This window comes from Cinclus cinclus, chromosome 6, assembly GCF_963662255.1.
Source record: "Cinclus cinclus chromosome 6, bCinCin1.1, whole genome shotgun sequence".
In the NCBI taxonomy this organism is placed as follows: Eukaryota; Metazoa; Chordata; class Aves; order Passeriformes; family Cinclidae; genus Cinclus; species Cinclus cinclus.
In genome coordinates this window covers 16,248,855-16,319,569 of record NC_085051.1, presented here as the reverse complement: position 1 = coordinate 16,319,569, position 70,715 = coordinate 16,248,855, and the positions used below count along the sequence as shown (strand labels likewise).

The 70,715-nt window shown below is 43.4% G+C and overlaps 2 protein-coding genes across 4 annotated transcripts; both read left to right on the top strand.

Moving 5' to 3' along the window:
* Window positions 1-22,362: 22,362 nt before the first annotated feature.
* TNNT3 (troponin T3, fast skeletal type) lies at window positions 22,363-30,887 on the top strand. Its single transcript, XM_062494240.1, has 8 exons — window positions 22,363-22,647; window positions 23,481-23,597; window positions 23,931-24,008; window positions 24,262-24,375; window positions 24,535-24,644; window positions 25,479-25,569; window positions 28,373-28,413; window positions 30,839-30,887. The coding sequence occupies exons 1-8, from the start codon at window positions 22,549-22,551 to the stop codon at window positions 30,885-30,887; spliced, it is 699 nt and encodes a 232-aa protein (XP_062350224.1). The 5' UTR covers window positions 22,363-22,548.
* A 2,117-nt stretch (window positions 30,888-33,004) lies between these two features.
* On the top strand, window positions 33,005-44,012 carry MRPL23 (mitochondrial ribosomal protein L23). 3 transcript variants are annotated; one of them, XR_009933287.1, is made up of 6 exons: window positions 33,005-33,042; window positions 33,151-33,273; window positions 33,902-33,984; window positions 35,817-35,890; window positions 41,290-41,475; window positions 43,650-43,785. XR_009933287.1 is itself a non-coding variant. In XM_062494680.1 (5 exons), the coding sequence occupies exons 1-5, from the start codon at window positions 33,017-33,019 to the stop codon at window positions 43,812-43,814; spliced, it is 471 nt and encodes a 156-aa protein (XP_062350664.1). In that variant the 5' UTR covers window positions 33,005-33,016; the 3' UTR covers window positions 43,815-44,012. The 3 variants fall into 3 exon arrangements, 2 of the variants coding, with proteins under 2 accessions (XP_062350664.1, XP_062350665.1); XM_062494680.1 differs by lacking the exon at window positions 41,290-41,475 and having other exon boundaries at window positions 43,650-44,012; XM_062494681.1 differs by lacking the exons at window positions 33,005-33,042; window positions 33,151-33,273; window positions 41,290-41,475 and adding an exon at window positions 33,327-33,502 and having other exon boundaries at window positions 43,650-44,012.
* The last annotated feature ends 26,703 nt before the right edge of the window (window positions 44,013-70,715 follow it).

Sequence of the window (70,715 nt, the reverse complement as noted above, 5' to 3'; positions counted from 1 at the left end):
ACAGCTCCTGAACTTCTCTGCTCCTACAGGCGGGGAGGAAGGGGGTGCTGGAGCTGCCAGGCACACAGGAGGGCACACGCTGCTGTGCTGCTGGGGAACCCTGCCAAGGGGAGAGGGGTGGGAAGGAGGGGATGGGAAGCTGAAGCCTGGGATATTTAGTGAAATGGAAACCATGAACCAGAGGGTTGTGCGAGGCACTGCAATCCTCTGCTGGAACAGCCGTGCAACTGTGGAGAGCGCTCTGGCAGCGAAACCACTCCAAGCACCTACGCTCCAGCCACCTGGGGTTGCCCTCCCTAAGAAATCCTTACTTAAATAATGCTTTCATGTCATGCTGTGAAAGGCTTTTGAGCTCTTTTGCTGTGTTCCTGCTCTCTTGCTTTTTGTTCCAGGTACCCTCAAGCCCTGGTGTGTGGCTGAGCCCCAGCAGTCTCAGTGAGACACGGCACTCACGCTCAGATGCACTTAAGGCAACACGTGTGCCAAGTACCTCTGCCTTCTTATGTGCCTGTGACTGCTGGTTTCCAAGAGGCTTGGATGTGAAAGATCCACAGGCCTTCCTGGAGCTCTCACCCTGCAGCACAGCCACAACCCTTTTTGGGAGAGTGGAGGTTGCTGCTGTGTGCTGAGAATGGGACACCCAGGGTGCCACAGCCAGGTTTTAACAGTGATCATGTACCATGGAGCTATGGGGGGGACCCAGTTTGTTTCTGAGGTGCCTTTGCCTCAGATACCCCTCTTCAAGCCGTGTCTGGTTGTAAATATAGAAACATAAGCCCTTGAGGTTTTTTTTTCTCCAAACATGTCCCTCCCATCGTGGCATCATCTGTGCAATTCCTCCAGCTGCTCCTATACGTGGCATGACCTTTTTTTTTTTCCCTTCCCTTGCTACCCCCTCCATCTTATCCCCTCCCCGCCCATCCCTGCTCCCTTCCCTTCCCTGCCCAGCACAGGGAGCCTGGGGCCAATGGGCTCTTCCAGACGATCAAATGTCACTATAAGTTGAGAGCTGCCTCACCTTGGGACGCTCGCAGATCCCAGCCTGCCCGTCCTCTCCGACAGGGAGCTTGGTGCTTCTCTCCACTTCTTCCAGGTAAGCGGGGTCCCTGGCAGGGGATGCTGCTGGGGGGAACGCTACAGAAGGGATGAGCTTTGGTTTGAATAGAGGAGCACTAGGGGAGGGTTGGGGACCACAGGATCTGGGATCTGATACAGGATCCTAAAGAAAAGGCACTTTTAGTTCTCAGCTTTAGTTGGGCATCTCACAAGTCTCACGTTACCCGAAGGAGTTCGGGTGCTTTGCACTCTCAAGGATTAGCAGTGGGAGAATAGATCCATCCAAACCGAGATATGGGGCTGGAAATTATGATCTCTTGGGGCATTCAGGGCAAGTTCCTTCCAGCAGCCAGAGGAATGTGCTGACCTTCCCTCCACTGTCACCTGGAGAAAGGGAATGCTGAGGCAGGGAGGTATGAGGGGCAGGCCACCAGGGAGCTTCTGGTAGATGAAGAGGGCTGTAGGTCTAGAGAGAGATCTGGGAAGAAAAAGTGCCCATGGAAAACTGTCCCTTCCCACAGAAACAAAGAAAATGGTGAGGTTTGGATGGTCAGGCTAGCAAAGTGAAGGAGTTTGAAGTCATGAATATGGGGAGCATCCCATCACCACTCTGAATTTAACCCCCTCCTCTTGCCCCTCTGCACACACAGGGAATTTATCTCACAATTTTCTCATTTTCTGTGGGAGTGGGAAGTTTTCCATGACCATATTTATATTTCTTGGATTAGCTTCTTGCTGTTGGGTGGTAGATATCCTACAAAGGCAGGAGGGACACCAGCACAGGTGACTCTGGTGCCAGCAATTTGGGTGGGAGCTGTGCTGCTGATGTGAGGGAGCTCCAGTGAGGCTGTAGGTGATTGCCAGGGCAGGCAGCAATCTCTCATGAGGGCATGACTCAGGGAGGTGGTGGAGTCCCCAAGAGATGATTAAGGCACCTGGTTGAGCAGTTTAGGGGCTACAGTGGTAGTGCTGGGTGGACAGTTGGACTGAATGATCTTGTTGGTCTGTTCCTACCTTGATGACTCTAAGACCAAGGAAAGAAAGGTAGGGAATGCAAGCTGAGCGCAGTCATTGGCTTTTTGTTCCGTGCCTCAGCTTTGTTATCCCTAAAAAGCCCCTTGCAGGGTTCAGACAGCTCATGCCATCCTGCAGACAAGGATAAAGGCTACATTTTGGGACAGGGAATTGGGATTTTGCTATGACCCTGCAGCAGTGCTAGAATCCTGCTAGTCTGTTTCAGCATTAGAGAGAAGTATTTGCATATGTTTATATATTTACTAGACTTATTATTCATCATACCCATTTCTTTTAATATGATATGTATGTCTATTAAAAAGTCCATGCAGTGGGTTTGCAGTGGCTCCTTCTGGGAAAGAGTGGGGGGATCACAGCCCCAGTCCTTGCCCGGGAGCTGTCCCTGCCAGGTCCCATTGCTCATGCATGGCCACTTTTGTGCTGGCCCCTTTCCATACAGCTCTGGCTACCTTGCCTACCTTCTATGGCCTGGCTTGGGAGGGGATGATTGATGGGTGGGTTATTTCCAGGGATGGCCTGGAGGTGCAAGGCAGCCCATTCCCCCTCCCGGGTGCATTCTCAGCTGCTAAGAGGCTTCTTGGGATGTGCTGGCTCTGCTCTTTCAGCTGAGGCCAGGAGCATTTGGGGCCAAAAGGGACATGGTATTCCTGCCCACCTGGGGCTAAGGATCGGTGTATTTGTCCTTCCAGTGACCTGCTTGGCATGAATAAAATGCAGAATAACCTTTGCTTTCACCTTTAAGGGGTGGGAGCAGGCAGGAAGTTTTCTGCCTGGTGAAACTTTCCCATGTGTTTTGATTTCCTTCCAAACAGTGGGCAGTATTAACTAATTGATTTTATTACATCCTTAAACCTCAGTCAAGACCAGAATCCATTTTTCTGCCACTATACAAACAAAGCCCAGTTATTGCCTGAAGGTGCTAACAGCCTTAATCCTGGGCTGCATTTGCTGTGTGTAAAATAATTTCCACCAAAGGCTAATCCCGAGCCAGCTGGAGACTTTCCATTGCCTTCAGGCAAACTTAATCCTAACTGCAAAAACTGCCGCTCTTAACAGATTGCTTTCTTTATTGCCTTTTGGATGTAAATATAGTCCAATTTTGCTGGCTGCTTTGATGACAGAGTTAGCTATGTGGATACTGCTGGGCATCAAAGAGCTTTTCTTGTCTTGGGTGGTTGTAGCTATGACAGTCTGCATTTTGCCCCTGGCTTTAAGGGACCAGGTGGCTTTTGAATGCCATGAAGTGGACAGACACCTTGTTCTTGAAGCTAAACCTTTTTACCTTTCCAGCCAGGGCAGTGGCACTCAGGTACTGCCTTAAATGATAGCTTCTGACAGAGGGACCAAACCTGGTTGAATGTTTGGCCCTTGCTAGGCTGAAACCTGTGATCTTCCCCTGGATTCTTTTTGTCCCCCCTGCCCTCGCCTGTGGGGTTCCTGCATATGGCTCATCTTTGCACAGAGTCTGCCAATACACTTTTTATTAATTCATTTTATCTGGGGCCAAGGAATCCCCTCAGGGTTAGGGTCTTATGGTGTCAGGGATGCTGGCATTCTTGCTCAGCTTTTATAGCACACAGACAGATGCCATGCAAAATCCCATTCGCATTTGCAGCGCTTGGATTAACAAATATGGAAGGGGGTAGGGGAGCAGCCAATGTGACAACCCTCAGCAAGATGTCCTTAGAGCTAAATTGGAGATGAGATGAGCTCATTCCAATAACTGCTAATGGAAAGCCTGATTGCAAAGGCTCCCGTTGACTTCAATTGCCTTGGAAAGAACAGCATGCCCTGTGCTACGTGCCTGCCCTGCACTGAACAGACTCTCGCTCTGTCTGCACACAGAGGGTCCTTGAGCTGATTCCTTCACCATTTAGTGCTATTACTCTTCTTCTTACTAGAATGAGAGAGGAGTTTAGCCCGCAGCCTTTGAAAAGTCCTCTTATTTGTTTTTTAATCCTCCGCCTTGGGAAGAAGGAAAGCTGCATTTATAAAGGTTTAATCCATGGGAGGTATTGGCGACTGCCCTGAACCTTTACAGAACATGTATTTTGGAAGAAGTCAACAGCTGGGCATTAGGTAGGTTCCCTCCCCAGGCTTTTGCCTGGAGAAGCTCTACTATCCTGTTGCCTAAACCAACATGCTGTCAAGCATTTTTACTAGTAGCCTGAATAATTTTTGAAGGCTGAAATGAGACTGCTAACATGCTAGCCACTGAGGAGATAGCAAGTGCCAATCTTCATCCTGAAGATTTTATGAAATCTAGATAGAAAAGACCAGGGGAGAGAGACCAGTAGTGTTGTAGCATTCAAGTAATTAACAAAAGAAGCAGTTTGAATTGGTGAGCAGAAAAGACTTTTGAAAGCTGAAGTTCCTCCTAAACACAAAATTCCCCCTGTTCCCTCTGTCTGGTAGAACTAGACAAAGTTCTCAAAGTACTCCTTGGGATGGCTGTGGCTATTAAGGAGTGGACAACCACAACTACAAAGTTAAAAGCAGCCTGGGACCAAGAGACCACTGAACCCAGATTTCATGTTAACCTGCCATTAGATTACCCCTCCTATCCAAGCAGCTCAGGTCAGGTCATAACACAGACACTGCTAGCACTACTTCCAGGGCAATGTTGAATTTCAGAAAGAGAATAAATGAGGAACTGGAAGAAAAAATGTTGGCTGTTTATCTCTCCTTGCAACATGGGGGTTTTAAATCCGGTTGATGTTAACGTATGGTGCCCAAGGTCATTGCTGGGGAATGGAGAGAATCCCTTATAGGGCAGGGTTGGAGCCTGTGGGATTACTGCCTTCCTCTGAAATAGAAAGCTGCTGAGCTGCAGTTGTTCCTTTTGAACCTAAGTCAGCCCACCTGCTCCTTCAAGACATCTCTCATATATCAGCTGAATAATGAAGTCATGAAAGGTGGGGTTTGGGCCAGCAAGGAGAAGTCTGGCTTTCTAGTTTAAGATTTGCTGTGGATTTGGAGAAAGTTTCAGGGGCCTTTCCTCATTTTCTACCCTGGCCTCAGGGCAGCTGATGTTAGGAAAGCCAGTGTTGCTTTACATAGAAATGGTTATATCACTATGAAATGCCCAACTAGGTATGTGGCTGGTTTTCATCTTAAACTAATCAACAAATTATTGTTCACTCACTCATCAGTTGGATAAAGTAGACACATTTTTGGGTACTGACAAATAAGTACTTATCTCTAGGTTTATTGGTAGCTTCAGTTATTTTTGTAACTGACTGAGGCTTTGGAGCTGGCACCTTCCCACCTGTGGTAGTGCAAAAGAAGGAAGAATTCCTCTGATCTTGCTGGAGCCATGGAAATGTCAGATGGGTGCAGGAGGACACCCTGGCCTTGCCTGTCTCCCTGAGCTCTAGGGATTTTGTAATTTAAACCTGGGACTAGGCAGCCCCTGGGTCTGCCTGTGGGAAGCAGCTGAGTTGATGTGATATATCTTTCCAGATTATCTTTTTCTCCTCCCTCCCTTTGTCCTCTGACATGGGTGGCAAAGGTTTGTGCTTCTCCCAAAATGTCAGTGTTGGTGGGGAACTGGTTGCTGTGTGGGAAAGCAGGTGCTCAGCCTTTTTTGTCCTCAAATGTTAATCCGTTTGCTTCTGCCTCGGTGTTTTTTATGAGGTGCACTTACTAATAACACCCTTTTTCCTTCTTTTTGCTGTTTGTTTTCCTTTTCTTCTCTTTTGTCTAGAAACTACTTGCCAACATGTCTGATACCGAGGAAGTGTAAGTAAAAAGTTGTCTGTGTGTTTATCTGCTCAGCTTAGCCCCACACAGCAGAGCGAGGGCATCCCTGCAGGGTGCTGCTCTGTGCTCAGCCTGAAGCCCCCCGAGGCAGTGGGGAAGGGGCACCTTGACTTAGAGTGTCAAAGACACTGTCCAACACAGGACATCCCCCAAACACCTCAACCCAGCTCAGCCTGCCCTCCCTGGTTGTAGCACTGCACCTGGAGGAGGGGGAATAAAACCCACAGTGCAGTGGTTTCTGCCTTGGTTTAACAAATCTAGAGTAGTATGACCAAACCCAATGGGATCATTTGACGTTTTTGCAGCACTAATACAGAAGGGGAGATTTAGGGCAGTCATGGGATCAGAAGAACCATGGACAGACCTGCAGTAAACAGACTTCAAACAACATTGCATTGGGTTGCTTCAGTGTATGGTTTAAAACTTGACATCAGTACAGAGCAGCAGAAATACTTACCTAGTTTCAATGTCCTTTTTTCCTCTCTCACAGGGAACAAGGAGAGGGTAAGTGTTAAATCTGTCTGTAATTGCTTCTGTGCAAGCCTGCAACATTTGCTGGCTGTGTCAGCTGGTATGGTTAGACAAATCTGAAGTTTCTTTTCTGTCCTTCTGTCTGCGTGTCTGTCACCAGCTTCTGGTGTTTTTGCAGTGCCTGTAGCACCCCAGTCATGTCCGTGCTGCGGGCAGCCTGTGGGGTTTCAGCCCCTAATTGATGCCCTGGTGGGAGGGGACGCTGCTAGTTTCTGTAGGGGCACTGCCATCTGCTGGCAATTTATTTTGAAGCTTCTGTATGTATAATATATTCTATGTTTAGAACATAAATCCCCCCAATGTTTATAAGCAATATACATAGACACTTATATTTAGAGGCCCTCTGTGCTACCTTTTCCCTTCTAATGCATGTGTAAGCCTGAGTTTCCATTGCCCGAGGAAAAATTCAATACTTTATCATCTTCTTCCCCTTTATAACTACTATTTTCTAATTTTCAAAGTAATTTAATCTGTTGTTTGACTTGCTGGTTTACAAGTAGCCTCTCAGAAACAACCTTGCCCGGCATCCCTGTGAGCACAGAGGGCTCTGCCATGGGTAATGTCCTATTGATGTGTCAAGGCTGATGGTTGATTTGTCTGCTTTTTCCCCCCCCTCTCCCATTTCAATGCAGAGGAGTACGAAGAAGAAGGTAACACAAAAAGCGGAACGTAATTTATCTTTCTTTGATTCTTGGTCCTGCTTTTCTCTTGTCTATATTTCACCCTTCTCTTTGGTGCTTGCTGCTAAAGGCGTTCTGAAACACTTGATCAGTAAACCAGTTGGAAAACAAAAAAACCCCCCAAAAAAACAAAAAAAAAAAAGTTATTTTGGGCTGTGATGTCCTGAGCCTTCATGTTACAGTGAAATGGAGTATTTGTATGAGGGGATGGTGAAAAAGCTGGGGGCTAATCTGTCCATAAACTTGGAACTTTTTAGAGCAGGGACTGATGCAGAGCCCCCATAAGATATAATTGGTGAAACCATGCCATTCTCATTTTGGCAGTGTCCACAGATTGAGCTTAAATTTTGAAATTGAGAAGAAGAGCAGGTTGTCCAGCTCCTGAGGAGTAGCTGACAGGGCACTGCTGAGGATAGAAAAGGCAAGGCAGAAAAACAACTGGCAAAGATGAAGTTTCTTACCATGCCTTTAGCTGGCAAAATGTGATTTGACAAGCTGTGCGAGACAGAGTGCTGATCTGGAAAGATGGAGCATGAAAAACCCTTCTCACCCAAGTTGTTTCACCTTTTTGTAGGCATCAGAGAGAAGATGATTTTGGAGATGTATCACTGTCTTCGCTGGGCACTTTTGACACACTGGCTTCAGTTCAAGCAAGTGTAGCTGCCAGTTGTTGTCCTTCATTTTCCCAAGGTGTTTGGAACAGAGCTAAGGGCCAAACTCTTGCAATTTCTCCCAGGATCTTCCCTTAGTGTCTAAGGCATCCTCCAATGGGTTGAAAGGAAAACCCTTTCCTGGAGGTGAAATACTTGCACATGGAGGGTATGAGACCAGCTCAGAGACACAGTATTGTCTCTGTGTAGCAATGTCCATTTTTGCAGATTTATGCGGAGTGGCTTATTTTTAAAAAAAAAAAAAATTTTTTTTTTTTTTTTTTTTGTCATGGGTTCCTCCAAGTTGCTGCAACAGGCAAATTCCCATCAGTGGTGGTGGGAACACAGGTGAAACTGTGGCCATGGTGAGAGCAGTTTCTGCTATAAGGTATGTTATCCTTAAATAACTATTTCTGCTGACATCGCTTTTGAATGGACCAAGGGCTCAGAAAAAAAAAAAATAGAGACACCAAATAGGTTGTAGAGCTGCCTTCAGTCATCATCTGTCTCTGTGGTCCTGCATGGAGTGGCAGAGCCCGGGAGATGAAGGCATTCTTCATGCTCCATCCTTCATGTCTTGTCAAATGTCAAAAGAGCAAGAAAAGGGTGTTGCTCCTACAGACAAACCTTCCTTAAAGGAAAAGCACTTCTTGCCTTTCTCCTTTCTTCCCTAACTGTCTACTTGTTGTTTTCAAGTATTTAATGATTGATATGAAATTAATAGGCAGGTGACTTTTCAATTTCTTTTTAATCTGCATGACTAGCTCCTCTGAGGTGTATCTTCTCTTTGCTCCATACTTTTGCTTGACCTTTGTGTCTCTTTCTGATGTCATCCATTTCTTTTCCATATAACTTCTCTCCATCACTTTCTAACCACCTTTTTTTCTCCAGAACTTAGCTCACCCTAGCACCAGTTTCTAACAGTTTTCTGTTTTCGTTTTCCTGCTTGCTGTTGCTGCTTGTTCCATGACACTTGCCACCTGAAGCTCAGGAAGAAGGTATGTGACATGGCTTCTGCTTTCTTTCTCTCTCAGTGTGGAGGGAGAATGTGTGTGAAGAAATCCAGATCGTGTGGCTCATGCATAGTGTCCAGGTCTCTGTCTTGAGCCACAGACATCAATGCAGTAGTGGACATTGATGTTGTTTATTGAGCTGGCAGGAAATTTGGCCTGTTTTATTTGTTTAAAAAACCCAAACCAAAACATTTATATATATGAAATAAAATACATTGATATACACATTTAAAAATTATATAATATACACACATAAATAATTTTATATATACATATAATGTGTAAATGCATATATGTGTATGAAAACAAGCATATATATATACACATACTTTTTTAATTCCACCTTTTTTACTGAACTGCTTGACTTATTTTTGACACGGTGGTGTCAAAATGAATAATTCTAAGGGAGGGAGACATGCTTCAAGGTTTATATTCATCTGGTAAAATTCAAGAATGATTTTGTTTGAAATTTCAAAAATTGATAAATGTTGGTGAAAAATTTTCACTATATGAGGAAAAAAAAGTAAAGCAAAAGAAATGCAGCAGTTGTATTTTTGGTTAAAAATTCACCAAAAATTTGGTTTAGGGTATTTTAGCCAGCTCTAATAAAGAATAACATATTGGATGCCCTTTTATGTGGTTTTCACTTGTGGTCATATTCCCATATTTCAGTAACATTTATAACCCCATAATGTGCTCATAAAAATGTTATTTTTAATTCTCTCTCACCCTGTAATTCCATCACTGAGTATTCTTACCCATAAGGGCCTGGGAGCTTGGCAAACCTCAGGAATGTTCCAATAACATATTTCCTGTTTTAATTTTTCTCATCCCGTTTCTTTTGCCGTGTGATGTTTCCCACCCACAGAAGAGGCTCAGGAAGAAGGTAGGTGAAGGAAGCAGCATCTCAGCCCTGCTGGTTCCTGCAGCAGGGCCTGGTGCTGATGTGCACTTCGATTTTGCGAGGTGGTAAAAGAAAGCAAGAGACGAGAGAAAGATACTGGGACAAACTATCTGTAGGCAGAAGGCTTTTCTTGTCCCTTGTACAAATTTCCTTGAGGGTACCCCACATCCCTGAGTATCTGTGCAGACACCTCTGCTCCAGTTTTGGGGAGGAATCAGTACACAAAATGCAGATACCATCCCTTCCTGGGGGTCACCCTCATCAAAACACAACATGCTCTGAGGCTGATTTTTAGCCCTGGGTTTTTGTGTGCCATGGAATAACTGGGGTCTGGCTAGAAAGGTTTGTATCAGGTGTCAACTGGTTTCTCCTACGTAGCTTGGCAGATCATGGTCAGATGCATTTTGAAGTCAAAATCCATCTGTGGTAAAATATGTGCTTAGCCCTATGTTATACAGTACATATGCTATAATATGTCATATTATATATTAAATATATCATATATAAGCCTATAAGCTATGGTATATCATATATAATAGACATAATACTGCAGAATTAGACCATGCAGATGCTGGTAAGTGACCCCAGCTGGCTCCCCACATTGCACACAGCATTGGCAAGGTGTGGTAAGAGGGGCTGGAACACAAACTCACCCTTTGCACTTGAGAGGTTTGGGATGTGGTGCTCCAGGTGCAAGGAGCCAAAGGGTGTGTTGGTTCCATATTTGCAAAGCTTTGTGCTATGGGCACATTTTAAACAGGGGCAAAGCAAACCTGTTTGTAGTGCCACAATAGATCCACTATGAGCAGTTTGCAGAGTTTTTGCAACATCTGGGTCCAGATGGTTTTACATTTCTTGTATCTGTATGCTCTGGTCACCTGTCTCCATTTCATCTTCTCTGTTCCTTGTTTCATGCATCCTGTGCTTTATTTATTTATTTATTTATTTATTTTTTTAAACTCTGTTGCATTCACACACTCTTTAGTCTAACTGTTCTCGTTTTCCATCTCATTGCTTTTGCTTCCTGCCACTATCTCACCTGACGAAGCTCCTCCAGCAGGTATGTGCCATTACCTTTCCAGCTGCTCCTTGCTGTCTCCTTGGTGGTGGTGCAAATAGAGCAATGCCAGTCACTTTGCCTTTTTGCTTCTGTTGTCCTGGCTGTCCACATCCCCTCTGTGATGGGCTGGCTAGCACACAGGAATCATCTCAGTGCAAGGTCTGGCAGTGTCAGCTCAGTGGTAATCCCTGCCCTGTGCAGGGCTCACCATAAAGCCCATTTGGGCAAGGGCAGGAGCTGTCCTCTAAAACTGGAACTAGAGAGAAATTCCAGCACGTGATATTTGAGCTTACTGTGGGATATTCCCTGTCCCATATCTATATTTTTGCTTCTTCCCTTCACATGGCGAAGTTGTTTCCCAGCCACCTGCACCTCAAATTCCTTTCCCCTCCTAGCCATTAGTGCCTCCTTTACTGGGATAAAACTTTTCCCTCTGAGCAGAATTTTCAGCATATGAAAGATTTTCAGCCTATTTCAGCTCATGTAACAATGTATTTTTCCTAATGTTCCTTTGCATCCTGTCCCTTGGCTCTTCACACCTAAAGAAGCTCAGGAGGAAGGTATGTGACAGGACTCCTGAATTCTTGTCTTTCAGAGTATGCTCTGGCTTTGCCAGTAAACCATTAAGATGGCAAAAGGAAACAGGAGTTACAAATAGACATATTAATATAGACTAAAGCTTGCCACCATCTTGTTTTTTGTACTGTCTGCCTTCATGTTCTGTCTTGACACTGAATGCATTGTTGATGTGCGTGGCAATTGTTGCATAAAAAAAAAGCTTGAGAAGTTCAGGGAAATGTAAACCTCTTAGAAGGATGAATGTTGAAAAGCCTTTACTCTGAGATTGGTTGGGTCTCCTTGGCAGGCTTGTTTTGGAGCATTTGGGACGGATCTGGCCTGCAGACGATATACAGAAATGCTCATGATTGGCTGACATTCTTACAACAGCCTTTCCACGTGTTTTTTTTCAGATTAAACCCTGTGGTATAGAGCACATGGGGACAAATTTGATGCTTTAGCTTTGCAAATGATTAAAGAAGGTATTCTTGTTCATATAATGGAGTTTCAAGGCCACTGTTTCATGGCAGTAGTTGCAGCCACCCAAACCCTGCTGGGCTCAGGTTGTAAATCCACTTGGGTGAGCATCAGGTTTATGAAACAGAGTGCTGCTCCTGGCTTTGGGCAGGACTGCAGGAATGGCTGTATAAGATAAATGTCATCTGATATGGCTGCTTAAATCAGCTGTATGTTTTTAATATCTCAGAACCATTTGCACCCTCACTTCCAGTACTGCTTTCGGTATCCATACTCATTTTATTTCCTTGCAACATATTCTTAGTCTTTTCCTCCCCCTCCATTTTGCCCAAGTGAAAAGTTGTTGTGATGTTTCTAATGCTCTCATCTCCCTTTGCATGTTGCTCTGTGACTCTTCCCACACGCTAAAGCTCATGAGGAAAGTATGTGCCATGACTTGTGAATTCCTGTTTCTGTCTACTGAGGAGCAGTAACTCGTGCAGGAATTCTGGAGGTGGTTGAAGATGAGCCAATGCAAAAAATATCCTCTGCATGGTTGCTTTGCTCTCTCTTGTAGGATCAGCAGTGTGATGAGTAATAAGTACTAACTGCTGTTTGAAAACAATGCCTGAGGCACAGGCTGGGCACTGCTTATGTATTCCCCAGCACCTGATGTCTCTAGCCAGGCTGTTCCTATGGGCACCAGTTGGTACAGGGACAGCGTTCCTCCATCCATTTCCTCTGTGCCGCGCCCCAGGGTTAGAGGTGGGACAGCCATGTCCTGAGGCAATACTATGTCCCTCAGTAGGGTGTACCTCCTCCCCAGTTCCTCTGCCACTGCACAGAGACAGAACTCGCTTTTGCAGCAGGGTATGGAGATGTGGGGAGACTTGCACCCAAACTCATGAGTGTTTCAACAAGTGACACGGTGTCATGCCTGATTTTTACTGTTGGGGTAAGGATTGGACTAAGTGACATCATTTTGGTTGGAGCATATTGGAGGAAAGATGTAGTGTGTGCTTTTCCCATAACTATTGGGGTGTTTATGGGTTAATGTGCGTTATGTAAAAACAGGGGTGGCAGGGTTGCATTTTTACTTGATTTTTATAACCGCAATTAAGGTCCAGATCGTACTGGTAAGATAGTCTTTGTGATTGGCAAAATAGGTCATGCTTCTTAAAGCATCAGCCTGGCAGCCCAAAGCCATTTACCTTTCAATTGCCCTTCTGCTTGCCCAGCCAGGCTTCCTTGGGATGCTTTATCCTGCAGGCTGGAGAGCAGTAACGTGCTCGTACTCACCCTCCCACATCAGTGTGCAGCCTCACACACCAGTGGTGAAATCCTGGGTGCCAAGGAAATCAATGCCAGCTCCTCAGAGCCCATTGATTTCCACAGTGACTGGGATTTCTATGCACATGAATAAGAGCAGGTTGTCTGTATCCTTTTTGCACATTCGAACTTACGGGTAATGGACTGACTTTAAATATAAGTCATGGTTTTTGTCAGCCAAAGGCTACCAATGGCATTTGATTTACAACATTATGGATATATATGTTAGACATCTGCATTTTTATATCCAAACAACTCTTCCTCTCTACAACTGTAATTGACATTTACATGTGCCCTCTATTTCTCATTTAATCTTATTAATGGTTTTTATCCCTTTAACCCCCCCCCCCCCACCTTAGCTAAGGAAAGTGTAAAGGTTTTTAATTATCTTTTTTTTTCCCTGCTCTAATTCTCTTATGTTTCTTTGCATCTCCTTCCCTGCTACTTCCCTTTTAAAGAAGTCCATGAACCAGGTATGTGACTTCTGAATTCCTCTGCGTCAGTCTGAAGGGTTATTGAGTACTGGAAATTCAATTCCCTGTGGCAATTTCACAATTAGGTCTTGTGCTGAACTGGGACAAAATGGAAGCTTTCCAACCAACCAGAAAAAAATAAAAGGGACACTTTGTTGACAGCTTTTGAAAATTATGGTTTTTATTTAGTAAAAACATTTTGTTCCAACTTTCTTTTCCCCCCCCTCTCTCCTCTGTGGAAGATTTCCAAATTTTGAAATGAAAATTCTATTTTAGATGCTTCCAAAGCATTGCCTTTATGGATAATGTGGGGTGTATATACAGTGTAATGCAAGAACAAATTTGGAATAAGAAGTTGCCACAAGGCAAAAAGTGGAAAAGTTTTGTTCCAGAGATGTTAATATCTCTGCAACCTTTATGGTTGCAAAACGTTTCTATTTTTTTAACCAAAATCTCAGCTAAATCTATGTGAGTTCTGAGATAGTGAAATTTAACTGAAACTATGATTTATGTTGGAAAATTTTAACAGTAACTCTAGTATTATACTCAGGAATTCAAAGATGGTGGAAGTAAACATAAATATCAAATATTAATGATAAACTGTAACTTGCAGCTTCCTCACACCTTTGACCACTGATAATATCCTCATCACTCCGTGATGCATAATAATGAGGATAAAGCTAACTGCTGCATGAAAAATGTAGTAATATTTTTTGTAGACAAACATCTCAGTGTATGAGCTGTAATAACAGGTGCTTGCCAGACTCAGAGCCATCCTCACAGTGTGTATGGGAATGTTATAATATTTATTACCTGGAAAAGCAGAAACTGAACTTGCAGTGTCCTCTAAACTGTCTGTGGAAATTATTCTGTGCCACTTGGAGTAGCTTTATTAAAGTAGCCACATCTCAGCAGCCTCCCACCCCAGCTATTTCACTCTGCTGTCCACAGAGGAAGACCAGCCTCTTAGTTCAGAGCAGATTGATGCTTCTGCCAAGGCTGGAGTGAGGTGAAAGCTGATTGATTTTTACATGACTTAATACTTCAACATTCATCTCTTCACTGCTTCTCATATCTCTCCTGTTCTCATCACTTCTTGTTCCACATTCTCTTTTTAATCATATTAATTTTTGTCTCTTAATCTGTACTTGAGGTTTTTCTGACTTTGATTTGCACAAGCTAAAGGTCATTGCTTCTACCACAGCTGCTTTGACTGCCTCTGTACCTCTTTTCCATGATATTTATTGAACTGCTGCTCAGTATTTGAGAGCTGGTTCTCTGGCATTGACAGATGTATGAGCTTGAAATTCGTGCAAAACACAAGGCATTAACATAACATGATAAACAATAAAGCCATAACCACAGCCTCCCCAAGCTTTCTTTTCCCTCTGTAGCATAAAGCACAATAAAACCAAAAGACAATGTAAATATAACAAGCTTAACAAAAAACTTTTATGTCAGAATGAGACTGACTCAGCTTTTCATGTAACTGCATGATTATTTAGTTTCTCTGTCATTAATGCTGTCTTTGCCTACCACATCTTCTAGGTCACAGCTTTGGCTTGCAGAAGTCACAGTTGTTGCTGTTGTGGAATTCTCGCTCTAATTATTTCATTTTTCTTTCTTGACTCTTTCCACCTAACCAAGTTCATGTTTATGACATCTAAATTCCTATGCATTAATTGAATCATTCCTGTACATAGGAATTTGAAGATGTTGAAGAATACCAGAATCATGAAGAATCAATCCATTCTTGAAATTCCCTAAAACTTATTTTCCCTATAGGAAAGCATAAATATCATTTGGGACTGAAGAATCACCATCTAAGAAGCTTAGAGCAAGCTTTTTTAGTGTCCCTGAAAACTTTTAGGGCTGTGGCTGCACCATAGCCCCTACAGAAAGCAGGTACCTGAGCTGCAGAAACCCAAGCTGCTTACACTTGCAAGGAGTGGATTGCAGCAGGATTCTGGCACACAAAACTCAAGCAGTTCTAGTCCTGTGCAGCAAAGACAAGCTCCGTGCTGACACAAATACTGCCTGTTCTGCAGAGCTAAGCCTGAATCTGCCAGCAGAGATTCTTAGATGGTGAAGCTTCGGATGCAGGCATAGGAATACATCCAAAGCAATGTCTTTGTTTCCTTCAGTAACTCTCACATCCTCACATCAGCTCTGATAGCTAAAAGGGCAGCTGAAACCTAGGTAGCACTAAATGCTTGTAAAACTCTCTTCTTGGGTATGTTTTATTTCAAATTTAAGGATTTAAGTGTTACTACACTTGCCCTTGGTATATAAATTTGCATGTTTATTTAAACTGTTGCAAATCATCAACATTCAAATTCCCTTTATTTTTTGTTTCTATGGCATCTCCTTCCTATCTACTTCATACCTCACTGTAATTACACTCCTTTTCCACTCTTATTAACAGTCTATTCCTATAACTTGGTCTGCAAATTATACTTTATCAACCCAGTCTTACCAAAGTTTGAGGTGATCCCTTCCTGCATAACTTATTTCTAATTATTTTATCTTCCTTTCCTGTGTTTTTCCCCTGACACATCCTACTAAATGAAGCCCCCCCTCCAGGTATGTGATTTAACTTCTAAACTCCCTGGTGCCTGTCTGCTGGGATGGTGTGTGTGAGAAGTGAACACAAGTTGACAGGGGATAACAACTGATCATTTAAGGATGGATTGTAACTTGCATGCCTTTGGGGTGGTTCTATTTTAGTTTCATATTTTTTCTCAGTTAAATGTAATCAGCAGTAAGGAGGAAGGAAACTTCTTACTCGTTGCATGAAATTTTCACTAGAAACTGGTGGAACACATATGTGCTATTGTGAAAGGGTAGCTCAGCAAAAAGTCTCATTGTGGAATGCATTAAGTTCTGCCCTGTGATATGAGAATGAATATTTCTTCCTGTGGGGAGGATGTATTTCAAATCTCAGGGCAGGATTTGACCTATTGACTGTACATGGGGAATATAAACTCTATGAGAATTTGTGGGGTTTTTATGCCTGCTTTGCAAAATATTTCGTGATGTGTGTGTGTGTGTGTGTATGGCTGAAAAGTAAAATCTGCCCTGCAAATTCACACTGCTCATCTATTCCTGCTTTGCCAAAACCCAGAAGAATGACATGTAGACCTGCACAGACTTCTAATGAACCTTTTCTTCCTATGAAGTAATCCGTTTGTAATTTTACATTGCAAATGGATTTGAAGAGCAGCAGTACATTTAAATAGACATCAGTGTTGTCTTCAAGGAAGAAAATGGCCCGAGCCATAGATCTAGAAGGGAACTGAGCTTCTTTGGAAGTTAGCTGAACGTTGATGATGAGTTATGGCAGGTATTTCAGCAGGTTTCTGAACCACACTGTGTTTATTTCAAATGGCTGAAATACTGCTGTAGTAAAGGATGGGTCCAACAGTGCTTTGAGAGTGCTGGCTATGTTCATGTGCATATTTCCAATCAAGGTAAACCCTGGTACACTGTGCTGTCAGGTTGTGCTTTACGCCATATGATGATTAGAAGTGTTTTTTTAAGCACTGCACTATTATCATAAATCTGCCTCTTTTACCTTTCCCATTCTGTGACTCCTCTTTATGTAGTTATTTCAAATGTAACTATTTTACCTGTTTACTTCTTGACTTCATTTTTGGCTCTCCTTTTCCTCTCTGTCCCTCCTCCCCATTGGCTCAAAAGCTCTTTGGTGTGTGAAATAACAGATTTCTTGTTCTCATTCTCTTGCTTTCCGTTGCAACTTGTTCCATGACACTTCACACCTGAAGTTCATGAGCCAGGTATGTGACATGACTTCTGGTTTACTCCACCTAGGTGCAACTCAAGAGTGTGTGTGTGTGAGAGAGAGAGAGAGAACAGGAGTCCTGGGCTGGTAGAAGAGAAGAAAACAAGAAACAAACATTAACCACAATTCTCATTTGCAGCCTTCTTCTCCTTTAACCTCCATGCTTACTGCTACTTTAACATTACAGCGTTTTTAAGTCCTGACAGTCTCTCCAGTTTTTTCCCTGCCTTAGTTCACTAATTCCTTTATTCTTTCCCCCTTCATGTGTTCCCCTGTCTCTTTCTCAGGATTCCAAGAGCTTTAAATAACTATTCTATTTTTTTTTCTATTTCCTGTTTTTCCATCACTGCTTGCACCATGACAACAGCAGAGGAAGCTCACGAGGAAGGTATGTGATGTACCAACAGACCCTCAACCTTTTTTCCTTTCAGTGCTGGGGAAACAGTATCAAAAAAACCTGACCTTGTTCAAGAGAAAAGACAGTATGGGAGGGAAATGGTCTCTCTTGGTGGATTTCAATGAACATAGAGATAGGGCTATTTGCTAGCCAAAACAAAACACCAAAAAGGTGTTTTTTCTTCTTGTTCCGTCTCCAAGGTTCCCAGCATAACAGGGAGGGAGTGGTGACAGGTGCTCTTAGAACAGTGATGGTTGTGGATTGACTACTGTGCTTCTTTTTTTCTTTTGTCCTTCAACCTACAGCCAATGAAGAAGGCGAATGCAATGATGGTAGCTCAGTGTTGTCTTAGGACAACAGAGGCATCTTTCTAACATCTCACTCTCTTTTATGTGTCTATGTTTTCGTTCCTCACTTTATTTTAAGCTCAGGAACTGGGCCAAAACATCTCTGCTGCAAAGAATTTTTCACTGTGCATATCCAATCACCCTTGGGGAGTCATTAGTGTATTGAGGAGTCTCTATGTTCTCATTAGGAGAGGAGATGGTGAAAATCAAGCTCTAGAAGCTTGCTCTGAACTTGTCTTTTAGCCAGAATCTGTTGTGTCCTACCACTCATCAGCAAAATGTCTCTATCCCAAAAAATCAGGAGAGAATCTCTTAAATCATAGTGGCATATTTGAAAATGGAGCTGAGCCCTGCAAAGACATGGATCCCTCACACAGACTTGGGTGGTCATGGGCTCCAGGCCTGAATCTGCAGAAATGTAAACTTCTGCTCAAGCCATGCTCTTAAAATTGTGCTATTCAGATGGGTGGAGCTAAATATAGCCTGGTTGTAATACTTGGTTGAGTGGGTGGTGGAGCACACTGGTAGGGACAAGACTCATGTGAAAGGACCAAACCTAAATGTGTGCAGGGTCAGTGTTGCTCTTGTAGAAGATAACTTAGCCCCTTCCTGGCCACTTTAATCATAAAGAAAGTTCTCATGGAGTTTTAGAGGGTGTTGAAGTAACTGTGTTCCTCCTGACTGCCCCAGCCCCTGGAACACCCAGGCAGCTGCTTCAAGAGACAAAAGCCCAACATCACTTGAAAACACCTTGCATTTTCTGTGTTTCTTGTTTTGTTTCATTTTGCTTTTGTAGTTTTTTTTTCATTGTTGTTGTTCTTTTGTTTTAATTTTCTTGCTCGCTTTTCAGGCTTCTTTTTTAATTTAGGGAAATACCCTGAGGACCTTCCCAAGCCCCACTCTGTCTTTCTTTTTCTCATTCTTTTATTTTTAATAGCATATTGATTTCCTTTTTTTTTCTTCCCAAGGACACAGTATGAGTTAGATATGTTGCTTCTGAGAAGTGGGATTAAGGGAGGTTGTTTAGGGATTTCTGAGTGAAATAAAGGCAGTTCTGATGGATTCCCAGAGAAGGAGAGCACCGTGTGAATATCTCACAGACCGGGCAGGAGAAAGCAGGGTGGTGGTATTTTGGTGGTGTATCCTCTCCCTGTGCTAAGCCTTTTGGAAACCAGAAACTCAAAGACTCTCAAATCACCAGGGCAGTGAACTTGGATTTGCAGCGTCTCTTGCCTTCTTTTGGCAGGGTTGTATGTGGGGATTTTGTCTTGGCCCCATGGTTCATAGTCAGAATGACTGGAACGTCAGTCAAAATCTGCCATAGGAACAGGAATTTGCTATGACAATTCCTTCTTGTCGACAAATTTTGGCCCAGTTCTTTGACTTGGTGTCTTGAAAGAAGGGGCATTTCGAAATAAATCCCCATCCCTGGACTGCTTTTGATTCATACAGTATGGACAAAGGCTGGGTCACACACTGCAGAGGACAGATATTTTTTACTGTTTAATTTTTAATAAAATGCCCCCTTTTCTGGTTTTCTGCAGGTACCTTTAAGAATTCTAATGATAATTTCTTATTTCAAGAACAACTAACCTTATTTTTTTTGTTTTTACAATTGTTTGTTGGAGTGCTGATTTGGTGGCAGCTGAAACCAAATTCACACAGTTCTTAACAGACAGGTGTCGATCCTGGCAACCAAGGTCAACAAACAAACCAGACATTTCCCATCTACTCTTTTTTTCCTCCCCTCTCTTTGACGTGTTACTAACTGGCAGCTTTAAGCCGAACAGGAATGTCTGTGAAAATTATTTGGGTATGTCATGAAGGAAGGGAATTCTGTGTGAATAACATACCTGATAAACTGGTTAATTATGATTACTTTTCCTCTCTCCAGGTAAAAGGCAATTTAGCCAGCATGTTAAGAAGCTCACTGGCTATATGCAAAGCAAAACAAATTAAAAAAATAAGTGGAGGAATACAAAAGCACGCTGTTGGCTAATGGTATTTTTCTTCAGGACTGATTTGGGACTTCCATTTATAGTGCAGCAGTCTAAAACACATTAGCAATTACATGCTGTTTATTTTCTTAGCATTGCTCTGGCATCTAGAGGCCTCAACTGAGATATGTTTTGGCAGGCAGTGTTCTTGCAGTAAGCGAGGAAAGCCTACTCCTTAAAATGTAATTAATGAAATTTGTATGAGAAAGAGTAAAAAAAAAAGGAGATGTTGGTTTCTGATTTCTTGATACATCTCTCACGTCTTTTCTCCTGAATATCTCAATAATCCATTTCCAATCACCCTCTCAATTTTTTGTTATCCAACACCCTTACATCTGATTGCCTCAATAAATTTTTCCAGTGTTTTTTTGCTATTTCCCCCTCTTATAATATTTCATTTTCGTTTTCCTAATTTTTTTTTTGTTCGCTATTCCAAATTTCCACCATCAGTCCCCAAACTGCTGGTTGCAAATAAGCATTTGAAAAAATATAATATCTTTCTGTATTATGATATTAATAACAGGGTTCATGCACCTGCTACTGAAATGGTTATTTTTACTTTTACTTTAATTTTTTTTTCACCAGATTCAGCAGGCTCTGAGTTTTTTACCTCACTTCCTCCCACTGAGCCAACACAGGGAGGATCTTGTACCACAGAATCCATCAACATCCCTTAAAGTTCAAATGTAGTGCGTGGTTATGAAAGTCAGCCTGGCTCTCTGAGAGAATGGGCCAGAATAAACACATAGGTTTAATTTATTTCTGTTTGTGAGAGTAACAGCGCTGAACATGCTGGCATTATGCTGGAGTTACTGACTAAAGTTTGAAAAGAAAGCAGGGAGGGGAGTTGACCACAGACACAAATATTAAGTGGGTAACTCTCAAGACCAGCACATGTCTGAGAGCCAGGGAAAGGTCACTTGTTGCAAAGGAACAATTCTCACTGCCAGAAGGCCCAGGCTGGCAGTCACGGAGATGGTTTAGCCTGCCTGTCAGGGCATTATGCCTCTCCTGGAGATGAAAAGATCATTCCCATTAATGTCCATGGGAATTTTGCATGTACCTCAGCAGGTGAGGATGCTTGCTAAGAGAGGATGGCCTTTCCAAGCTGGGTTTGAGGAGCACCACACAGTGCAGAAGAATAAGCATCTTCCCCATGGCACCGAGGTATCTCAGGGACACATGCCCTAAGATGTCCTGGAAGCCAATGAACTTGGAGTGAACGTGTGTCAAAAGGGTTTTCCCCTCTGGTTCTCCATGTGAGGCATTTGAATAAAGCTGTTGAAGCCTGGCTATCACTGAGATATGATATTGTGAATTCGAGTTAATGTTAACAAAAAAGGCGCTGAGTGAAAAAGGCATCATTTTCTCCTACCCTCCAGCCCAGCTGGCCTCCTTAGAGCTTTGGGTCAGGATGGTTTGAGAAGAATAATTTTGCATTTACACAAAACCACTGCTTTCCAGATGGTATGTTTGGGAGTTTTATAAAGTCTCTTGATTCTTTTCTGACAAATTCTGTTTAGAGGGTAAAAACAGATTCACTCCTAGCAAAAGGGGTGTGTGAGTGTGTGTATTTCTTTTGGAACTGCTTGAGATCTAACCAGTTTCTCTGTATGTTGCCCCTAAGATTAAATTTCCCTCCTTTTGCTTTAGCAGCTGGTGTGATCTCCGTTGTTTTAACTTTCTTCCTCTTTTTCCCTTCCTGTTTTCCTACATCCTTCCAAATACAGAGGAGAAGCCCAGAATTAAGTAAGTATGATAGCCAGGGTTTCAAAGCCCCAGGATCATTTTCCTGATCTAGCAGAAGCCCTTCCGTTCTCTATTAGGCAAAAGGCCACTAGAAGCCTTTATCCACCTCTCCCTCACACAGCATCCGTTTGTCCCTGCACGCCTTTCCAGGATACCTGCTGCCTTCAGAGGATGCCTTACAGCAGTTATTGGATTGGGCCTTACAACCGGTTCCTGGTAGAGTCAGAGAATTCATGGGCTGTATGAGATGCAGAGGTCTCACAGTACCCTGAAATGTCGGCAGCTCCACAGTAATCCTCTGTGAGAGGCCATGGCTGGGAAACTGCCCTCTCCATCCAGGATTGAAGACAGTTGACAGATGCAGAAGGGTGGCAGATGTTGGGCCGGGCTGAGTTGAGCTTTACTAAGGTTTCCTATGGACCTGCTGCTCTGGGTCCCAGCCAGCGCCTTCCCTTCCCACTCTGCCCAGGACAGAGTGTACAGCCCTGCACAGGCAGACTCACACACCAACATCTTTCCAGGTGGTAGGGAATGACCATATGCATTGGGAATTCAGAGGGGTTTTAGGGGTAACTCCCTGCCTTGCACCACCTTCCAGGAAGGACACTGGTCCTTGGGACCTTTCTGGAGTAATTTTCCACTGATGTGCTCTTTCACCCCTCCCTATGTCCAAAAGCATTCCTCCTTGTCAGCATGGTTCCTGAGGGCAGGGCAGGATGGGCTATTAAAAAAGCTGTATACTCTTTAACATGAAAATATTTTATATTTATTTTCTTTTTGTTTTGTTTTTGACTCTCTGCAGACTAACTGCTCCTAAAATACCAGAGGGTGAGAAAGTAGATTTTGATGTAAGTATTCCTGAGACTGGCTGTGTTTGTCCTTTGTACCTGATAATAGACATGAATGCAAACCTACATAACTCCTTCTGTATTGGATATTGCTGAGGGTAAAGGCAAACACAAAAGTATGGTTGATTTGCCATTTGATTTCAGCAAAAGGCTACTCTCTGCTCCCTGAAACTGTCTGAATGCATTCGCTGATCATATGACTAAGCTAAAGTCATGTATTTATATCTTTTTTTGTTTGTTGTTTTTGTTTATTTTTTGTTTTTGTTTATCTCCTTGAATCTTTGGAGCCATTATAAGGAGGAGAAAGTAATTGTTTTAGGTACCTCAGATCCTCTGTCCCATTGTTGCAAATGGCTTGAAAGGTGCAGGCTCTTATCTGTTGCTGACAAACACTAGCTAAAATTACAATAATAAGTTGAGATCCAAACACCTTCCTAGAAAGTTTCTAGAAAACTGAAGGAAACCCTGGTGTTGAAAACCTCCACAGAAATATTTGCTGTGCCCAAAATGTAGGAATATTTTCTAGGCAAGATTTGTATTACAAAACCAAGAGGAGGCAGCTGAGTATATACAAAGATAGGTGTGTAAGCACAGTCAGGGATAAAAGATGGTGCAGGGAAATGGGAGAGTTGGATTCTTTACACTTTTGTGCTCCTGACTGTTGCATGAATGAGTGTCTGAATGAACCAGTAGCCATTAAGTTATTCCACAGATTTCCATGGAAATCTACAAACACTTCTTACTTTTGTTTCTCTGTGTATGCAGGGTGCTGGGAATGTCCAGGCCATAATACTAGAGCAATATGGACTTAATGCGTTTTCCTGCTTTTCTAGGACATCCAAAAGAAAAGGCAGAACAAAGACCTGATTGAACTGCAGGCCTTGATTGACAGCCACTTTGAAGCCCGAAGAAAGGAAGAGGAAGAGCTGGTTGCCCTCAAGGAGAGGATTGTGAGTCCTTGTACTCCAATTCCCTGTACTAGACTGAGAGATCATGTGTAGATGAGAAGCTGAAACTGCTGTCAGACTTTGACAGAAAGCTGTGCTTTCATGTACAGAAGTGACTGTTCAAGCCATCATCAAATGGCTTCTCCTCTCGTGTGTCCCCTCTCTTAGCCCCTTGTTTTATATCTGAGAATTGTACAAGAGCCCCTTCTGCATATTCTAGAAAGAGAGAAGGTGGTTTCCACTCAATGAAGCAAAGCTCTTGGTAGTGGGGTGTGACAGTGGAGGCAGGTAAAGCCATGATAATGATCCAGTGATGATGATGATGATCTCCTGCAGGAGAAGCGCAGAGCTGAAAGAGCAGAGCAGCAGAGAATCCGGGCTGAGAAGGAGAAGGAGCGTCAGGCAAGACTTGCGGTAAGTGTCTTTGCTCCCCTCTTCCTGTCTCTGCATCAAACTGCCGAGATCTCTAGAGACAAAAAAACCTACAGATTCTGCCTGCTTCAGTCCAGAGACAAAATGGCCACGCTCTTAAAACAAGGGCAGAATACAGGAGTTGCTCGTTCTCCTCAATGTACTTCTCTGCTCACATTCCCTGCACTGACCCTGGCTGCTGGGGAAGCTGGGATTCTGTCCTAGAGTAACTGGTTTTGTATGTTGCACTCCACAGGAGGAAAAGGCACGGAGAGAGGAAGAAGATGCCAAGAGAAAAGCTGAGGATGATCTGAAGAAGAAGAAGGCTCTGTCCTCCATGGGTGCAACATACAGCAGTTACCTGGCTAAGGTAAAAATCGTGGATTGATGAAAGAAATACAAAAACTTTAGACCATTAAGTTGACTGGGAGCAGTCTTCATTAGAAGTTGAGAAAATGGCCCAATGTTGAAATTGTTTAATTCAGACTTAATTTCTGCAGTCTGATGTTAATTGATATTCTGAAAATAGGCTGACCAGAAGAGAGGAAAGAAGCAAACAGCTAGAGAGACAAAGAAGAAGGTCCTGGCAGAGAGGCGCAAGCCCCTGAACATTGACCACCTTAATGAAGACAAGCTGAGGTAACATGTTTATCCTAATTTATGGAATATAATCCACTGATATTTGGTCTTACTGTCCTGGAGTCTTTTCTGGTGATAAAATGAGGCAGAGGAGGGGTCCTTCCTTGAAATTCATCATGGGACACACTTAAGTTGTGCCATTGCTTAACCTGGAGAAAGGAGGAAGTGTTGAAATGGTTTGGTAGCCCTCTGTCTGGGCTCCTGGCATAGCTCTGTTAGCCCGTCCTGCTAATTAGGTTTAGTTGCTTACTGGACTAGGTCTGGGATTGGCTGAACAAGCCTACAGACTGGTATCTGCAGCATTCCCAGGGAAGTGTTAATGCTGCAGAGGTATGAATAGGATCTCCATGAAGGCTGGAGGTTTGGGAGCTAAGTTGTCTGGTGCAGAGCAGTCATTAGATGATAGTCTGGACCGCACATGTTGGAGTTTACACATTTACATGATTGAAAGATGAGGTTGGCTCACCTCAGCCTTGACACAGATGAGATTGCACAACAGCAACTGCACTGCTTATCTGGGTGACCTTCAGAGCCCTCCTTCCTTCATGTCTGATTCCTCTGCAGTCTTATCTTTCATTAACAGTTAGGGGAAAATTAGAGGAATTATATTAATGTATGACACATGCAAGATTGCAAGTCTAAAAGATTTGAAGGTGAGAAGGCAAGAAAAATGTGACCTTGAAAATGGTGAATAGCTTTAAGAGAACAAGAGAGGGTTTTACAGGAAGATGTGTGAATGGCATTAATTAAAATTCATTATTAGTGGTGGGAAACCCATGGAAGATATGTGATGTCACGTGTTTCTTCCATCTTCCTTTCTCCATAAACATACAGGGACAAAGCTAAGGAGCTGTGGGACTGGTTATATCAGCTGGAGACTGAAAAGTATGACTTTACAGAGCAGATCAAGAGGAAAAAATATGAGGTGAGTTGAGAGGCCATTTTGCTAATGGCACTGGGTCTAAGATGTAAAAATCTCTCTGATCCCTCTGGCAAAAGTCATGTTGTGACATTATTTGGGTCTCCAATGACCCTTTGGAATATTTATGCAGCAAAATGCTTGGAACTGCATTCCCCTAACATACATACTTGAACCGGATTTCATATTTTAGGCTAAAATTGAATATATCACTTCTAAGGTTTTCAGTGCCCCATGGAAAGACAATCCCAATGAAAAATGGACATCCTGCCCTCTCCTGAAACATTGTTCATTCATGTCTTGTATAGGTAACTGTGGCCTGAAAATTCAGTTACTCTCAGTTCACACAACTCCATTGCAAAGTAATACTTTCAGATCCATCTTTGATTTCAAACTTGAACGTTGTAAGTTTTATTCCATCCCAGACAGATTACCTGTGGACTAAGCTCTCTGGAGTCACTGAAAACTGTCTCCAGACAGGAGCACCTGACTGAAGTGTCATATGGTAACAGAAAGTGGACATGTCTCCTTCACACAATCACTGGAAAGGGCAGCACTCACCCACACTAGATTTCAGTGGCTGAGAAATCCAGTGGATCTCTCTGTCTCACTCTCCTTTTAATTCCCAGTCACACAGACACATGCTGACAGGCAGTGAGCAACACCAATGTAACTATCTCAATCTCTCTTAGATTTTAACAATGCGTTGCAGGCTGCAGGAGCTTTCCAAGTTGTAAGTACAATGAACTTGCCTGTGTAACAGCAGCAGCAAAGGCTACCAAATGCATGAGCCTGCCGCATGGTCAGAGCCAGGCGCCAGATGGGAGCTGGCACTTGGCTCCAAGTGCAGAGAGAAAAGAGAAAAATGGATCTTGTGTCCCTCCATTCACTTCCTTTTTCTCTCCCTTTCCATTCTTTGAAAACATAGAAAGTGCTCATTTAGAAAAAGAGTCAAGAGGGCAACAGGGATTTGGTTAAAGAACTGAGCATGCAGCCTATTGAGAGCATCCTAAAATAATTTCCTATCCAAAACCAGGTACTGTGTGCATGGGGGCATCACCCTGATGCACCTGGAATACATGCAGAAGCTTAGGGATAGAGGTGTGATAGCTTGGACTGCAGTATATAGAGAATATATATATATGGGGTTTGGAAAACTTCACCTTGTGGCACACAGTTTTCTAGGTCCAAAATATTGGACCAGGCTAGCTTAAGGATAATAGGTCAAGTGGGAAAAACAGGAAATAAGTCAGTGCCAGAGAGGGTACAAGCTATGGTAATGAGACCTCTGCATAAACAGAGGTGGGTGCCTGCTGATGGAAAGCAACAAGACAAAGTACAAAGAATGAGCAAAACAGAAGGAAAATGCACAGCTAACATGGGAGAGGGAAAGTGGATGGAAAAAGGATGACAGCAGGAAAAAAATGATGAGAAAGGTAAGTGAAAATAGGAAAGAGAATGAAGGGGACACAAGCAAGGATACAAGGGAGAGACAAAGGAAGGAAGTGGGACACACAGAAGCAGAGACATTGTTTAGCTCTGGTGTCTGTTGCTCTTTAGTGCTTCATTGGAGAGTGGGTGTCATAGTCACGGTCATAAGGTTATGACTGAAGGTAAGTCTTAAGTGCTTGGGTCAAACTAAAGACAACTGGTTCTCCTCAACACTTGGGGAAAATACTTGGCTGGAAAATAGCACTTTAAATACTAAAACTTCCACAAGTAAGTACAAAAGCAAGTGATCTGTTGATCTTTCCTTGCTTGTGTTGTCCTGTTCCCAGTAACATTTCAGTCTCGTATTTTTTCTGTTTGCCATGGAAATATATGAGTCAGGAATAACCAGTTCTTGGGGCAACTGGAATGTACTTTTGTTTTTCTTTTTATGCACACTGAGAATGTCAAGTGCGACTTTAAATATTCAAAATTTGGGTCATCAGTTCTTGGACCGGTAGAGCCAGTGCAGAATTTTGAATTGTGTCAAAATCAAAACTTGCCTCTTGGCGAGGGCATTTCTTCAGTCCAGGAAAACTAAGTTGAACTCTGACTCAGTTTAAAATGAGCAGATGAAGGGGCAAAAGAGGGCTCTCTATCACACCCTAATGTCTTTTAGGCTTTTCCAGTTCATGAGTCCCAGGATTTCAGTAAAGAATCCAGGCCTACAGACCAAACTCAGTTACTAAGTCAGGCTATAAGGTGTTTATCACATGCAAGGTAGGTGTTTGCTTTCCTATGCATCAGGCCATCTTCTCTTATTAAATGAGTAGCTGGGAAAGTGGTGAGTGCTGCACGCTCCTCACCTCCTGCTCTGCCAGCCAGCAAAAGGTAGTCCAGCAGAATGTGATACCCATCTTCCATTCTTGATGTCCCAAAGACCACTGAAGATCTTTGGGTTTGCAAAAACAACCGATGTAAAGGACTAAGGGAAGAGTGGGAAGATGAGATTGAAACATGCAGGTGATGGAGCCATCCAAGTGCTTCCCAGGTGGCAAAGGTGACATTCATTCCAGTTCAGCTGCCTGCAGTTTGACATATGAGTTCATAGGAGATTAATTTCAATATGCAGAAACACTTCTAGTTAGGGTTATAAAATTCTAGCTCTTCTGCCCCTTGACATATGAAGGTGGTTTGCAGATTTATTGCCAAGAAGTAGCATTTCTGCCCTTCAACCATGGGTGAGCTTTTATTTCAAAGGAAGTATTAATTCCTACTACAGGCACCTGTTTCGAGCACTTCAGCAGGTAAAATTGTCCTCTCCTTGAGGGAATAAGGTTTCTTTGTCTCTAAAAACCCTGGTCATGTATGTTGTTTGCAGATTGTCACCCTCAGAAACCGGATCGATCAGGCCCAGAAGCAGTAAGTATTTATATCCCCTTCCTAGCTCCTGGCTTGGGGATATCTTCAGTGTTCAAATGTGTCACTTCAGCCTCCTCACTGACATTTTCTTGTTGCAATGAAATGAGGCTAGAGATGGAAGGGCCACTCCCATCCTGCCTCACATGGAGAAAATGAAGGAGAAACTGAAGTGAATGTAACACCTAACAAGAAGAAAAAAATCATGTTTCTTCACACCATACCTTCAAAAATTTCCTCTGCTTATTGCTGGGTTTTTCAAACACCTGAATGAGGTGCTTTGAATACTTGAGGGAATACAGCCCTTGTTTATGAAGGATAAACAAGTGGTTGTTAGAATTATGAAGAATGGTGTGTAACAAGACTAACATAATGGGATTACTGCTGTTGTTTTCACTCATCATCTCTCTCCCACTTTCTTTCACCAGAAGGCTATTTCATTACTTTTTTGAGTCTAATATCCTTCTGTATATTTTTAATAGATTTACAAGATACTAGGGGTAGACACTGCTTGGGGGTTAGAACATGCAGAAAACTAACACTCACAGAGAAGTACCTGCAGGGCAGAAAGGGAGGAGAGCTCTCCAGTGGTGGGTTTCCTCTTCTCCCTGTGTCTCTATCTTTTTAGCAAAGTCATGCCAGGAATGAAGCAGTGGTCTTTGGATGATAGGAGTGACCAGTTACAGCCTTCCCACTTCCCCAAGACACCCTGACTTATCAAAGGAATGTAATACTGGGGGTGTGGTTGTCTGTAATGCCAATCACAAGGCTTGACCTTCCCGTGGTATTTTCTGTACAGAGCTGTAGGCTGATGAACCTCAGCAGAATGTGCAGCTGCAGAAGGATGCCATGGTTTGTCTGGGCGTTCCTGCTCTTGTGGGGTGTTTCCACACCACCCACAACAGGCCACTGCCTGCTTGTTCCCCCAAAAGACACGATGCGCTCTCAGGACATCATTTGGAAAGGTTGCACTGAGCCCAGAGCTAATGAGATTTCTGTGTGCTTAAATTTCTATCCATGCTAGACACTATCATTCCACAGCAGTGCCTGCCAGTGTGTTATATGAGGATCAAATGAGTCTTTTGCTTCAGACTTTATTAAATCTCCTTAAGCACACTGTAAAGGTTAAATGTAACATCAAACATCACAGGTGCTTGTGGACATATAGGGACTCTGTTTGAGGAGCTATGCAGTTCCTACACTGGGTTTTAAACCTTCAGCAAGGCTGGCAAAAGGGACATAGAGCTTAATTTAAGATAAACAGAAAGTGCATGCTCTCTTTTAAGTAAAACATCAATTTTTTCAAATAGACCAAGTCTATCTTGGTCAAAGGTAAAGTATCCACTTTGTGTGTGTGTCTCTGTCACCGTGCTACATCCTTCTGTAAATATGGCTGCTGCTCTTGAACCAATCCATGGGGCAGCACAACAAAAATCTCCCCAGATGTGATGTCCCCATGTTTTTCTTCTTGCTGGAGTGGTTCTGAAGAAAGGTTCTGTTGTCAACAAGGCCCCACCTCCTTGTGCTTGGTCCCCAACCCCACACTCTGCCATGTCAAAGACCTGCCCCCACTTTGCACGTGCTTTGGTTCAAGAAGCAGCCTCATCACTGTGTGTGTGAGATGGAAGGGTTTGGGGGTGTGCTGAGCCCCACAAACCAAGGTGCTGCTAATGGGAACTAGTGCAGAATCTAACTCAACTAACTTCCTGCCTAGCTCCATTCTGAAGTCAGGCTTCTCAGGCAGAAGGTAAGTAGCTTGCATGTAGGATTGCCCTTCTGTGTGCAAAAACTCTCGGAGAAAATTTGCCTCAGGTGCTTTGAGTGGAGAGAGTAGCTGGACTGCTCCCACACACGATGAGCAAGACAAGGATACTGATATGAGAGCAAGCCTAAAAAGTTGTTTGGATTGTTTTGGAGGCTCTTGCTCTCATGATATAAATAGCCACTCTGCCTTTGCTAGAGCAAAGCACTTCTTAGCTGTATTTAAATTAGTAGTCAGCTTTTTGTCTCCACTACTGAATGGAGCATCTGGGAATTTGCTCTTTCATACTGAGCAAATTTCTCTTGATAGAGCTCTAAATCCTAAAATCTAGAGCACAGCAGATTTGTATTCAGAAAATATCAAGTCTGTGGCTGCATAGACCTATCACTTAATTTGGAGACCACTTAGATTTCTCCCCTGATAATCCAGGAGTCTAGAAGGGTCCATCTCTTTCAGGCATGCATATCCTGCCTTTCACACTAAGAGCCCCAGGAGGAATCTTTTTCCACAATATCAACAGTATTTTTCTCAGGATGTGGTCAATGGCAGGTGTGCCCGAGAAGTGAAAGCATCTGAAACCTAATCTGAGAGTCAGAAATGCAGAGTGGCCAGAGAGCCCCACTGCTTCCATCATGCTGATATGTTTTCTTTCCTTTTGCATTGTAGCAGCAAGAAGGCAGGAGCCAAGGGCAAGGTTGGTGGGCGCTGGAAGTAAAGAACCAGGCAGGAGGGCCTTTAGTGGCGTGCTGAACCCCTGCAGGTCTCCTCTTTCCTCCTTCACCAATCACTTGTGTTCTCATGCCTCAATGATAACAAAAATCACATCAGCCTGCGTTGACTATTGCTGCTGCTTTTCTTCCTGGAGGGGTCTGGTGGCTTCCTCAGGCAAGGGGAAGCAGGTTCCCTATGGAACTGGGATGACTCCTTGCTGGCATCTTCAATTCCTGCTGAGCATGTCCCTTATCCTCCTGATACCAGCCCTATGCTGTCCTGTAGATTGCTGTGTACAAATCTCTGGATTTTGTAAATAAAGCACAACCAGTACCTACTCCAATGACAGCCCTCTGGAATGGTGTTTTGTATTTTGTTTAATGCCTTTGCATTTTCCAAGGATTTGGGAGTTGGTCCAAACCCTTACTTAATATCCTTTGGTCTGCCTCTACAAGAGGGAATAGGCTCAATATGATCAGCAAAGACTCGGGATTGGGGGCCTGTTTTAAGCCCTCATACAGGCAGATACTAAGAGGAGACTGTTCTCAGGGAGCTCACACTCTGGCTGCCAAATGTAGTTGAAATTGACTTCAAAATTTGAGTGATGAAGTGAGTCAAAGAATGGGGAATAAAGGAACAAATCTCCAGAAGTGGTAGTTTTCAGCACATAGCTTTTATTAAATACAGACAAGTGCAATAGAGAATGATTTATTCAAATGTGACATTACAATATTTATTGAAGCTGTTAACCTGCATACAATATTAAAGTCCAGTACTGAAGCGTGAATTACTTGGTTAATTCAATGTAGATGTCAAAACATGAGTGACTGTTACTAAATTTGAGGTGTGAGCTGTTCTGTAGGCCCTCTTGTCTTTGCCAACCCTTAAACTGCCCTGGTGGAGGGAAGTCCATCAGAGTCTCTCCCATGTTTCCACACTTCTGTTTCTGGTGCCTGTGTGCCCACTCTGTCTCTCTGTTGGCATGTGCTGAGGTGTTATGGAGTCGTGAGTGGTTTAGATGAGAAGAGGCCTGAAAGATCATACAGCTCCAACTCCCCTGCCATGGGTAGGAACACCTCTCATTAGACTAGGTTTCTCATAACCCCATCCAACCTGGACTTGAACACTGCCAGGGATGGGACATCCACAGCCTCTCTGGGCAACCTGTTCCAGTGCGTCACCACCCTCCCAGTGAAGAACTTAATCCCAACACCTAATCTAAACCTGTCTTCTCTCAGTTTAAAACAGTTGCCCCTTGTCCTGACACGGGATACCTTGGTAAGAAGTCTCTGCCTTTCTTACAAGCCCCCTTACATACTGAAAGGTCACTATTAGGTCTCCACAGATCTTTCCCTGACTGCACAACCCCAGCTCTCTGCCTGTCCTCACAAAGGAGGTGTCCCAGCCCTCCCAGCATCTCCTCTGGAGCCGACCCAACAGCCCTGTTTGTGTGCCGGGGTCTCAGCAGCGTGGAGTACAGGAGAGTCAGGACAGGACCGTGGCAAAGGCAGACAGCACTGCAGCATCCCACAGAGATGAGAGTTTCACGTAATCACAGAACTGTTAGGGTTGGAAGGGACCTCTGGAGGTTGTTGGGCCCGAGCCCCGTGCTAAGGCAGTGTCACCCAGAGCAGGTGACACAGGAATGTGTCCAGGTGGGTTTCAGTATCTCCAGGCAGTGAGATTCTACATTCTCCCTTGGCCAGCCTGGTCCAGTGCTCCGCCACTCTCAGCGTAAGGATGTTCTTCCTCGTGTTGAGGTGGAACTTCCCGTGTTTCAGTTGATGGCCATTGCTCCTTGTCCTGGCGCTGGGCAGCACTGGAAAGAGACTGGCACCGTCCTCTCGGAGCTATCTGTACGCAAGAATGAGATCGCGTCTGAGTCTTCCCTTCTCCAGACTAAACAGGCTCAGCTCCCGCAGTCTCTCCTAAGAGAGATGCTGCAGACCCCTCCTCATCCCCGTGACGTTCCGCCGGACCCTCTCTGGAAGTTGTTCCTTGTCTTTCCTTCCATGAGGAGACCCGGGCAGGGCACAGCGCGGCGCGGCTGCTCGGGACCTCCAAGCCAGCAGGGGGCGCCGCCGCCGCCCCGCCGGAGCCGCTCTGGCCCCGCCACTTCCGCGGGGCTCGGCCATGGCGGCGGGCGGCAGGAGGGCAGTGTGAGCCGAGCGGGGCGGGATGGAGGGATGGGGTGCGGTGGGGCACGGTCGGGGCAGCGGGGTGGGGAGCCGGCCGGTCGGTCAGTGAGCGGCGGTGTGTCCCCGCAGGTACCCGCTGTTCCAGAGGGGCGGCCCGCAGCTGCGGATCTTCCGTCCCAACTTCTTCATGCTGGCCGTGCGGCCCGGCGTGCCCCAGCCCGAGGACACCGTGCAGTTCCGCGTCTCCATGGAGTGAGTCCGGCCGGGCAGCTGGGCTTGTCGGCTGCGGGGTGGCAGGGCCGAGTGCCGCGGCAGGGAAGGGGCTTCTGCATCGGGCAGACCTTGCAGAGAGCGGCGAGGACACTGATTTAATGATGACCTCAGCCTGGCTCCTCTCCGCTGGTGTTACTGAGGCTCAGCCTTCCCAGGGACGGGCTTGGAAAGAAGGAAGTGCTTATGAATTTGATCCAGTGTAAACAAGGTGGGATCCAGTTATTTGTCAGGATTCTTTCAGCCTGGCCAGTTTGCTGGCACGCATTAGAGCCCATAAGACTGGTAAGGTTCTGGTAAGATCAGCAGCTCCTACTCAGAATAAAGAAAGGCATTTCAGGTTGGGCAGTGAGAAATCCTGATGAACATAGAATATACCTGGCATTTTGAATATTGAGGCTACAGAGGATAAAGTATTTAACACGGATCATAAAACGCTGTAGCAGTGTGTAGTCTAGGTTGTGTTTACACTTTCATGTCATAAATCTGTCTTGGTTAAAGCGAGAAGAAGACATTTATTCTTCAGTATCAACTAGCCTCTAGTTTATTTTGTTTAAATATTTACTTTTTTTTTTTTCTTTCTTTCCCAAAATGTTTTTTCATTGCCTAGAATGACAAAATTGGATATCAGGAATTACCTTGAAAGAATATACAATGTACCAGTAGCTGCTGTGAGGACCAGGATACAGTATGGTAAGTGCAGCTGAGTAATGCAGGGGGATGAATACAGCATCCCTGCACAGCCACAGGACACTTTTACCTTTCAAAAGGTGTGTTAGATTCCAGCAGCCTTTGGTTGCAGTGGTTCCAGGTGCTTATCTGGTGATGTCTCCATAGCTGTTTATTCATCCCTTCAAATGAACAGCACCACTTCATATTTGAATGCTGTGATTAAATTATGATGTGAGTTTCCCTCTAGGAAGAAAAATCTGAATTAAAAAAGGCTAATCATCCTGACAGTTATGTAGCTTGTGCTTTTGTAGTTGGTACTGTTTCTCCTTGAAGACCAGTGGTTACCTCCCTTCAGAAGGAACTGCTTCGTGTGTTTTTATACAAGTAGTAATTAACTTAAATTCAGCAGTAATCTTCATTTGAAAAATGAGGTGAGATTAGCTTGCATGCACACTCAGGAGGTGTTATGGTCTAACCAAAGGCAAAGTTTGTAGAGCAAAGAAAAACTCTGTGGAACCAGAAGTTAAGGTCAAAAAGACGTCTTGACAAACTTTCAGGTTTTTATCACCTGTTGTTACCAGATTTCTGCTACAGACTTGCATGTTTCCGCTTGTGGTGTTTCTCCCCTGTCCAACTCCTAGAAACAACAACAACAACAACAACAAAAAAACCCAGATGCCCACCAAAAACCCAAGAGAAAAAGAAAGAACATTTCTAGTTTAACTTATGCTGAGCTCTGACTTGAAGGCAGAGGGACTCATCTCTAACTGAAATAAGATAAATTTAGGTAATGTCACCTTTACATATGAATGCTTCCTTCCCCAGAACTTCTCTGACTGCAGTTTGGATGCAGTCAGGAGTATTTTTCTTTTTTATTTTTGGTGTTAATTTGCATTTTTGATTACCAGGCAGTGTAATTATAGAGTGGAGAGTGACTTGGTTAGGACATCTTTGATGGCTGGGTTTTTTATTTTTCATGTAGTGACTCTATTAAAGAAATTGTCTGTTTATAATAGTAAGATTGAGGATGATTTTCAAAGGAATAGGAAAAAAAGAACTGTAGTAGTTAAAAATGGAGGATAAAAGAAAATGCTTCAAAATAAGGTTGTAAAACTCTTAACTTGGGAAGAAAAAAACCTGGAAGTATCATCTGTAATACACTTATGTGAAAACCAGAATTAATACCATACACATATAGTTCCAAACAGTGCTGAGAAATAGTCATGCTTGTCCTTATAACCATTTTGTCTGTCACTGCTAATTTTAGGTTATGGTATATAGTCAGGGATAAAAGAGAGTTAGAATGCCTAATAATCTGGGAGCTTTAATGTCTGCCTGACATGAAGGGGTTAAATTGTACTTCCCACTTCAGTTGTGACCAGCATAACTGGAGGAGGTTGAGGTGCTTTAGTTTGTTTGGATGTGGAATATAATACCTTGGTGTATAAACAGTAGAGCCAGCTCATCAGCTGAACAGTAAAAATGTCAAGTTTAAGGCAATTTAGTGGTGATTTTTTCCTTGGTTTCCTGAGGCTGTGGATGTTGGGAGGGCAGTTCACCACCCCTGGTGCCTGCTTGGGAGACTTTTCTCCTTGCTTCTTTGCAGACTTTGTGTGTGAAGGCACAACGGCAGCAGGCTGGTGATGCCTTGGTTCCCTGCTTTTAAATGAGGAGAGCAGTGTCCACCAGTTTCAGTACACTTTAATAATTGTGGTGCTGTGCTGGTAGTGAAGGAAGAGTATTCCTCTTAACAGTAAATCAGAGAGAGCCAAATCCCTCTTTCAGCTTGGCCTTGCTTTGAAGAACTCAGAAGTCCTGGGAAGTAAAAGGTGGGATTGTCTTCATTTCTGCAGGTGCAAACAACAAGAGGAATCACAGGAATCAGAGAGTGAAGAAGCCAGATTACAAGGTCGCCTATGTACAGCTGGTGAGTTAACGTGGATTCTTGTGAGGAAGGAGGAAGGCACTGTTAACCAGCCAAGCTGAAAGTAATGGCCAGTGAGTTGTTCTGGTTGGCTGAATATTTCTGCCAATTCTCTAATAGTGACAGTTTCTTTAGCACGTTCCAGAATGTAATGAAATTTAAATGACTTTGTCTGAAGATCAAATTCAAACACGTGGTTAGTTTTTGAGTCCCGTGTTGGTTTGAGGTCTGTCTGTAGGTTGTGGACTGATGTCATAGGGTGCTGCTTTGCCAGAGAGTTTCATGCTGACCCTGTACTCTGTGTGCTGGAAGGTTCACAACTTGTGTGGTTGATTGCTGAAATGTCTAGTAAGTGAAAGAATATATTGTGAGGGCAGGGAATTTCTTATTAAAGGTCTTTGAATTTCAGAGAAGACTAAGGCTTATTCCTTGGAGAGCCTTTAGTCATGTCTAAACAAGCCTGCTTTGTGGCTGAACCAGGCTCTGAAACATATATTGGTTGCCCAGTGGAAAAGGAGATTCATGTTCTTGTAAATTTCTTTCATAACAGGACCATATTACAGTTTAAACTTCTGTTGGGATTACCTGTCTATGCAAAAAAGAAGTGCAACCAGTGACAGAAGACCCCTTCACATACCAAAATGACATTAAAGGGATGGTATTTATGGCTGTAAAGCCATAAGCTCAAAATTGCAGTTGGCAACACAACATCACTGTTACTCTGTCTTGGGACAAGGATTCAGTGTTGGGGGAGCAGTCTGTGATCTTAAGGACTGTCTAAACCTTCATATGGACTTGGGGTCAAACTCAAGAGGCACAAACAATGGGAAATCTGATTTTTAGTATTTTAAAGTTTAAATATACTTAGAAGTTTTTTTCTAAGCAGCTTCTGGGGAGTAGAAAGAAAAGTGAGATGGAGTGTTTTTTTAGACAGCCCTTACCTAATTTAAAAGAATAGTATAAAGTGCAGTGTTACTAAAAAGTAATAGAGTTGTATTAAGATGAGGAGTAACTTTGATTTACTCTGCTGAGGTTAAAGGCAACCTCATAACTGTTAGAATTTTATATTACTACGGCTAAAAAGCACATTCATTTTTCAAGGAAGACTGCTTCGGTGAGCAAATTCGTCCTCCTGGATTGTCTGTGCTAGGTTTTTGTTTGATGGAGAGCAGGACTGTACAGTTAGGAAGTGAATGCTTGGATTGATGATGTTGTATCTCACAAGTTGCATTCTCTGAGTGTTGTTCCTTTTAGTAGGTGGTTGCAGGCACTTTCCATTGCCACAGCCCCCTGCTAGTGACTTCCTTGCTTTTTGAAACAAGACTGAAGCGGACATGGGCCTCTAGTGAACTATAGTCAGTTCTAAAATTTTATTTCACTGTAATGCAGTCTTGTGTCCTATGTCTGCTGATGTGAGAAGGAGGTGGTCTGCAACCCATAGATACTCACAGGGATGAAGTGGGAGGCAGAATGCTGCTGCTCTGTTGGAGCAAGACATTTAAGGCAGTGCCTTTGTGCATTTGTTTCACATTCAGCCTCTCAACCTAGAATGGTTTCCATAGCTTTAAGGGCTGGTCAGCCCAGGTGTGGAGATTTACCTAAACTAGCTTGGTATTGGAGGCAGGTGCACAGGAGTAGTTTGGTTGCTCCTCCACCCTCCCAGTTTGTCTTCTGGGCAGTGCATGGAGCCCTGTTGCACTGGGCTGAGATCTCTTAGTACATGGGACAGCAGGAGTTCCTTATTGCCTTACGCTGTAGTTATCATAATAAGTTCTTAGGAAATGCCATGTTTTTCATCTCTTCCATGAACAGGGTCAGGGGCCCATGTTTTGTTGGTGGTGTTTTTCATGTCAAGGGAGGGAATCCTGACAGTTTACTAAACTCTTGCCAGTGAAACATGGTCTCTGTATTTTTTCCTCACCTCATTCCTGGTCTCTTTGGTCCGTTTTTTTCCCCTGTTGTTGTTGTGGTTTGTTAGTTCCATTAACATTTAGGTTTCTTTATTCCTCCCCCTTACTCTTTTTACTTTTGTTTGTTGCTTTTCATCACTAGCTCTGATGTCTCAGACAATGACCTCCCAGCTCTGTGTTCACACCAGCTTGAAACAGTGGGTGAAGCCAGAAACCCAGTGTCATTTCTGAATCTAAAGGGTTTGCCTTCATTCTCATTCATGGTGTGATCAGGCCATTAGAGGCCCCATGCAGTCCATTGTTAATATCTGCCTAATTTAGGAAAGTCTTTGGAAACCACTGTAAAATCCTTATTTTCATGTGAATTAGTTTGCATCTGTCATGAGTCAGAGTAGCTGGGCTTTCCCACCATTTTTACCAGCTGTGTTTTCTCTCATTAATCCAGTTTCAAGTTAAAACTGCTTATGACTGGAAAAATATAGATGTGTTTTTGGAAGGTCTTGGGTTGATCTTTCTGTTGCCCACTAGGTGGAAGTATTGCTCTTTCCAGTGTGACTCTGCAGCTGTGGTGCAGTTTGCCTGAATGAAATTGAGTTTATTCTCATGAGCAGTTATGTTTCCCTGCTTCATAAAGCATCACCTTATGTGTCCCAGCAGAACACACATCCATTGACTTACTGCAAGTGTCTCAAAGGTGGAAGGTGTATGAAGTCATAGTCAACATGCCCTTAGGTGTCAGACTAGTGCCCCAGCTGTTCCACATGTAAGAATTGTTGTCCTTTCTTTTCCAAATACTATTTCTTGGAGATTCAGAGCTGTTTACTTTATTCTCAGGCGGTAACTGGACAAATACATGATCTGTCCAAGCATAATATTTTCACACTAAAAAAATACTTCAAATCATAGAAGGCTGTGGATCAACAATATCGTGCCATTCCAGAGCCAGCTTGCCTTTTTTCCCCTTTTGGAATGTGGTGAGAAAGGTTTGAGTTAGAGACTTATGTCCCTGTGTATCAAATGCTACTTTTCTACACTATTTTTTAAATTAAACCCAAGTTTTATATCTTTGCCAAATAGATAAAATAAAGGTAATGCAGCAGCCTTTCTCCTCACTCCAATACAGCTGTAATTATTATAATGAAAAGGAAAAAAAAAAGAAGAAAAGAAGGCCAGTGGGAAACTTTGCAGTTGCATTAACATCAGGGAAATTAAAAAAAAACAACAACATCCCCTCCTTCTCCTCCTTCAGTGTTCTCACTGGTTTAGCTTAACAGGTGTTAGTACCCGTGGGAGCACAACTGTAGACAAGTCTCTGGAATCCAGACCTATTTTTAATTAAACCTGTTTTGAAAAATCTAATGGAGATGGCTGTAAAAAGGAGTCTGACCTTGTCAGCATTAAGACTAACACCTATTTAGTTGCTTGAGTTATGGCACCAGTGGGAACGTTTTTGCAAAATGCTTTCTCCTCAACCCCTGTTTAGAGTATCCTGTACATTCACAGTAATTAACCTATTTGCACATCAGATGTGACAGCCGTTGTCTTTTGAATTCAGAGGAAACTTGGATGATCCATATGCAGTGTCGTTCTTGAGTGGATTTTTGAAGTTGCTTTTTGTTCTGTTTTGCCATACATTTTAGCATCAGATGTTACCACTGCAGTAGTAGGACAATTGTTCAAATGCACTGGATTGTTAAACTTAGCTGCATTTGTTGCTACTGCTGGACTGAATCCCATGCTTTTGGGAATCCAACATTTTTGTAGCAATGATACAATAAACATCACTTTTCTGTTAATTCTGAAGGACAGTAGTAAGTGCTTCAGTTATCCACATAACAAGATCTTAGAGTTGTTTACATGATTGATGTTTGCTGCATCATTGCTGCACAGTGATATCTGTGCTGATCATTTCTAAACTTTTCAGGGGATTCAAAGGTCAGAGAAGTATAAGGGAATTTGTGCTGGATAATCGTTCCAGCAGTTTTCTGATGTGAAGCTCAGCAGTGGAAAGGCCAGCACTTGACTCCATAGGCCTAATTATGGTCACTTAACTTCTCACTAAAATGCATGAAGGCAATTTGTACCACTCCTGTGATAACTCCTTAGACAGACTCCGAGAACAAGGTGTGTTTTCACCCTTTCTTGGGACAAAGACTTGAAATGTAAAGGGAAAAATGTTTGATGCTTAGGTCACTTTTTATCGTGGAGGGTGTTATTAGCATTTAACAAATGAATCCTCATAAAGACATTTTATATAATTCACTTTTACTTTTGGGTAATACTGAATTGACGATTAGAGTTGAGCAGGAGTAGAAATTTAATGGGTCCCTGAACACGGGACCACACATCTCACTTGTGCATAACCATAGAATTTGTAGGGAAAAGGAGGGTCTCTGGGAAGACCCCAAACTGAGAACAACAATGTGTAAAAACATCATGTTGCATTTATTTTTTGAGGAGTTCAATGCCACCTCTCTGACTTGCTTCGTTTGGGGCTTTTTGTTCTTTTTTTAATAGTATTGTAATGCTTTGCTTTAGAGCAAGGTGAACACATGGTGGTGGAGCTTACCCTGACAAATTCCAGAGTATCAGGGGATCACTTCACCTTGGTGAAAAAGATCTTTTGCTGTCAGTGCACCACCCAGTTCCATGACAGACTGAATTATCAGAGCAAAATTACTTTTTTCCCAGTGTCTGTCTTTTTTACAGGATTTTCTTTTAGCACAGCTGAGTTGAGTGGAAAGGTGGTATTACCTTCTCCCTCTTTCTCTACTAACTAAAGTAATGATGCGGGCAGAAGTTCTAAAGCAGAAGCAAGTTCTAGCCTTTTTAGAGGTAACTTCAGCTTATGAGAATTTCAGTAGTTCAGCTGTTAAAGGGATAAATAGCTTGTGAAAGGTAAAACTGTGAACAGATGCAAAGTTTTCAAGTAAGGCAGAATCTTGCTTTCTGGTTGGATATGCCAGCACTTCATGTTCTAGCAGTTTGTAAACCAGATAAACCCTGATGAACTTGGTAAAAATGGTTGCTTTATTCCAGAGGATGTCATTCTGAGGATGCATTTATCATATGGTTGTCAGATGGTTGCCGTATAGAAGGAAAAACTTTTTAAATAACTTTTAAGAAAAAGCAGCACTGTGTAAAGGAGTGACAATCCTTCTGTTCCTTTGGTAGGCTTTTTTTTTAAGGAGGTGGCATATGAGCTTGAACCTCAGTAGCCTCTGGCATTATGTGGAAAATACACTGAATGTAAATATGCCTGGACAGACTCACAATCCTTTATGTAAGTTGATGCCTCTTGGTATTTTTGAAATTTTGAAATTCCCAAGATACAGGCTTCATCTGAAAACTAGCTACTGAGCATGCACAACAGCTATTTTTCATACAGCTTTCATCACTCCAGAGCCTTGCAGTGCAGTATTACTGCAGAGTATTGTTACTTAAGATTTATCAACCTTCAGCTCTCAGGGTGTAATGTCTTGGCTGTTTCAGATCATGCTTGGCTGCCAGCCAAAATCAGAATTTCCTCACAAAACAAGAGATGGAAAGAGCCAGCTTGTCTGTGCTGATTTTGATTTATTAAAAGACTCCAGATACAGATTGACATTTTGAGCTCAATATTTGACTTCCACCAGCCTTGAAATGGGAACTGTGTGCACTTTGATAAACAGCTTAAAGGTTTGTCTGGTTTTGCTAGTCTCTGTGTGTATCTTTTTTGTTTTCTTCCCTCTTTTAAAAATAATAACTGTTTTGCAATGCTTAGTGAATTACCATGGATGTTGTTAGTATGCTTTAGGGACAGCTTTCCTTCATTCACCAATAAGGGAAATCCATTGGTCCTGGAAGCATACCAGAAGGAAAGTGCTGCATAACAAGAACAGTCCCTTACTACACTGTTACCAATATAAATAGTTCTCAGAGTTTCAGTGGAGGTGGTGTGCCTAGCATGTCAGCCTGAGTTGTTTTCTGACTTGTTTAACTAAAATGGCTTCCCCTCCAGGGCAGACAGGTCTTCAGTATGGGCCCTGTCTGTTCTGTAGGTACTGCAGGGCTGAGTGACCTGCTCACAGCGCAGTTAAAACCCAGCAATTTTTTGTAATATTAGCAAATTCCTTTCAAACGCTTCAGTGTGCTAAAATCCTGGGCAGCGCTTGGCCTCAAGGGTGCTTGTTGCTGATCCTACTACAGGAAGAGATTCAGTAGGCTGAAGCTTTGGAGTTGCTCAAGGACCCTGGTAAGGCCAGTTTCTGTGCCATGAAATAAAACTCTGCTTTACCTGTTAAAAGACAGCTATTATGAGGCTACCTGTTGGCATTTTAAACATACAAAAGAGCTGAAACTCCAGAGTGCACACCAATGGAAAGGAAAACCCTGATATGTTCCAGCTGAGCTTATCCAGGCTAGAATCAAGGAAAAAGCAATGTACACAGCAGCTCCCTTGTTTTTGTAGTATGGTCAGGCTCTTAGGAAACCCCCAAGAAGTATGCACTACAAAAACAACTGGAGCATTGCTGGGTAGAGTTGGTATTTTGTAGATTCCAGTCTGGATAATCTCATCTGGGATAAGTCATGCTTTTTTCTCTCCAGAGCATATGAGGTTTAGATTTTTTCACACCTGTTATTTGCCAGCTTGAGTGTATATGATTAAATAAAACCTAGCACACATTCAGCTGGGTCAGGGACATGGTGATGCCTCAGTTGGATTTATTTATGTCATATTTCTGATCCCAAAATGCAGGGTGGGTATGCAGGGGAAGGTTCCTTTCATGTCCTTCGTGGAACCATTTCATAACTGAGCCTCTTGTTTGGTTATATTTAATACATAAATTTAAAGACTGGCTGGTATGAAAAAAAGCCAAACTGACCTGTTTTCATCTGAAGCAGTTAAATGTTTTTCTTGAGATTTCTGTATGCAGAATGCTGCCAAAGACATTAATACATGGTAATGTTTGTAAGTGTTTTGGAGAGTAATTTTAGGGTTATGGGTTACGAGTTTTATTATGCAAGGTCCCATACAGAATGAAGGGCTGATACTATTGAGTTTAATGAAATTATGCTTAGAGCAAACACCACTAAAAATAAGTAGGTAATGTTAATAGGATAGTGCATTTCCACAGAAAAATGGTTTCCTGCTGTTAGATAAAAACCAGAGACCAAGCAAATGTTTATTTTCCAAGTGGGAGACATAGATCTGCTGATGATGTTTCACTGAAATGACTTGTCTGTTAGGCAGGATGACTGATGCAGATGTAATCACTTTAATCTCATTAGTGATATATTAGACAGATTGTTTCCACTGTAATTGTTTTACACTATAGTCTTTATGTCTGTTGATAAGAGACCTCTGATATCTGTTATTCTGTATTCACACATTACACCCTACAATAACAGCTGCTAGGACTGCTCTCTCTTATCCTTAGCTGAGATCTAAACAACTACAACCACTACTCATATCTTGAGTGTTAACGTAATAAATGCCTGCTCCACTGTGTATTTCCCTGGTGGTGTTACTTAAACAAAATCACATATTTTGCTCATCTTGCTTTTGCTGTGTGACTCACACAACATCTCTGAGCTGATTCAAAGTCTTTGAAGAGATGTCCATCTCCTGATAATTCATCTGTAAAAAAAAAAAAGTCAGTATCTTAAGTAGCCCACAGAGGAGGAGAGGCTGAAAGTTAGCTTTGGAGGAGAAGGGACATGTATCTTGGGGACATGGGTGGAAAGAGATTTTGGGAGGTCACGAGGTACAATTCTGCAGTAGCTGAAAATTCAGGGTGGTCTTTCACCCTAAGATCATAGCTACTGCAGAAAGTCTGGAATGTCTCTCTGACCATTTGTTTTCTCTTTAGGGCCAAGGAAAAACCTTTCAGTTTCCCAACCTATTTCCAGAGAAAGAACAAGACGCAGAAACTCGCTCTTTCGATGACTTCAGGGATAAATTTATGGAGAAAGAGAAGCAGAAGCAGGAAGGTGACCCCAAACGAGGTGGAGTCCCTCATTGGTTTGGACTTTGATGCAACAAGCCAGCTGCCTTTCTTTAGGCTCAGAGGGATTTTGATTAGCACAACTTGCGCTCTTCTTTTTTTGTAATGACTGAATGTTTATTCTTGAGCACCCCTTGCTAGCATGTCTCTTTTCTGGCTGTTTGTGCATGCCTACAACAAAATGGCCCTGAAGAAATAAAAAGGTAAAATAAATCTGACTGCACCAGGTCTTTTCTGTGAACTTGTGGACTATTTCTAAAATACGGAATTCCTTGTTGTCAATTCTGACTATGAGAGTGTCATTGTGATTACCTTTTTCATGCTGCTGTGGGTCGTTTAGTAGAAATAGGGTATTTAATTTCCTAGGATACGTGCAGTGTGTATTGACTAGAGTGTATAAAAGTCAAGATAGGTTAGCCAGAGGTGGACATGAAAGTGTAGAAAACTGGACTATATGCTCAGGATGTAGGGTTCCCTTATTGTCACTTATTATGTCCTACTATCCTGTTGCCTTCCTGGCAGTGACCTGTCCTTTCCTGGAGAAATGTATGTGATCTTATTGTAGTCTTGAAACAGTTACATGGCATTTTGGGGTCAGGGTTTATAGGACAGGTTTGTGACTGGGCACATACGTGTTTGATCCCCTTAAGCATCAAGGAGCAGACAAAGGTGGTGCACATCTCTGCTTGCTGTTGTGCAGTGCAGGTAGTTGTCCTCTGTGAGCAGCCTGCCTTAGGAATGCTTACTGGCACGGTTGTGCTGGTATTCCTTCCCCTCTCCGCAACTACCTTGCAGTGCTGGCAAGTGTTTTGTGTGGACACAGTTGTATTGGCAAAGAAATGCTTCTGCCAGTGTAGCCTGTTGTGTGCTGAGGACTAATAAAAAGACTCTTTTTACTTTTTCTGGTGTAACTCCTTCCAAGTGACTGATGCCAGGGCAGTGGCAGAACTTTTCTAGGCCTTCTGGGCTGCCACGTTCACTGTTTTCATTTCTTGGCTCTGTGGCTGTTTCTCCTTGCTCTGATGAGGATATTTCCTCTTTGTCAAGTAATGTGCTCTGCTGTTGTGTCAGAAATAGTGGGGAAAAAAGGAGGGCTAGGAAGGACTTCACAGATGGAGAAGGATATTTTGAGGCTGTTTGCTACAACACAGCACACACAGGGTTAAACACATAGCTAATGTTTCCCTGGCTTTTGAATTCTGCCACTTGGAGCAATTGGCAGGGTAGTGAATGGGCCTATGCCTTCAACGCTTCTACCCGGGTGCTCTCCTTTCTTGTTCTGTGTCTGAACTTCTTGTTTGGACAGCTAGCAAGATGTTTACAAGGAAGCAGCTGTTCTCCAGAGAGTCAATCCAAGTAGGATTTTACGCACCCCCTTCTGTTCATTAGTCACCTCTTTCTCTCTGCTACTTCCCTTGTGCATGACAGTCCACCTCCTTCTGTGGTTTGTTGCTGACACCCCCTTCTTTGTCCACTTTCCAGGGGGGATCGTGTATGATCTAAGTTAGCTGGTACTTAAACAGGGGGATGCTCTTAGAGAGGAGGGAGATAAGGGAGGATTTGCTACTCTCAGCCTGCCAGCAGAGTTACAATAGTAGATGTGGAAAAATACTGACTTCACTGAAAACAGTTCATATGTTTGGCATATCTGCAAAGGCAACATTTCCAGAGTTTTGCAGTGACATGTGAAACTCCAGGTTAAATCAGGAGCTGGCCTGCAGATTTAAAGTAGGGTAACTGAATTTATCTGGGTGCAAGGGTCTCTCTGCTTGTACACAGCTTCCTCCTACCCCCGCTTTGTTCAATACATTTTTTAAAGGACCTGTTCCTCAAACTCATCAGTATGGAGGTGACCTATACTGCAAATTGGGCTATGTTCGTTCCTTCAATATAATGTTGTAGAATTTGTTGTTTTTTCTTCACTGTCCTTTGTGGCTATCTCCAGTGTGGGTAACTCGATCTTTTTCACCACAGTGAAGATGGAAAGGGCTCATCTAGTGCTGCCATATGTCTTCCTGTTTGGTCAGTCTTGAGCAATCAGTCAGGTATGTTAGTTCTGGATAAATGAGGCTGCCTTAGGTGTAACAGCAAAGATAGATTTAAACATCACCCTCTGTCTTCCCTGTTAGTGGTCAGGAGATGTTGGAGTTTCCAGCTTTTGTACTGGCATTGAGGACTCGAGTGAAATTTATTTGCAGTCCCAAATGTGCTTTAGGCTCAGTGAGTATCAGAACCCCCTGTGCAGGTCTACCATGCTTTGCTACGCTGTGATTTCTCCATGGGCAGTTTCTAGCTCATGTTCAAGGCAGGTTTCTGTCTAGAGTGGCACAAAAGGGAAGAAACAGAGATGCAGATACACCCACATCTGTATGAAGTTGCTGTAACCAAATTCTGGCAGATACTCAAGCTGCATAAGAGAGCAATCATGTAATGCTATAGAAGGGTTTGAGTTGGAAGGGACCTAAAAGATGACCTAGTTGCAAGTCACTGTTACTGGGCAGGGACTCATTCCTCAATGGTACCACCTACCTCTAAAACAGTATTCCTGTGAAATTAAGGTAAAAATAAAAAAATAAAATAGTTCCTGACCCAACATTATTTTGCTTTAATGCTCCCAATTGCTATGGAAGTGGGATTAAAAAGATCTCGAGTCTTTCCCAGACCCTTGTTGAGCAGTGCTTCTGAGGAAATGCTAGTGGTTGATATGATCTGATGCTTCGGTGCTTCACAAATCTCGTCCCCCCCCAAGCTGTACTGGTGGGCTAAATGGTAACAGAGAGGATCCTTTAATACAATGGCACAGGTTGCATCAGATGTTACAGAGAGAAGTACAGTAGACGAGTGCTGAAACTAGGACAGGGACTCAAGAGTTTTTTCTGAGTTCAGTGCACTGTACTCCTTTCAGCACATCCTGATGTATGTTCTGGGTGATGTGAAGGATCAGCAGCTCCTGTGAAATCACATCTAGCCCTGCTGTCAGAGGTGTCTAGCTGTCCTTGTCTATGTCAGTGGCCACACCTGTGGGCCAAGGATGTGGATATACACATGAACAGCTTCTCCAAAGACCTGAGTAATGACTTGGTTGAAGAGACTGATGTTCACTGTGGTGCAGGAGAAGCCACATCCTGCACTTGGCATGCACAGCTCTGCAGCTGCTGCTTTCTCTGACGTGCAAGGGAGATGCTGAACGCAATTTCTTTCCTCTCTGAACGTGTGCAACCCCCCAAAGAGGGGAGTGCTGGAACAGCCAGCGGATGTGCAGTTGGTTGTACTGGCCAGTCTGGTGGAGAAAGACCATGCTGAGTGAATGCTATCCCAGCAATACCATCCAGATGTCCCAGAAATACCAGGACACTTCAGAGGGAACTTGCAATTGCTTCTGCTTTTTTTGAAACAAACAAAAATGAATTGCAGGGAGTGTAGAGCTGACTATCTAACTGATTCCCCTAACATTACACCTTAGAAATGAATTTTGTGTTGTAGGTGGTGCTCTGTAGGCACTAGGGACAGGTTCCTGCAGATAATGAAGTTACTGAGTCTTGTAACCATTTGTGGTCACCTGAGCCTTGCTATGTGACCTCGGAGGTTTCAGCACAGCTGGTAAGTGGTTAGACATAAGGCTGTGGGAGCTTTGTCTTCTGTGTTACCCAGACTGTAGAGTCATAGAATAGTTTGGATTGGAAGGGACCTTTAAAAATCATCTAGTCCATCAATCTTGTGATGAGCAGAGATGTCTTCAATGAGATCAGGTTGTTCAGAGAGCAGTCCAACCTGTCCTTGAATGAATGTTTCCAGGAATAGGGCATCTACCACCTCTCTGGGAAACCTGTTCCAGTGGTATATCATCCACATGGTAAAAATCTTCATTATATTTAACCTACACTGACCCTCTTTTAGCTTCAAACCATTATCCCTGGTCCTATTGGACAGACCCTGCTAAAAAAATCTATCCCCATCTTTCTTATAGGCCTCCTTTCGATACTGAAAGACTGCAGTGAGGTCTCCATAAAATCTACTCCAAGCTGAACAACCCCAACTCTCTCAGCCTTTACTCATGAGAGAGGTGCTTCATCCCTCTAATCTCTTCATGTCCCAGTTCAGGACCTTGCACCTGGCCTTGCTGAATCTCACAAGATTCCCACTTCTTGATCTTGTCCAGAACCCTCTGAATGGCATCTTGTCCCTCAGGTGTGTTAATGCATCACTCAGCTCCCATACTGAGACCCCCAAATTATGCATATGGGTGACAGAAAAATGTATTCAATGATTTGATCTACTCTTCAATCACTGCTATTAGCAGAACTGAATGAATGAAGTAGTAGGAAAATTTGGCTTACTTTATCCAAGGTGGATTTGCTGTGGAAAATATCTTCATGGTTGGGGAATTCCAGGGATAACCTGAAAGGAGCAGGAATTCCCCATTTAAATGACATCAAAGCTGGGGTTTTTATTTCAGGAGAACTGTTTTACTTATTTGAATTTTTAGGCTGTAGGACAGACTCTTGCTTCTTCAGCTCTGGAATGTTTGTGGAAGGGCTCACAGAGAGTAGTGAGGGTTGGAGAGACCACGTCTGCTCAGTGTGTGCAACGGGGCAAGGTACACAATGAAAACACCATTTTTCCTGAGAGGAGTGAAAGTTGTAAAACCATTATCTTGACAATGCTGCTTTCTCCTGAAGTAGAGTTCAAGGACTGCTCAGAGTCCAATTTAATGCAGTTGTCTGAGAATGGCTTTTCGGTGGCTTATGTGCCAAGGTTCATAGGTACCATGGCTAAAAATGAACATTGTGATAATCCCTTTTGACCTGAATGACACAAACGATAAAATTTCATGCTGTGCTTTCTGTGCATAGGCCAGAAGCTTGTGGCTGAGTGTTACCTGGAATAGATTTCAAGGTTTGAACTTGACCAGCTTTGCAGGACCAAGTCATTTTCCTTGGATAAGCTGGGCCCAAACAGCATGAAAGTCACCAACATGTTGTCATTTGTCCTGTGAATTACACAGAGTGGTTGTAATGGGGAAAACTGAGTGTGGCTGCTCAGGAATCATGTGTTTGTAGAGAAGGGAGGTAATTCCTGTAAATATTATTTTCTTTAAATGCAAAAGGCTTTAGACTAGATAAGATGACCTAGTGGTTGAGCCATTTCTTCTGAAGTGATTTATGACTGTTTAGACAGCATTTAGCTCTTTGTGTATAGTATGGCTTATCAAAGTGTGTGCTGCTGTTGCGGACACACCCAGCTTGCAGAATTTGGGAAAAATATCACAGTCACTTATTCTGTGACTTGAGAACACAGTAATTAGGGCCTGGTGCAAAACTCATTGATTTTGATTACAAAACAGGACTTATTATCAGTCTTTTAACCTTTCCTGCCTTCCACTGCAAGAAAATGCTGCAAATAAAAAGTGATTAATATTTTGGAGAATTTGTGCAGTGGAGAATTAGGCAGTGCATTTTCTTCTGTGGTGACTAGGATGTTGGAGGTGTCACACACAGTGTTTTAGACCGGTAGGTCTTGCTTGGGGTCTGGCCCTTAATGCTATCTCTGTTTCATTTTGCAAAGTTCTTGTTTTAGGAGTCACACCGATATCAGGGATTGGTTCAAGGCTTGGACAACTTCTGTTCCTAAAAAAAAGGCTTGGGAAACTCCCGGTTTGGTTTTCTTTTTTTAAAGAAAAATTTCTCAGAGGCAGAGCATAGTTTAGTGTAGCTCAAAAAGTGAAATGAGTGGAGTAGAAAGGAAATGGCTGTGGGGTGGGCAGGTGTTATCCTCCTAAATGGAGGGAGAAGCCAGGGAGTTGTTCTGGATCATGTCTGTGTGGTGCGTTTCTTGTGAGGCTGTGCTGAAAACACAGAGCTGTTGAAGGTTTCTTAGGTCATGAAAAGAGTCTGCTGCAGATTGAGCCGTGCCAGTGCTTGCACACATGGTAGACCCAGTGTGTGGTGTCTCACAACAGCTGTCAAAGACTGGTCATCATACCCAGAGTCTCTAAACATCCTGTTTATCCTTGCAAGGAGGAACACTTGATTGAAAGATAAATACCAAAAAAAACCCCAAAAAACAAAACAAAACCCAACCCCAAAACTGGTGCTAGGAACAACATTTGCCCTTGGGCTAACAAACCTGAAAACAAAAGAAAATAAACATAAGATGGAGGCAAACATATTTCCACACAAGCCCAAATTCTGAAAGGGATTTAGGAGCTGAGCTTGTTTTGGCACGCTTGAAAAAGAAAAAGCCGTCTGGCTGCCAGGATTCTTAGGGCTCTGTATGTGTTCGTGTGCATCAGGGTAAGAGCACAGGAAGAGATGGGGTGTCTGTGGTGATGTGAGGGGGAAATGGCAGACATTGGAGCTGCCAGAAAGCTTTATGCAGGGTCACCCTTGGGGCATAGCTTGCACATTATAATTTTTTTTTAATTAAACATGCCAAGAAAAAATCTTCGAGTTGGCAGCAAGGTTTTTTTTTTCTTCTTCTTCTCCCTCTGTTTGTTGTTCATTTGTCACTGCACTGGAGGTCTGTTTACTTTGCTCAAGAGAATGAGGGACCCAAGAGACACTGCTCTGCATGCAAAGTTTTTGTGGACGGGACTAGAGGAAGAGAAGGGCAGGAACTTTCAAGCCTTTTGAAACAGAGGTGGGCTGTTTCTTTTGCTTCTTTGCTCCATGTATATTTGGCCTGATGCTGCTACTGCTTGTGCAGATGTAGCTGGGCCCTGGACTGCAAAGATGAATCCTGTTGTTAAGGGTTGATCAGGCAAATCTCTACAGGGTCAGTGTGAGGAGGCCTAAGATGCCCCAAGACTTGATGTTGAAACAGCTGCTTTAACACTGTGGTGCTCCCCATTCTGCCCATGGGGTCTCTCCTGGTAGGTTGCTTTCAAACTGGAGATGGTGCTCCTCTCTCCCAGCACCTCCCTGTTGAGTCTTCTGAATGAAGTTTGGGATGAATTCATGAACGTGCCATTAAAATCTCATGGATGAAGCAAGGCAGCCCTTCATTCCAGGGATTTAGTGTTTTGAAAGGGACTTTTCCAGAGCTGTGTGGCAGCCTGCTGCTGCTGCTCATTGTTGCTCTTGATGACTCAGTGAACTTCTGAATGCTTCAGTTTCTCCAGATGGGCTTAATAGTGATTGTGACCTGACTGGAGATCCAGCAGAGGAGGGAAAGTGGGGATTGGTATTACTTTTGCTTGCTGGCATCTCAGTGGATGAGGCAGCTTTGTCCAGCTGGATCTTCTTCATACCTTACAGTGCTGAAACAACTAGAAAAGAAACGAATGGTACTGCATGAGCGGGGTGAACGTCTTTAGATTAACAGATGGGCGCATCCCTGTGGATATTTTTTGCATGTGCATTCTTCTAGGTTCTCGGCAGTGAAAGCAGGGGCATGTGGCTGGCAGAGTTCTATAGTGTGAGTCAGGGCAAGGGAATGGCTAATGAAAGCAATGGATAATTCCACTGGAGCGGAGTTTAGGGCTATGTGGTGTTCTGCCATTTGGAATTTTTCTTATCCTTTTTGACTGGTGAAAGAGGACAGGGACTGATGGGTCTGCCTATAGCCTCAGTCTTGTGTTCAACACAGCTGTTTTCTGACCCAAGTCAGTTCTGTATTGCCCTAATGCATCACAGAGCAGAGGTTTCAGTCAACAGAAGGAGTTGACTCCTTTTATCTCCATGTTCCTTGTTTTAATTGATGGGAAAGCTGCTCAGCAATTCCAGGACATCTTCCTCTGTTGCAAAGTTTCCCTCAAATACTGGGACACAACATGTTGATTTGGCCACTTTGTCTCTAAGAGGAGGGGGAGGGAAGGAGCCAGCTGTGATTGTAGAGAGAAAGATCCCTTATGAAAAGACATTGAAAAGCCTGTAAAATATTAATTCTAGAAGCAGAAGAAATGAGATGGAATATAATTAGAGATGGAGTATGCAGAATCACCTCCCTTTATGATATATGGGAATGGGGACTGTCAGAGAAACAAAGAAGAAGACAAGATAGAAATGGACATAAAATGTTTTCACTCAACAGTGGGTTAGATTAGTGTTGTGCAATTCTTTGCCACAAAATATCAGGGCCAGGAACTTTGCTGGATGCAGAACATACTCTGACTGTTTCTGTGGATAAGCAAGATATCAGAAAGCTAATGGTAATATTAAAAGAACAAGAGTTTTGGGAAGTTGTTGGTGCCACGTGCGTCAAGACACAAGCTGATTCCAGCAGATGGAGACGGGGATAGGAAGAGACTGGCTTATTTCGGAAGTGAAATAGTCTGTGAGCTGCCTCTTGCAGGGTTTCTTTTTCTGACCTTTGGATCAGCCTCTGTTGTGTTGCAGAGTCCCAGCTGAGATGGAGCTTGGGAAAGACATCAGGCTTGGCAGCTGTCTAAGCTACAGTACATCCAGTTATGTGGTAGACCCTGTGGGGAGGTAGAGCACCCTTCTGCATTCTTCGGCTGCCAGTTGTGAACGTCTTGATTTACCCCTGCCCTCAAAAGAAAGCTCATTTCTGTGGCCTGGGAATCAGGACAGTGAACTCGCAAACTGCGTTCAGCTGAGCTTGGGTCAGTTCCATAACATCTTTCTGCCTTCATTTTGTGTCATAGAAATTCTCTAGTGGTGATCACTCTCCTCTGCACCCCACTTGTCTTTCTGGCTAATATCTAGGTGTCCTTAGTGACAAGTGCCCCCTCCTTTTCCTCTTTGGTGAAGTATGTCACACTACACAAAATATTGATGTACCGAGGTTAAAAGCTGGTTTCATAATTTACTTTTTAAAAAATGTACTGTTTTAGCTACCTGGAAAAAAGTACCAGAGGAGCTTTGAACACCTCAGCTGTAGAGCTGTACTTTTCAGTAATAACTTCTCAGTGAAAGAGCTGTTTTGTTTTTATTGTATTTTCTTTTCACTGCTTTTAATAGCTATAAACAACCTCTGTGTGGAGCATATCTTGAAACTTGTGACCAGCTGGGTGAGGGGCCTTCGTATCAATTTCAAGCCTGTAGAGAAGAGAGCATAACAGGTCCCTGACTGCTCCAGCCACTTCCTGCCTGCCAAGGAATGCTGGAAACAGAGGTCATTATTGCACAAGTAATTAAAGGTTCATCAGCCCTACCTCTCTGATTGCTTAAGGCCATTGTAGTAAGGGACAAATATTCCTGCTTGCCCACTGTTATGTGTTTTCTGCTTGCTGTTTTTCTTGGCTTGAGAAGAGGAATTATGAAGACTCTTGAGTAGGATCTGGGAGTGCTGTGGTCTAATGCATTTGGCTGTGGCCCTGGATGTGTTGTGGATCACTCTAGTACTGAGAAATGGAGTGCCTTCAGGGCCTCCTCTCTTCCTGCTTTTCCCCAAGATCCAGACACCAGAGAGATGGCTCTCAAAAAGCAGGTCCATGTTGCCGAGGCCTTGGCACAGGGTGGGCAAAGAAGCCAGCTTTGGGGAGGTCTGTAGAGCTGTGCCTCTGAATAGCTGAAGTGCATCCTGTTCTCATATTAGCAGACATGGGGATTTTACTCCATCTGAGTTGGACTCCAAAAATGCAAGACTGACTTATACTGGGAGGGTTTCCTATGAATTTTCTTAAAGGGATTAATTTCTCTTTCTGTGGTTTGAACTCTGAAGTTCACATTTTTCTATGTTTTCTCTCCATTACAGTATGCAAGAAATTACTTTGTCTTTTAAATAGACACTGAGATTCACATATGAGCAGGGGCCTCTTGAAAAATGAAAAGTTCCAAATATTTTGCGTCTTTGACAGAATGACAAGAGCAGGGCAGACTGAATAATGCACCCTTTAACCATCTGTCTCTCAAGATCTGGAGAGTTTTATCTCTGAGGAGCACAGCCCACAAACACGGGATGTCATGTTGCTGTCCTCTAGTTTTCTTTCTGTGGGTGAATGATTGTCACCACTACTGAAAGAAATGAGCCCCCATTGTGCTGAATCTCCTTGTGCTTCAGGAGCAGTGAAAGAAACACCTGAGAAGAAGGAGGTGGCTTTTGGCCCCTGTGGTCCAGTAACATTGTGAATGATCCTCACAGTATGGGTAGTACAGGGTGGGAATTTCCCTCCCTCCTGGCATTGTAAAAGGGGATTGAGCTTGGACTGCACCCCAAAAGCCTTCTTGTTGGTAAAGATGTTTTGCCCCTGACAGCCTGGCTTCAGGGGCTTGGCTGTAGTTCAGAAACAGCTTGAAGGGCACATGTTGGGTAGGCAGATGGGGTGGGTGATGGAGATGATCTGCTGGAGAAGGAGAAGTGTGGAAAGAGGAGTGATAAAAGGGCAGCTGTGTGGTTGACCCTGTGACAGTGGAGGAGGGGAAGAACTCATCTCAAAAGGAGCAAGGAGCCAGCAGCAAAGTTGCCTGGAATATGAGGCGGAGGCAGAAAAGGGTTGGTGGTATGATTAGACCTGAGGTTACTCTAAGTGTGTATCTGAAGGGGACTCGAATAACTCCTTGGTCAGTCTGCAGGGGCTGTCTAAACAACAGTCCTGTGCCAGTCACAGCCCAGGATGCTCCAAGGTAATGCTAATCCTGCTGCAGAGCGGAGCCATGTCTCCAGAGGTCCTGGGGCACTGCATCTCCACACATAAATGCAGCCCCCAGAGTGGCAGCCTTATGAGAGACACTGCATAATGGCCTGTTTTGAATTTGTATTTCATTTGCCTCCCATATGGGATCAGTTTTTCCCTTTTCTTTATTTTTTTAATAGCGTTTTCCCTAGTCATAATAATCAGTGTTTCCCTGCCTTCTCCCCTTCATTTTTCACAGCTGGCTTTGATTGGTTTCAGCGCTGCAGATGCTCCTTCAGACCCAGAAGAAGGGGCAAAGGTTCTTTTCCTTTTCAGTGCGAGGCAGCTCTGCCAAAGGGCTGGGGGAGGCTGGCGCTCCCGGACTGGCTACTCTTTGCTGTGGCCCCAGCTAGCCTCTTGTGCATCTGGTGAGGTTTGCCAAACTGCAAGATAATTTCTCTGCCAAAGGCCTGGGGAAGATCACAAGTTGTTGATGGCGTGCATGCCCCTTCTCTTGTGCCGTTCAAAAACAACTGTTCCTGCAAGCAAGAGGGGCAGGATCCCCAAACACCTCGTGCTCACAGGCTGTGAGTACAAAGGGCCAGAGTGCATCTGCAGAGAGTGTGCCGACACTGACTCAGATTTCTGGGTCTGTGAGCCATCAGGATTATGGCAACTGCAGCCCCACACGTCTGACTAGTTGAGGTCTGTGGTTCTGCGTACGGGGCGTGATTAACCTGCACAAGCCTGTGTCGTGCTCCACCAAAAGGAGCTGGCAGGAACACCAATGCAAAGAACCCTGAGTGCATGAATTGGCATGGGAAAAAATATAGTTGTAGTTATTGGATGGGCAGGCAGACTTTCCTGATCTTTTTTGGAGCATGAGTCAAACACAAATCGCATGGCAGAAAGGAGAAACTTCCCTTGGAGGCAACTTAATCCATCCAGGCATCTTAGCCTGATGTGGGGTTTCTAGCAACTTCCTTTAAAGCAGCTTGTGCTGGTCACTGTCGGAGATGGACGGTTGAGTTGACAGTCATTCAGCTGATCTGTTATGGCTATTCCTGCATTCCAGGCACCATCCAAGAGAATGAGACATAGCATTGCACAAGACCAAAAGAAAGTAAATGTTTACAGGCGCAACACACATTTCAGCTTGTTACATGTTCCTGAGCAGTGAAAGAAATGAAACAATAATTAAAACAGGTCCCAAGTCTCAGTGTGTATCTTGGCTCGCACCACTGTCCTCTTGGAGCACTGCCTCTGCCTCTCTCTGATCCCAGCCTGAGCAGTACCACTGGGCCATTGCATCCAGGTCAAGGTCTTTCCAGTTACTCCAAGAACATCCCCTTTCTGAGAACTGCAAGAGCCTTTTGGTGAGGTGATTTTATGGTTTGTGACAGAGTTAGGTGCTTGATGTTTTCCCAGCACCCAGTCACGCTGGGATCTCCCAGGAGATGTTTCCCTTAGGTGTCCAAAGTGTCAGGGTAGGGGAAGCTACATGGATTTATTCCCATGGGAGAAGGGTGGAGAAAGTAGAGGAGCACAAGAGAGGTGGGCATTTAAATTATTTGCTTGCTGAATGATCCCTTTTTAGGGGTCTAGTTTGTCATTGTGTGCACTCAGGGAAGAAATTAGGGTGCAATGAAGCAGATATTGAACAGTGAAGGGCTGTGTTGGCACATCTGATGGCTGTGCCAGAAGGGAAGCATGTGAGCAGCTACCTCTGCTCTCCTGCTCTGAGCACAAGGCTGGTCACAGCACAGCTCAAAGGACAGGATGTCTCCTGGCCATGAGTCAGGTGAGTGCAGGAGAGAAGAGGGCCTCTGCTCTGCCACTCTTTTCCCAAGGCGAAAAGTAGAGGGCCAGATGGGGGGAGTTGTTTTGCATGAAAGAGGGAAGTGGTGGAATCTTTCTTTTGAGAACAAGGAAATGGGGAGAGAGTGGAAGGGTGACTGAAACACCCTCTCCTCAAAGTTGCTTTGTGCTTCATGGTACCTCCTGCCAAGCTGTGAAGCTCTTGCAGCACTGTCTTTGCCTTCACACCAAGAGAACTTTTGTTGCCCTTCAAGTCAGTCCCTGGCAAGGAGAAAGGCCTTTTCAGTAATGATCAGCCCACCATGCACATGGCACAGAGGGTCAGACCTCCCTCCATGCGTGCATTACCCTGGGCTCAGGAGTAGACTCAATATCCATGTATGAGCAATAGCTGTAGCTGCTGACTCACATCACTTTTCTTGATTCTCTCATTTCAGCAGTGAGCTGGCCAGATATTATTCATTTTATTTGAAATGTCTGCAGAAGGTATAAATGTCTAGGCTTCCTGTGAGGAGCAGATGAAGTCTAAAAGGCACACGGTAAGTGTGCAACAGACTGTCTGAGAGCACACCTACAGCACTGACTAGGGCCCGTACGTCAGGCAGAGCAAACGTCCATAGCCATTGCTGAGTCTGAAAATAGGTTGGATTTGTTGTTTTGTTTACCACATAAAGGGTACTTTTAAGAGGTGGCAGCTATGTGGCCTCTTGTTTTATGTCACTGAATTATTTAAGGACCTTGTTGTTAGGGTGAAATGCAGACGTTTCATAGGCAGGTTACAACCTGCTTCTATGCAATGCTCTGTTACAGCTTTTCTCTATCCTTGGGATAATCAGGTTTGATTTTAGACTTGCCAGACCATTCTGAAGGCAAATGATGGTACTTGAATGAAGTCAGGGGAGGGAAGAAGACAGCTCTTCAGTCACTGAATATTCTGATTTAGGAATCCGATATTTGTGTTCATTCTACATCGCATAGTTAAATCTCCTCATTAACTTGGATAGTGACTACTGTTGAGGAGAATACAAAAAAGCTGAGCACCATTATAAACACTCACTCACTCTTCCAGAGCATGTAGGGAATCTAGCCTGGGAGTTAAGGTCCCAGAGCCAGTCCTGTCACCAATGATGGGAAGTTTCCGTGGATATAGTACACAGCAAAACAGATGGGAATGATGACATTTCTCTAACTGCGAGCTATCCAAAATCTTCCAGTAAAGATTATCTGCTTTGGTCTTACTGGGGTAGTAAAGACCTGTGTTTGTAAAGCGGAAGAGCCAGCTTTTCAGAAGTCTGTTTTTATACAGAATGCTTGACACACAAGCCATAACTCTGGGATTCTGGTTCCCTTGGTAAGTCCTTCTGCTTTCAGATTCTTGGAGCTAATTTTCATTGACAATAGGAACATTCCTTGAAAAATGCTGATGTAATGAAGTACGTGCTACTTGAGATTAAAAGATTTATTCAGTGACTCCTTTGTGAAACTTTTGTGAAGTGTCTTAACATTTTTATGTTTCTCCAACTGCCAACAAAATCTCATTGCACCACACAGTTTGCAACATTAGTCAGATTTTGACACGGGCTCACGCAAGAGGCAGTTTTCACAGTCAGGAATCATAAAATGTTAAAGAAATTGCCATTATTTGAAAACTAGACACAGTTCAGTGAAGCAGATGGACTTGCTAACAGTGACTTAGGAGGTCTGTAGCACAGCTGTGTTGACATGGATTATAGACAATCAAAATTGTATATAAAGCGCATGCCTTAGTTTTAGTTTTAAGCATGTTGCTAACATTTAATGAACTGTGTAACCTTATATGGTTTTTGTATTTTTGTACTGTAGCTGCAAGTTATGCTAAGGCCTTGACTAAACCTTCCCAGAAATCTGTATTGCTATTTGTAATGCAGGCACACAGACTGAGAGTGCCAATAAGCCTTTGATTGAATCTTGATGAATGTAAATACGTTAAGCCTGTAGGTGCCATTCCAGCCCAGGGAGCTTCTTACAGCTTTTAACCATGTCCACATCAGAGTTAGAGCCCCTTTGCTTCAGATAATTTCCAAAGACCATCTGAAGAATGTTTGGACTTCCTTGTGAAGTATCAGGGATAGAGACATTTTTGAAGACCCTGACTGGCTTGTTTGCAACACCATCCCAATAAAAATTAAGCCCTCAGACACAAATTTAGGAAAGGAAAGGAGAAAACAGAATTCTAATATATTTCACAACCGTAGTCTGATCCCAGGAGAAAGAAACACTGATCTTTCTTACATATCTGTCTGCAAAGTTTTCAGTAGTTCTCTTTTACTAGCCAAATCTCCTGGATTAGGTGAGCAAGTAGCCTAATTGTTACAATGCATTGCTTTAACTAATTGGTTCTTATCTAAGCAACAGAGAGGGGATGTAGGAGCACAGCATTTGACTGAGGCAAACGGGATGTATGGTGGGAGAAGGAAGGCACCATGAAGTGTGGTAAGTTGCAGTGGGATCTGGATGGCTGAGATGGATTAAAACACTGAGTTCTCCTCCTGGATCTGGTGCTTGATAACATCTGGTGCCTTAGTACCTGTTTTGATGTCAAAATTTGTAGATCTTAGTTTTCCAAGGAAATGTGCTGAACACACGTACGTCCCTCAGTGTGTGGAATGGGACAAGGCAGCTCCAGCATGGAGGCCACCTTCTTCCAAGGTAAATCTCTGTGGGAATAACCTTCCTGATCTACAATGCTGTCAATACTTACTTGTTAAGGATTCTGCCACTGAACAAACACTAACTGCAAAGGTGAGTGATGAGAAAGAGGAATAACTGAAAGGAAACATCATTCCTGGCATGGTAATGCACTTCAGTGTCTTCTCCTGGTATATGGCATCTTCAAAGTAAAGATAGTGGACATAAGCTTGCAGGTGTGACCTGTATCCAAACTAAGTTATTTTTATCCCTTCCCACACCTTGCTGTCTAGACTCCATGACTATGGTACTACTGCTGCTCCAAGGAGTCTGCCCTTATCATGATGAGAAGCATTTTAATCTGTCATTCCCTGATTTTTCTTGTGGACAATTCCACCTCTTTATGCAGTGTCTTGTAAGGCATTAACAGCAAAGAGTTTGTGGTTTTTATATAATTTTTTTTTCTCCAGTCTTCCCTTCCTTCAATCTTTATTTTGTTTCATCTGTCCTATTACATGTTGTCAGAGCCCAGGAGCCAGGGAGAGCCCATTTCTCTGCTTGACTTCTCAAGAATTGCAGAATAGGCCTGTGCAACATGAACCTGTCTGTAATGGGGACCTCTCCAAGGTATGATTTCCTACCATATCTGGCCTGACTGGATCACAATTATACCTACTGGTGTATTTTTTGTACCATTATTTTTCTGCTGTTTTCTATGGTTTACTGTAAGTTTCTCTGCTTTATTTTTCTTTTTTTCTTCCTATACTCCAGCTATTTTTGCAACACATGCAAAAAATTGAACAAAAATTATTGCAGGACTTGATGTGGCTACACGGCCATTTTGCTGCAAATATTCTCAAAATAAAACTATTTAATATAAAAAAAAATAATCCTGTCCTCCTTTAATACCTGTAGTGCCTTGACTTGTGTTTCCCATAAAATCATATGTCTTCAGCCAGTGTTAAGAGATTAATTATTGCCTTAAGTGGCAGAAGAAAAAATAATGGAACCGTATCTCCCTCTAACACCTGAGTTCTGGAGGTCACGAGAGATGTCATACCTAAAGCTGTGTCCCTGTGGCCCCAACTCTTTATTTTTAAACAGAAATATTATCTCCCATTCTCAGCAAACAGATAGTGAATTGTGATAAATCTTCTGTATCTTTCTCTTGACAGCAGTTGCTGGGGTTCTAACTTTGCACATTGGAGGACCATCAAGATTGTTTTTGGTTTTGCTCTGCAGGTCTGTCCTTTTTATTTTGAGGGAAAGAAAAAAAAAAGAGACACATACCAACAACCTTAGACTATGGCAAATCTGATGCTGCTGCAGCTGGAAAGATATCTGATCATACTTGGTTAATAGCCTAACAGAGTTTGCTCAGCATGCCCCAGCTCCTCCTAAAGATTTAGTCCATGGTATGGTGTAGGCCAGGGAACAATACTTCTGAAGCCCTGATGTGTAGGAGCATTTCAGCCTGTACTAGGGATCCTTAAAAATCAGTCACCTCTGGATCAGGTAGATTTTAATAGTAACACACAAATAGCAGAGTGTGGATGGACTGAATCGTCCTGCCTGTGATCTCTTCTCTGCCTTTTCTGCCCTGTTCAGCGTAACTCGAGAATTTGATCTGATCTCCTCTGTGGCCTATAAAATCATAATAAGAGCTTTAGTGACGCCTCTCTAATTAAAGTTGAATTGAATTTTGTGTTTCAAGCATGACTTAAACATTTATTACTCATGAAAAATTATACCATATCCTCTCCAACTTATGCCAAGCCTTCTTTGAGTACCGAAAGAGAATTTTGTGTGAAATTTTTTGTATTTTGTGCTTTTGCCAGTAGGAGTTACAAAAGGATCTGATACACAATCCATGCATGTGGGGACAAATTCTAAAACCAGTTTGCCTTAAGCCATTAAGAAAATGCACCTCCATACCTTCTTTCACTCTGCTATCTGTCCACTTCCTGGACTTAACTCCAAGGTTACTGACTGTGATGGGAAGACTCCCAGTTACTTCACTAACTTTGGTTGCATTGTCCTTCTATCATTCAGCTTTCCTTTGCTTCTGTGGCAGGAACTACTCTAATTTCCTAGTCAAAGTCCAAATTTGAGATTGAAATTGCTGTGTGAGCATTATATTCATTAGAAGTACCCAAAAGGAGCCTGGAAAACCAGGCTGTTGGATTCAGACATGGACGATGATAAGGTTGGCAGCAGATACAATTTCCAAAAATAGCAATTTCTGTTAGCTATTAGGAAAAAATGCCCGTCACTTTGAGGATTGTGGAAAACAAGAGTAGGAGCCCACAGATAATGTGGGATTGATGTCCTTGAGGATATTCTGAACCTGAATGGACAAGGTCTAGCACAAACTCTTCTTAGCTAGCCCTGTCTCAATTTGCATGTGGGACTGGATAATTTCAAGAGGTCATTTGTGACTTGAAATGGTCTCTGATACTAAGGTATACCACTTTTTGAGGTGTAGGGGAAGAATGTGGAGACCACAAATAGGCCTTAATGCAAAGTTATACAAAATTCAGGCATGGTTGACAAGCATGATGAATAGGATTAAATTGCCTGAGTGCTGGAAGGATGTGAGGGAGAGAAACTAGATAAGCAGTTTTGTACCTATGTTTGAAAAGCCTACAGTTTAGGGGTGAAAAGTTGATAAGAAAAGTAAATATATTGTCTGTGAATTTCCATTTGCAGAAGATGTGTCTACTGGAAGAACCTTTAGCAGTCAAAAAGGGCTGAAACATACAGTAGGACTCTTCAGGCTGAGAAACAGTGAAGATGCAGGCCAAATGACCTTGGTAAAGTGCTGTGAAGGAGACTGTTCTTAGTCCTTTTTTTTCCCCATGCACACATCTGTCCCTGATGAGTTTGTGATTTGACTGTGGGGACGGGGAATAGAGGTGAAAGAGTAGAAGGTGTGCTTTTGGCTGAAAATATAAAACCCATGAAAAAATGCTCATCCTTGTTTCTTTATTCAGGGGAAATGTGGAAGGAACTTTCCTGGCAGTGCTGGGTAGACCTAGATGCAGAAGAGAACCAGGATATTAAAATATACATGAATTAAGCATGGCTGAGAAAATGCAGAGTTAGTCTGCAAATCTAAAGGATTAATTTATTTCCATTATTTCTGTTATTTCGCTTCAAGCTTACTGTGTGCCTTTCTTGCTTTTGGCCTCTCTTTTTTAAAAATAAAACTTGTAAATTTTTCTAGGGACCTGGAAGACTCTTATTTTTTTCCTTTGAAAAAATAATCTGCAGAATAATCTCCTCTTCTAGGCAAGCAAATGTCATCTTCAGAATAAAACATGCATACACGAGGAAATTCCTTTGAAGAGGGGAAATGATCAGATGAGTCATGATCAGAAAAGCCATAGCTACTGTCACATAAAATCTACTAAAAATGATTAATGGTCCAATGGAGTGTTTAGTGTTTTTTGTTGAGCCCACATCTATATCCCTCAGAAGCCATTGTTTCTACTGAAACCAGATTATAATAGTGGACTTTGCAATGCTGGGTGTGCATATAAAATGCTCAGCTGGGGAATGCTGTGTGTCTGCTCTTTGAAGAGGGCTCTCAGCTCTGCAATGTACAGCAGTTTCCTCACCTTCAACTGGGCAATGAATTGGGTGGAGTTACATTTATGAAGACACTTACTTCTTCATGGATTTCCATCAGCTGCTGACAAGATACAGCCAAACTTCTCATGCTGGTGAGGTGTTTCCTTGGTGGCTGCAGACCATGTTCGTCTTTCCCTGACATTTTCGTTGGTTTCTTTCTTCAGAGCAGACCTAAGACACAGGCCCAGTAAAATCTCTGCAAATTAGTCAGCAATTGAAATGTACTGGATTTTATGGTAGTAAATTAGCTGGAAGGACAATTCTGCATTTTTAACAAGTGGCAAAAATGCCTTGGATATTGGATCACTTTAATTGCCCTGGCTTGAAAACAGCATTTTCCAAAAAACAAATCAAATCATTTACTGCCACTGTTGTACGGTTGTTTTGGTTCAGGAATAATTGCTGTCCCCTACTTCCAGGGAAAGATCTGAGAGTCTGTGCAAAAAATTTATACTGCTCTGGGCTGCTGCCTTTAAACAATATCACTTCTTGTCATGATGCAATAACACCAGTATTTCTCTGAGAGTACAAGCATGGTTTATGTGTGTTTGGGATGCCATCGTTATGCTAGAAACAAATCTACAGGAGGGTATGCAACATACAGAGACCTTTCCAATCCAGACCAGGCACTGGTTGGAATTTACCTATACAAAAACTTTTATTTGTTAAGTGGAAGTTATAATTAAACAACTCAGTTAGATCCCTGAGTAATGCTCTAGGGATGAATCAGGAAATGGTTCAGGCCAAATGGACCCTGCAGACCCTGCTCGGATCAGTCTTTGCCCTGATGTAACTGAACCAATGTAAACTTCTGCATTAAGTGGTATTTGAATTAATGGTTAGATCATAATACATGTGACCATGTTTGAACCTACCTGGAAAAACAAGAGGGATAACAAGTTATATGAAGTTTCAAAGATTTGTGACCTGTTCAGCTTTGTACCTGTGTTATGCTTCCATTGTGCTGGGTCTCCAGTGCAGTTGGCTTTGCTTTGGAGCAAATGAAGTGGTTAAAAATTTGTCTGCAATGTATGTGTTGGGACTCTGAGGTTTAGCATTCCCCATGGACAAGGGCTGCCAGACAGAGCTGAGAGCAGAGCTGCCCAGTTCAATGAGGACAGACACCATCTGGCCAGGGGAGGTGACTGTTTCTGGAATGTCGGAGATGCAAGGGAAAAGCCCTCTGTGGCACAACTCCATCTGCTTTTATTTATTTCTTCCTTTCATATTCCACAGAGCTCTGAATGCTATTTGCTGTTCTCTTGTCTGGACCTTCCTCTAGGCTTTTTAGGCACTGGACATGCCCCTCCCTTGGTGTTTGGGGAATGCTCCTCTCCCTCTAGCTGGGAGCATGGCATGTTTCACCCAATGTGACTGGGAATGGAAACCTGCAGGTCCACCAGGGACTGGCATTCCAACCTTTCCCCAGGAGAGCAACCATGTTGTCTCTGCATTTTGGTTGCCTGGGGAGGGGAGATCACTCCCAAACCTACAGAGCTGTGTGACTTGCTCTTGCTGTGCCTTCTGCATGATTCTGGTCCAGCATAATGCTCTTCCATTTGTATTTCAGGGTTTCCCCCTCCACTTCAGTCTCATGAGTCACTTGTGGAAGCTGTGGGTTCCTCACATTTCAGTCCCACTGCTTTGGGATCTTGTACAGGTTCCACTGAAACCTGTGGAGCACTTTGCATTGATGGAAGCTTTTTCCACTGGCAGCAGTAGGGGTGAGTCAGGCATTCGAGTAGCAGAGCCAGTCAAGGGAGAGATGGTGGGTGCTTCTGAAAAATAAGATTGTCTGCATGCTTTGGTGAAGTGAGGAGAGACCAACAAGAGGGTTGAAACTTTTTTGTAATGAATACTAAAGGTCTTCCCCAGACACCAGCCCCCCCATCTGGGATGAGGAGACCCTCTAGGAATGAGGAAGTTCTCACAGATTACCAGAAGCAGAGCTGAAATGTGAAGAGCAGCCTGGTTTTAATCAAGGTCTCACACGCACTCTGGCCCAGCTGCTCTCGCAGGATGCAGGAACTGCCTTCCACTGCGATGCCTTTTGGGTGGGCTGTTAACAGGAGGCAAAGGGTATTCAGTAGCTCCTGCTCTTTGTGGGCCAAAAGTTCTTGCTTACACTGTGGTCTTTGCGGGACCACCCTCCATCACATGCCATGTTTTCCCATAGGCTGTATTGATCACCTGCTCCGTGTTTCTGAAGTGGAGGGTATCCAGTGCCTGGGCTTAGAAAGGCAGGTGAGACTTTCAAGAACCCGAAAACTCGTGTTGTATATTATCTCTTGATGGGTTTCTCTTTTGTGATGGACAGCCTCACTTCATTCAGAACTCTGCATGCAGGTTATTTGGTCCTAAATCTTTGGTTGTGTTGCTTTCCTTCAGATTATTTCCTGTCAACATACATCTCTTTGGAGGTCACTGTCCTGAGACTAGATGAACACTCTGGCTGGGGCCTTGCCATGTGGACCAAAGCAGAAGGGTTTCTCCACATGTTTTACAGGCTGGACTCATGTTTGTACAACCCAGGACAACATTTGTCTTTTGTCTGTAATCATGAGACATGGCTGACTCCTATTAAGCTTGGAGTCCATCTCAAAGCTCTCCATAATTTTCTGAGGAATTGTGGACAGGTTTTCTCTATCCTTATCTCTACTGAACGGGGTCCAATTTTATTCAGACATTTTCCCCACTGTCAAGATCAGAATTCAGGCCTGTCTTCAGGCAGTTCTTCCCAGCTACATAGCAGCTGTGTATTTTACAAGCATGCAATCTATCTAATGGCTCAAGTTGTTAAAGAAAACTTTGAAGAAATCTGGACCCACAACAAACACAGTACAGCTCTGCTGGGTTAATCCCTCCATTTTGACAGTGACCCATTGATAGCTAGCATCCAAGTATCATATTTCCAGTCACTTTTGCATGTGCTCTGTGAAAGTTTATTTGAGACCATTTATTTCATCTCTTAGGAGGATGTTATGCATTTGGAGCTTTATAAGTCAAGACATGTAATGGCCTCTTTGCTATCCATGCGGCCTGTCATAGAGGGAAATTGGCTTAGCTGGATCCAAATTATTTCTGATTAAATCCATATTAGCCTAAGACTTTGCTTTGTTATCTTCTGTGCTTACGAATACTTTGTGGTATTTATTCATTATTTATTTATGTTTCAGACTTTTTCTTCTGGGATTTGTAGCTAACCTGACTTTTGTTCCTTTTGCATCCCACAAGCTTATTTAATTTTAGGCTTAAAGTTTGTTTTGTTCTCTCGGTCATGCACCTCCGACATCCTTGATAAGAGACAAATAGGTAATTGCTAATTGTTTCAGCTAGTCCTACAAATCCTGTGAGTTAAACTCATCTGGTCTTGCTTCTTCCCCCTTTTAGGGAGAGGTACTACCTCTCTGCCATGGGTTTTAGCTGTGCTTCTTGTACCTGTCTAAAAAGAACTGCTGCTAGTAGTCCCTGTGTGTTTCAGTGGATGCAGACTGGGGGAAAGTTGCATGAAAAGTTGCATGATGGGTGGTGTAGCACAGCTTCTTGTCATGGTGCAGAAGTCAGGCAGCTCCAAGAGACTGAGAAACCTCTCGGAGCAAAGTGTCTGTGAACAGGGAGTAGTGGCCTCTTCCTCCAGGCTGGAATGCAATAAGTACATGGGGCAATGCAGGTTGAAGAGGAAATCTCTAGCAGCCTTTTAGCTGAAGGTGCTTACACATGGTAATGACAAGGGAGGCTGTCTAGAGCTCTTGCTCCAATCTGGAGAGGGAAGTTGAGGCTTGAGAGTCCAGACTTGGGGGTGAACAGACAGAGCTGACTTCAGTGTCTATTACAGTAAAGTAGCCCTGGCTTTTTTTCGTGTGAGAGATAGTCTCTAGTTTTGGTCTGCCTGGGCACTTTGCTGCAGTGATTAGAGGTCCTGTCTAGCCTGGAAGTCTTGACGGGAGCCCCTGGTCAGAAGGGGTGGGACAGCACTGGGACAGCAAAGCAGCATCTCCTTTGACTTGTCTTGCTGTTTGAATTGATCTGCAGTTCCCCACTTCATTTGTTATCCAAGTCATGGTGGCTGGAGCCAGATCTTTTATTCATCAGGGGATATTTTCAGGGCCAAAAACTGGATCTAAAAGGAATGAAGAGACATCTACAGAGTTCCATCTCAAAAGATTGTCTGGGGGTTTGCACCACACCCACTCTTTTAAAAGCTGGAATAATATATACCCTGGCAGGCTGTAAATCAAAGGCCGGCACAGAGAAAATCCTACCACACACATTTCTTTTTGTAGATGTAAGAACTTCTGGCCTCTTTCTTGCCTTCTTGTACTTCCTTGCTCTTCCATGCAGCTGGTGATTTTGGGCTCTCCTCTTTCCCTCCACTGTCACATCCCAAAGCTGTCACTACCTTTGCTGTGGCCAGGCAGAGAACAGCTCCAGGGGTAAGGTGCAGGATGGCCTTTGTGGCTGAAGGCTTACAAGTCTTGGGAGTTTAAGACCCATCCACAGTCTCTATTCTAGTGTTTGGCCTGTTTCCAAAACTCATGGGGAAGTTTCAGAGATGTGGCTGTTGCAAAGCAGAGGGCCAGATAAGCAAAATAAAGAGATAACCCTTTAGGGAAAAAAAAAAATAGAGAACAACTCAGTTCCCTGATTAATTTTGCTCTGGGAATCCCTGTAGTCTTAGGTTTCTAGGCCTGGCCTTGTTTCCACTTCATCCTCCCTCTCTGAAGAGGCTTTTTGTCTTTAATTGCAACTATAAATAAATCATCATAGCCAGAAGTAGTATTTTTCCAAGTCTACAACTCTAGTGGCCAAACCCTTCAGTTTCCAGGAATTCGCTTTACCTTACCCAGAACTTGTGACAAAGAAGTGAAAACCACATTCTGCCTGTATAATGTTAGCTCCAGTCTAGAGAAGTTTTCCTCTGGGTATTTCTGTCCTGGATCCAGACCTGACCTGCAAAATAGGATGAAGACCAGCTCATCAGCACCTGCCTGGACCAGTTGCAACCTTAGCTTCCAGGCAGCCCTGTGGGTGTGTTCAGACCTCTCTTCCCTGTGGGCATGTCCTCAGGAACCTGACAAACATTTACCATAGGGGACAAACCACTACAAATCAGCTGAGCTGCCGAAGGACCCTACCCTTGTGCTACTTATGTGTGAGCACATAGACTTACAGGTAAATTTAGTTTCTCACACACTGTTAACTAAGGCGATAACGGGAGGAAGCAGTGAAAAAAAGAGAGGGTGCAGTCATGACCCAGATGCAAAAATATCCAGGTGGTCTTGAACATCTTTTAGGTAGCACTGGTCTATGCTGCTCTTTTTATCTGCACCAACTAAGGTGAGTCAAAAGTTGTGAGTGAGCTCTTCACTTGGCAGTGCAGGGTGCTCTGGACTGCTGCAGATCTCAGCCAGCCTCAAAGAGCTTGTTCCAGAGGGGACAAACTGTCCTTCCTCAGGACTGAAACAAGTCAAAAAAGAGTTCAAAGTTGAGTTTTCATTTCATGGAGGTCAGTTAAATGATCCAGGACCTGCCCTTGCAATGCTGCTGAAGCTCTGCTGTTAGGTTGGCCTTCCCCAGCTTACGGGAGAGTGGTGGATACTGTGGACCAGACACAACCCAGCTGGGAGTGAGAGAGGAGACTGAAATATTTTTATGTAGTAGGTGAGTGTTTAGATATCTTCAGGGCAAACTGGACTGATACCAGTCATAATACATTTTCTTTTCTGCTGGTGGAATACTACATAATTGATGCACAGAGTTTGCCTGCTTGTGTAAATAAGTATTTAATTAAAGAGGGACCCAAACTAGAAGTGAAAACTGCCTTGTAAGGATAGCCTATTAGTCTTTGTTTCAGCCTAATTCCCTCATTGTCACAGGAACATATGTGATGATGGTAGTCATCTTTGTGGATTGTCTGCTTGCTCTTCAGAGATCATTAAACACAATTACAGGAAAAGAGACCTTTGTTTCTGAGCAACACTCAGCTTTTATATAAGTGTTCCACATTTTCTTCAAAATGCTTTACCAATTGTAACTAATTTTAACCATTTGGTTGGCATGAATATAAGACAGCTCCTTTCTGCCAACTGATTCTCATTTGTTTTCATGGGGATTGAATGTCTGGGTCCTTAAGTCACCTTTAAATATGCCAGCCTCAGGTCGTGTTTGCTTCATGTAGTTTTCTTGCTGTTTAGTGTCTTGGGGTGAAAAACCTCCCCTTTTGGATAGAGATGGTAAATTCCTAGGGGCCTCTGTGAGGGCTGGATTTCTCGTGTCAAAGTGGAGAGAGGCTCTGTATTAATGAAACCCATCTACTTTCCCCAGCTCTGCTGATGGTCTCCTAGTTGATTGTGGACAAGTAGTTGCTCCTCCATGGACCTCAGCTGGCCCATGTGTGAGGAGGCGTGGGGCTGCCTTCCCCTGCCAAGGGGCTTTCAGAGCCAAGAGGAAGATGTGTTTTGGAAGGACTGGACTTGGCAGCACAATAAAAAGGAAGAAAATAGGGAATTTCAGAGCCAGAAGCAGATGGAGGCATGGTCTGGGCAGGGACTGGATGAGCAGAGTCAGCAGCAGCTGGGGTCTAAAACTTAGATTTTTCCTCCAGCTTACATATGTCCATGGACCTGTTGCCTGTATTGATTTGTAAAGTACCTTTCTGAGCCACAGGGTTTTAGTGACTGTAGTGTCGTCCAACAAAGGCCTCTGTTTAGATGTGGGCTTTCTAAGCTAGTTGAGGCTATGAAAAAAAAATAATAATAAGGTATTAAAAACCTGGTAAGGTAAAGATAGGCAGGGCAGAACTGGCTGGAAAGTGGAAAATATTTCCCATGGTGAATTATAAACAAAAAGAAATGTGTTCCTGTGCTTTGAAATTTCTGCAGCTTTTTTTTTTACCATCAGAAATGCTAAAACCTAAAAGAAATTAAGTTAAACAGAAATAAATAAGATCTTAAGCAGCTCCTGCCTCCAGGAAATGAGCTCCTCCATCTCCCTTTTCTATGAAAATATGTATTTAGAAAATAAACTGTTTTTCTCTTTGAAATTAAACTATCAAATATAAAAGGTTGACCAGCTCTAGGAAAGTCTGGTCTTGCGCTTAAGGCACTGATTTTGGACCGAGAGACCTGTGTTTAATTTCCACTTCTGCTACAAACTTTTCCTGTGTGACCTTGGGCTAATCCTTTAATCTCACTTTGCCTCTGTTCCTCATCTGTCAGATGAGGCTATGACTTCCCCACCTCACAGGGGTGTTATGAGAGTAAACACATCCTCTGTGCCCTGCGCCTCACCTTCCAGCCTGCTCCTCTCCTGGGGCAGGGGGAAGGGAGGGGTGTGCTCCACGCTTTGGGAGCCACTGAGATTGCTCCCTCCATGGCCATAGGACAGAACTGGTGAAGGCAAGGCTGAGTAGAATCCCCAGCAGACCCCAAGTGTCCTTGGAGAGCAAGAGATGAGGGAAGAAAAACAGTAAGCACATGTGAACTGTGGGAAGGAGAAATTTGTTGTTTTCTGTCTTGTTTTGGTTTGTTTTTTCCTACTATTTCCCTGTGCTTTTTTCTACCCCTCAAGTCAGCACTCACAAAGAGTCCGTAGCACTCCAACAGCACAAGAACCGGCCCCGTGTAAGGCTGGCTGCTTCCTGAATTAGTCTACATTTGCAGCAATTACCTTCTTTCCTTTCTAGCCAAATGTTTCTCTGAGCCTGAGGCCCAGCTAATTTTTTTTGTCAGCTCTGGTTGCGCTGGGCGGCCCTCCCTTCCATACGGGAAATATAGAGATGCCATTCAGGCACCTCTAATCCCGCTTTCACTGCTGCACTCATTAAAACATTCCTTTATTTATTTTAATTTTATTCTCTCCTCCCCACCACCTTTTCTAAACAACCACTTGCATTATGCTTTTAATTGCCTTTAGATTTCCCTGGTGTAACTTCTCCGGCGTCCGCATAGCCGTAGGCAGAGCGCGCAGTGCTGGGAGCCTTGCACACGGTCTGTGGGCTCGCTATTGACTCAGTGGCGTGCTGTGAATGAGTCAAAGATCCATGGGGATTGCTGGGGGTGGACAAAAGGGCGGTAGGATCGAAAGCAGGGGTGGAGGGGGGACGAGAGGGAAAAGCCAGCGAGACAAACATGCTCCGCGCTCCCTGTGTGCTGGTGGAGCGTCTTCCCTCAGCACAAGGAGAACAACTTCAGCTGTGGACTGTGAAGCTGGGCTGCCCTGCCAGGTTTGGGGGGCAGCAATGTCTGCATCATGGCTCTGTGAGCACAAGCTGTAATGCGGCCTTGCACAGGCATGAC

Bases quoted from the DNA above. Each gene is read 5' to 3' on its own strand.
- TNNT3 (XM_062494240.1), top strand. From the start codon at position 22,549: ATGAAAATATTTTATATTTATTTTCTTTTTGTTTTGTTTTTGACTCTC. The intron at 22,648-23,480 runs GTAAGTATTCCT...CTGCTTTTCTAG, and splicing joins GTGAGAAAGTAGATTTTGAT to GACATCCAAAAGAAAAGGCA. The intron at 24,009-24,261 runs GTAAGTGTCTTT...TGCACTCCACAG, and splicing joins AGCGTCAGGCAAGACTTGCG to GAGGAAAAGGCACGGAGAGA.
- MRPL23 (XM_062494680.1), top strand. From the start codon at position 33,017: ATGGCGGCGGGCGGCAGGAGGGCAGT. The intron at 33,985-35,816 runs GTAAGTGCAGCT...TCATTTCTGCAG, and splicing joins GAGGACCAGGATACAGTATG to GTGCAAACAACAAGAGGAAT. The intron at 35,891-43,649 runs GTGAGTTAACGT...TTTTCTCTTTAG, and splicing joins AGGTCGCCTATGTACAGCTG to GGCCAAGGAAAAACCTTTCA.